This window comes from Diadema antillarum, unplaced genomic scaffold (genome assembly GCF_040938485.1).
Source record: "Diadema antillarum isolate AM-2024a unplaced genomic scaffold, OU_Dant_1.0 seq00000079_RagTag, whole genome shotgun sequence".
NCBI classification, from domain to species: Eukaryota; Metazoa; Echinodermata; class Echinoidea; order Diadematoida; family Diadematidae; genus Diadema; species Diadema antillarum.
Window position 1 is genome coordinate 455,762 of NW_027271172.1, and position 72,089 is coordinate 527,850.

Consider the following 72,089-nt stretch of genomic DNA (forward strand, 5'->3'; position numbering starts at 1 on the left):
TACCTGCGTTTGAAGAACCATTCAGTCGGGTTCTAGTTGACTGTGTTGGACCTTTGCCTAGGACTAGGTCAGGTCACAAGTACCTCTTGACAATCATGGATATGTCTACACGGTTTCCAGAGGCTATCCCATTGCGAAATATCACTGCTAAGACTGTGGTAGATGCTCTAGTGCAGTTTTTCACTAGGTATGGGTTGCCCAAGGAAGTGCAATCTGACCAAGGGTCAAATTTCATGTCAGGCATATTTCAAGGGTGATGTATCGTTTGGGTGTGAAGCAGCTGAAGTCGTCAGCTTATCATCCCCAGTCCCAAGGTGCGTTGGAGCGCTACCACCAGACCCTAAAGACAATGATTAGGGCGTTCTGTGAGGAGTATCCCGAGGATTGGGATAAGGGCATCCCTTTCCTACTGTTCGCAACGAGGGACTCCCCAAATGAGTCGACGGGTTTCAGCCCATTTGAGTTGGTGTACGGTCATGAAGTCAGGGGCCCACTGAAGCTCATCAAAGAGAAATTCATGATGGAGGATGATGAGGTCCACCTACTTGACTATGTGTCAAAGTTTCGTGAAAGGCTTTCAAAGGCTTGTGAGGTAGCTAGGGAACACTTGAAAGTGTCACAAGACTCTAGGAAGAGAAAGGCAGAAAAAAATGCCAAAGCACGAACTTTCAACCCAGGTGACAAAGTTATTGTACTGCTGCCCATACAAGGTGAACCACTGAAAGCCAAGTTCAGTGGCCCATACTGTGTCAAAAAGAAACTCAATGATGTGAACTATGTGATCAGTACACCAGACAGAGGCGAAGCACAGAAAATGTGTCATGTCAACATGCTGAAAGAGTGCTATGACAGAAAGTCAGTTGGTGTGACATAGGTAGTGGATAGCACAGTAGAAGTTAAGGGTGAAAGGTTTTCACCTCAAATCATACATAGTGTTCAGTTTATCCATTACTGATGTATGCAATTTGAGTTTGACATGATTGTATAAGCTCCGAGAATCCAAGCAATATCATTGTAAATGGTATCCATGAAAAGAGAACATGGAATTAATACAACAACAGCTATCCAAAAGGCATGTGATAGTATGTGATTATTGTAGCTTGACTTGGATTTTACCTCACATTCATTATAATGTAATAATGAGAAATTGTGAAGGTAAAAGAAACCCTTGCTATGGCAAGGCTTTCTTTTTCCCATGGGGGATGGTGTCACAAATGTACACACTAGTAGTTATGTGCATGTGTGATGCACTGCATGCATGGTTGTTTTAATGTGTATGTACACAGGTTGACCAGATTAATGGAGAACATTCTATGTGGTATAGATATAGTACATACAGGCTGACCAGATAAGTGGAGAATTTTCTAGGTGGTATACAATGTAGCTATACAGTACATGCATGTAACAGGAAATACATTATAGCTCACTCAATCTAGAATGATTTCACCCATTCCAGAAAGTTCTGGGAAGTGCTTACATGTTTGGCTGAGTGAGGCACTGTCCCTGTAGCCCAATGTGATTGGTAGTTATTCTTGGTAATGATGTTTTGTACATAGTTAGGCAGTGAGTCATCCAGGATTCCTGGAACTTGGACTAGCTAGAATGTGTGGCCCCAGGTTGGAGAGAGTTACAGAATGTGCTAGAAGGGGTGAATAGATAGTATATAAGCTAGAGAAATTCTGCAGTAGGCAGAGTACCCAACACCTCTGCTCTGAGAGTTACGTCACTTCTGGCTCTGAAGCGACTTGTTATAGTCAGTCCTGTGTTATCTGCTGACCTATTATGTTTGTGGAGATAAGGCCTGGGAGACATTTTGCCTGCAGAGAATTAATGTGCCTTCATTGGACTCCATATTTTAATGTCAATGGACATTGCTACGGCAAAGCTGTGACGGGCTGGATTCCTCGCTGGACACTATAAAGTGAATCATCATTCAACGCATCCACTGGACGTGATCGTTGGATTCTGCACATTTCGCTGTGAACATTATACCGTGGACTATCGTAACCTGCGCCTCTGGAGTTACGTCGGAGGAATCATTCATCCGTGCGTCAAGGATCATTCGTCTGTGCATCGAACATCGTATTTGGACACTTTCAAAGGATTATTTAATACGTGTAAGTGATTCCACTACCGATTTATAACTGTTTCTATTGATCATTGTTGTACTGATATGACGCCGATTACTAGTCTGTACCCACAATATTACTGTTAATAAACCGCCTGAACATTAGTTGATTGTTTCTTTTGTGCGATCATTCTCAGTGTGATTTTGGTCGTAACACCGATGTTTCGAGAAATAATCTTACATATACTATCAATATGAAATTTCCATGAAAGCTTATTATCAACTGTTATTCCCAGAAATTTGATATAAGAAACATTTTCCAGTGGTGTGCCATCAAAAATAATATCAGCAGGTAGTGCCTCAATGGAGTTGCTGAAAAGCATATATTTTGTTTTTTGAAGATTGAGAGATAATTTATTAGCTTTTATCCATTGAGCAACTTTTTCTAATTCAAAATTTAATGTCTTTACTAGGGTAAAAGGATTATTATGCGAAAAAAACAAATTTGAATCATCCGCAAAGAGTATGAAAGAAAGAATATCTGATGATTTACAGAAATCATTCATATAAATAAGAAACAGAAGCGGACCTAATAAACTTCCCTGTGGGACCCCACATTTAACATTTAACATTTGTGAATTGCAACCATTTACAGAGACATATTGCTTTCTGTTCAAGAGGTAGCTCCTGAACCACTCCAAGGCCTTCCCACGGACTCCGTAATGTTGCAGTTTATTAAGTAAAATATCATGATTAATGGTGTCAAAGGCCTTGGAGAAGTCCAGGAACAAACCTATGAGATGTGAAGATTTGTCGATAGCATGTGCTACTTTTTCAACAAATCTCAATAATGCATGTGAGGTGCTATGTTTTTCTCTAAAACCAAACTGAGTATTTGAGAGTATATTATTGAATTTCAAAAAAGTAAGAGTTCTTTTGTAAACAATTTTTTCAAGAATTTTGGACAATGTACATAACAAAGAAATTGGTCTATAATTATTAACATCTAATTTGTCACCTTTTTTAAACAAAGGGATGACTTTTGCTATTTTCATACTTTCAGGAACAATACCATAAAAAAGAGATAAATTGAATATATGAGATAAAGGATCCGCAATTGAAGATATTACCCCCTTCAGCAGAAAATTACTGATGTCATCGTGTCCAGCACTTTTTTTTGAACAAAAATCAGAAACAATATTGATTATCTCCTGACTATATGTTGGACTAAAAAACATTGAGTTTAAATTTGGTGGACCTAAAAATTCAGAAAAATGTTTATTTGAAGATGGAATTTTGCTTGCAAGATTTTCCCCAATGGAAGAAAAGTGATTATTGAGAATATTACAAATATAATGAGGATCTTCATGAATTTTATCATCAGATCTAATTTTAGTAATATTCGACTTGTTATTTGATATATTCATTGCTTGCTTTAAAACTTTCCATGTATTTTGCATATCATGCTTATAAAATTGTAACTGCTTAGTATAATATTTTTTCTTTTCAATACGTATAATTTTCGTCAAAGTATTTTTATAACTAGTATATTTCAGTTTTGATTGCTCAGTAGGTTTCATTTTAAATTTGTAATATAAATCATTCTTTCTATTTATTGAACGCAAAAGTGACTTAGAAATCCAAGGTAACCTAGGTACCTTTTTATAGTTGGATGACTTTTTTCTTCGTTTTGGAATATGAATGTCCAAGAGTTGAGTAAAGATATGCATAAAATATTCAAATGACAAATTCACATCATTTGAGTCAAAAATAGACGACCAGTCTGTCCTGTCTAAACTAGCACCCAGACTGGCTACATTTTCATGTGTAATTCTTCGTCTAAATAAAGAACTAGATTTATTATCAATGATATCATTTAAAAAGAAACTAGTCGAAATGGGGAAGTGATCTGTAATATCTGAAAGTAATATAAAAGAATCAGGAGACGGCAGAATATTAGAAAAAATATTATCAATAAGGGAGGCGGATTCATTAACTATACGCGTGGGCTTAGATATCAAAGGTAAGAAAGAAGCAGATAGAAATGTTTCCATAAAATCTTGTGAGATTGTATTTTGTTTCAATAAATCTATATTAAAATCTCCCATTATGAAACATTTTTTATGAATAAAAACTGGATCCTTCATTAGATTCGCAAAATATTCCAAAAATGATTTCATATTCGCACTGGGTGGTCTATACATTACACCTATGATTATATTTCTACTGCCAGGGACTGTAATTTCAATGAAAAGAGATTCAATAACTTCAGTCATACAGTTGAGCTCTTCACGAACTATATAATCATACTTTTGTGAAACATATAAAGCAACGCCCCCACCCGCCCTGATTTGCCTGTTATTAACTACAAAATCATATCCGTCGAGGGCGAAAGGAAGACTTAAATCATTGGAAAGCCAGGTTTCAGTTAAACCTATTATCGAAAATTTTTTCCTGATGGGATCATCTAAAAGTAACCTCAGTTCTTCAAAATGTTTATTAATACTCCTAATATTAAGATGTATGAGTGAAAAAATGGTGTGATCATATTCCTTGACAACATTATTAAACTGGTTGAGAGTAAGATATTCCGAAGATGGGCTTTGCAATTGGTTTTCTATATCAAAGTCATAATGAAATTCTTTCGACGATGTATTAAAACTATCTGAAACACAATTATCGAAAAACATATTATTTTGATCAATATTTACTTCTCTTTCTGCCAAAGAAGGTCCTACCGTATCGAAAAAATCATCATCAGTAATTGAATTGAATGCAGTGTCTATTGGATTGTGTAGTACAGGGTGAGCGTGATTGCCATTGCTTGTGTCCACGAGGGCACCTGTCGAGTGCAGCACAGGGGATTTTGACATCTAGAATGTCTGTGATGTACGAGACTAAAAAGAAAGAAAATGCTATATCTTAGTTGGAAACAGAGTCAATGTAACATTAATCCCATACACGAGGTACCACATATATTACAGAATAACGTATTAACAATTATCTAAGAGCGTCTTCAGCCTTGCTCTACTATATAATAGGAATTAGAATACACCAGTTAAGAAATCAGGTTACAGAAGGAAAAAGAAAAAAATAAACTAGGTAAAATGTCCCTTGACATTTATGAGTATTACATTAACCATTTTCAGAGAGTGATAGAAAAAAAAGAGGAAAAAAAAATAAAACACCTCTCCTATACCAGATGCAGACATCTTGAATTGAATGATTTACATTCACACATTTATGTACATGGGATGACATAGATACAACACTGGTTGAATGCGAATGGGTGAATGCCCACCATTGTATGGTCACAGCGCGAACGGTCAATAACCACCAGCATGGCGCCCCCTGCCACGCCCCGCCGGTGAGGCAAGGGATCGCCAAGCAGTACCTCAATGAAGGCGCCAACAAACAACCACGTGACGGGGAGGCGCCATGCTTCGGACTGCAATATACAATGAAACAATAGAACGCAAACCATCACCTGTGTATTACACTTGGGTGTCACAAATATAGCATATTCAGCTTTGTGTACACAGTATAAACGCGCAGATGAAGGAATGTGAAAAAGTGAGTTAATTGTATAGGGAAACGTAGGTCAGTAACCACCAGCATGGTGCCCTCTGCCACGCCCCGCCGATGAGGCAGGAGACCGCCAAGCAGTACCTCAATAAAGGCGCCAACTAACAACCACGTGACAGGGAGGCGCCACGCTTCGGACTGCATTAATGAAACAATAGAACACAATCATTACCTATGTATTACACCTAGGTGTCACAAGTACCATAATATGCAGCTCTGTGTACACCGTATAAACACGTATGTTTTAAATCATCCTACTATCCTGTTATAAAACGTCATGTTACGAGATTTTGACTCCCGCTTACCTCTAGTGATAAGGACAGACAATGTCCAATTTACCATGAGCGTCTGTGAAATTTCATACTGAGTTAAAGAAATACACTGGTATGTATGACATTTACAGTCATCACCTGTGAATTACACTTTGGTGTCACTATAGAAGCGTAAACAGCTTTGTGTACAGTAAAACGCGGTCATGGGTGATACAATTCAAGAAGAAATTTCAGACTGACATTATAAAGAACTGACCCAATATAACACAGACATTAAGGCATGTGTTTTTCAATCCAAAGGGAAGTTACAGACTGTAAATCATAAAGAATGTACATTATTCCTGCATAAACAAATACTATACAAATGAGTAAAACAATGACCCTTTGATATCGCCCGTTGAGAACGACAAGGGCGCTAAGCTGTCACAAAACTCATAGTGTTCAAAACAACCCAACGCCCCACCCACTCCCAACAGACGATAAATCAATTAAACACTTATATTATTTATAGTTTGTGTTTAAATTCATTACTCAACTCTCTACCATCATACTATTTCACATACAGATGAAGGAATAAAAAATAAATAAAAACATTAAAGGGCTTCATAACTTGTGGTATTAAGGGTGGTTCGTTCAGTTGAGTGAAGAACAACAACGCAAGTGTATTAATCAAATGAGGTTCATCTTAGCAAGTGAGCGTGGTTTGAGCTCGAGTCTAAGCACACACCTGAAAATGATATTCTAACAGGGAGAATGGGAAAAAAGAATTACCTACTAAGTCTTATTTTCTGTGGACAAACTCTGTGTGCAGCTGACCTGCCCGTTTTCGTAGGCAAACTCTTTATCATATGCTGACAACTGCTTTGTGTTTGGAATGTATTAGCGCTGACTTTGCCCATGAAAAGTAGGCAAAATCTGCGCCAACACACATACAAGTTACAACGTAACATAATACTGATTGAATGTTTTATATATCCTACTTTCCTATCAATAACATCATATTACAAATTTTAGATACCGGTTATTTCTTGTATTAAAGGAAAAACAATGTCCAATGTCCAATCTACTATCAGCATCCATAAAATTTCGTACTGAGGTGAGGGTATGCATTGGTATGTATGACATACACAGTCATCATGCCTATTACACCTGGGTGTCACAAGTAGCATAAACATCAGCTTAGTGCACAATTCAATCCATGGAGAGAATTACAGACTGACATCATGAAGAATTCACAGACAATTTACAGACTGTTAATCGTAGGGAATTTACACAGTATAACACAGCATTGAGCATTTTGGTCCATGTGTCAATTTCAAAACTGAAAATCTCTGTTCAACCATTTTATGTTTCAAATAAGTTGAAAGGATGAGAGAAAAAAACCAACAACAATTGAGTACGGGAAAATATGGGCTTCCAAATCTTTGGCAGACTATCATAATAAATCATTGATAAGTCAACCTTAATACAGAGCGGTCGTACATTCATAACACGTCTGAGAAGAAATTAGTCTCAACGTGAGAAAATCAAATGAAAAGGAAAAAAATATATATTCTTCGTAACTTTGCAATATTGAGAGTGGCTCGTTCAGTTTGAATGAACAGCAACACAGGAATATCAATCAAAATAAGCTTTATCTTAGCATAATAGCATCATATTACAATTCTTTTTTTTTTTCTTTTTCAAGTACCGGTTATCTCTTGTAATCAGTAGATACAATAACCAATCTACCATTAACATCCATGAAATTACGTACTGAGGTGATGAAGCGTTCCACCAGTATGTGTGACGTGCACAGTCACCACATGTGTATTACACTACCTTGGGTGTCACAATGTATCATAAACAGTTTTGTGTACACAGTGCAAACACAGTAATGAGCAATTCAATCCATGGAGAAAGGCTGACTGACATCACGAGGAATTTACACAGTATAACACCATAATGTTTCACATACAGGTGAAGGTATGAAAAAAAGAAAAGAACTTAATTGAGTATGGGGAAATAACTTGCGATATTGAGAGCGGCTCGGTCAGAGCGTAGTTTGAACTCGAGTCTAAGCACACACCTGAAAATGATATCCAAACAGGAAAAGAAAAAAAAAAAGGAGTCACATTCTTGTTTTCCGTGGGCAAACTCTGTGTGCAGCTGCCTTGCCCGTTTTCATGGGCAAACTCTGTGTATATGCAGGTAATTGCTTTTTGTTGTGAATGTTTAAGCGCTGACTTTGATCATGAACAGGGGTGCAGGTAGGGGGTGCAGGTAGGTAGTCTTGGTACTTTCAGACCTTTACAATTTATTTTCTCTATGATAAACACCATGACATTTATAAATTGCTCCAGTGTATCAAAGATCACACCAACTAAAAATCAACAGAAATCGTCTGCATATAATGCTAATAAATTTGCATTCATTTGGTCCAAAAGAGACAAATTCGAATTGTGACGTGTTTCTACATCACTGCGAGTGTCTGCCTGCAGCCCACTGACCTATCAGAGCAGAGTAACGTTCTGACTGTTTGCTTTAGAGAGGGGCATACTGAGTTGGATTCATACGTTTTCGAATATATGCAAAAAACATTTGTCTCGGCCGGTCGTTTATGTGAGTGTTCAGATTGTCATCGCATCACTATTGTATGGATTTTGAGACACCTGATATCTGAATGATATAACATAGCATGAGCGTTTCTTATATAGCCTGTGCAATATATTTCTCCCTTTGATGAAGGAATGTTGATGTGGAATAATGAATTATTAAATATAACAGTTTTTGAAGCCTTGCTGCATGTACTGCTTCTGCATCAAGGACATAGGTCGATAATTCTCAAAAAGAATATCTAAACTTTCTTAAAGGACAAGCTCACCTTCATAAACATAAGGATTGAGAAAATGCAACAATATTAGTAGAACACATCAGTGAAAGTTTGAGGAAAATTCCACAATCGATGCAAAAGTTATGAATTTTTAAAATTTTTGTGTTGGAACCGCTGGATGAGGAGACTACTACAGCTTGTGAGTCATATGCGTACAACAGTATAAAGAAAATGTAAAAGAAAATTCAACATATTTTCACTTTTTTGGCATAATAAAAGTGCACTTGACTTGCCTCTTTCTAAAGGCAGGGGGAATAATATTACCCATAACATTTGTCGGTAACGAGTCAGGGGAATGTGTACTTTTTTCAAAAGATGGAATTTTGTGAAATTCTCTTTATATTTTCTTTATATTGTTGTACGCATGTGACATCTAAGTTATTCATACACTGCAGTAGTCTTCTCATCCAGCGGGTACTGCACAAAAACTTCAAAAATTCATCACTTTTGAACGGATTGTCTGATTTTCCTCAAACTTTCAATGATGTGTTCTACTAATATCGCTACATTCTCTCAATCCTTATGTTTATGAAGGTGAACTTGTCCTTTAAGTATTGAAATTAGTGTAATAACATTATGCTTTTTACTTGCAGACAATTCCGATTTTGCAAAGAGCAAGGGAGCCAATATTTGCCCAAAAAACTAATATGGAACTATTTTGTCAGGCCATCGTTGCCTGGTGATTTACCAAGGCCCAATTTTGTAAAAATGCAACTGATAAACTCAAGAAATAATTTTAAAAACAATTTCTTCATTGTCAAGAGATTCTCTCAATGACTGATCAACATTTTAAAAAACTTTTCATCCCGAGTCTCTTCTATAATGTGATCTCTAAATTTCATTTCATTTCATTTATTAAGTTTACACACAAATCATACAGAGCTGTGTTTACAACATCAATCCATGACAATGTAAAAGCAGCACATAAATCACAAGTTATAAGTTCGGTTTATACAAATAATAGCATTTACACATCCCTAAATCAATTGAAATCTTTCTCAAGGGTAAATTATTCCAAAGTGAAATCTGCCAAGCTTACACCAAAGCATTGACATTTCCCGTTATGTTATGTGTGAAGTCAGAAGGCCACTCAGTGAACTTACCTATACTCTGTTGGATCGGCTCACATCTGCCGAAAAAGCCATTCCACGTGTATTGCAGTGGACACTCAGATCCCATGACCTATCAGTTGAAAGGCATAAGGGGCAGCAAAAAACTTCAAAGGACTCTACATTCGCCATGTTTAAAGGCCATTTCATTTTTTTTTTTTTACTCTAAAATATTATTGCTTATAATCACGTAGTTGTGCACGACATGGAGCTATACAGTTATGGCACGGATCGTGTAATGTAATCATGGAGGTGGAAACCTACCTGATGTAATACAACATTGTATCATATTCATACATAGGGCCTACTGATCACTGAAATCTTTAAAGCAAGCATTTAAAAAGAAATTTTAAAAAAGGGTTCAGATTCGCCTTGAAAACTAGAATTCTTACCTCGGACTACAGGATCAGTTGTGGGTGGCAAAAAAAAAAAAAAAAAAAAATGGAAGGCAGTATATACCGGGGCTCTATTGGAAAACTCTCGCACCAGCTAAGTTGTAGAGATGAAGCAGTGATTCCTATTCCATGCCCTTCGTCGACGATAGAATCACATATTCAGTCTACTCTGCTATGAACACCTTGAATGGTCAAAGACCCTTAAAAATGATTGCAAGATATGAGTATACGGGTCGATATCCAGAAAAAGGCACTGGCGAAATTCGAGAGGCAGGCGGTCACACACTTCCCTGATGCGCTGTGAGATGCGTGTGCGTACATCACATTCACCAACACCATTCACACACACGGAACACGGACACACCCACTCCACGTGCTCATTATAGAATTTCAATCAGCTGGGGGGCATTTCATGAAGCATTTTTGTCAGATATTTTTCTGACAAACTGTTACAAGCTACTGAAATCCTTGCATCTGATTGGCAGAGAGCAAATTTGTCCGACAACTTTGTCGGACAAAAAGCTTCATGAAATGCCCCCCTGGTGGATTTTCACCTCCGTGACAGATAATTTCAAGCTTCGCATGCGCTTCTTTAGTTCACATCCACCTCCCTATCAAATGGCATGGACCAGTCCATCAGGCGACCTACCTCCTATGCCCTGCGCGTGCGTATATGACAGTTCTGGGGGGCATTTCATGAAGGAACTTGTCGGATAAAATATCTGACAAGTCAATTATATCTGACAAGTTTTGAGAAATTCTTTCGCCTGATTGGCTGATTTCTCTGAACTTGTCAGATATAATTGACTTGTCGGACATTTTATCCGACAAGTTCCTTCATGAAATGCCCCCCAGGTGGTGTATATCCACAGAACTCTTAATATCGGAGGGAGATAATTACGAAAGAGAAACTGCGGCTGCAGAGTGTAGTTTCCTGGGAGTTCTTTTCTTCACTTCCCTCGCTGAATAGTCTGGCTTCCAGACCCTCTGTCAGTACTATTTCGCTATTCAGGATACTACTGGTTGAATGTGTGTGCAACCATGCAGAAGCATGGACTTTTGTCTCCATGGTTTCTCCGAGCAAAATGTTCAGATTTCACTACGCATGTTCACTACTATGCCTCAGGAATCTCTGGGAGGGATCTTTTCAAGTATGGGCACTAATTACAGACTATTTCTACCCAGACAACGTTGATAATATTCAGTGCTGCCGGTAAATCCATGTACATGCAATGAAATTGTTTAATTTAACCATGGATTGTAGCTCCATGATTCAACTTCTTATCCAACAAACTAAATATAGGTAGCAAGAAATCAATGGCAGTGATTATGTAGTGTATCGATGTTTAGTTGTTTCTTTGTCAGATGTATTGATTTTGAAGAAAATGTGTTGACGCGTTAAAGAATTACCATTTATGTAGTTCTTACAGTAGAGCATGTTCAACATTGAATCCAGCGAGATCCTACTCTATCCTTGTCCTTAAATTTTAATAAAAGTTGCTCTTGGCGAAATTATCATTTAACTTTTCACCATATTATATCTTATAGTTGCACATAGAACCGTCTTGTTCAGTAAAGACTATCAAACATTACGTGCGTACATGTTCAAAATGGTTACTGAGTATAAAGTCATTCTATGGTGTATGGTGCACTCCTCAAACATTGTCAAAAGAGAACTTTGCACCGATTCATAAATGCCCCTTCATATAGGAAATGAAAGGGGGACCTCGGCAAAAGTAGAACAAGGAACAAGTCTTATTAAGCAATTTCAGTGCTGTGCAGTTCAGTTCTCTAACTTCAGTTCAGTCTTACTTCTACATTTCATTTTCAATACAGTAGGTGACCAGGTGCCTATGCCAAAATGTAACAGATTGTAGGCATTAATATCAATTTGTAATACTTGCTTCAGAAGATGTGATTAAACGTACTTTGGGAAATCGTACAGACAGCAAACTTAGAAAATGGAAACATGAATGAATACAAAATTATGATTGTTGACCTTCTTCCGTCACCGACATTTTCTTTACATCTTTGTATTATTATTTTTTTTTTTCACAGCTATAGGTTTGAAGTAAACCTGAACACTGAAGACCCTGATCGTAGTTCGTGTCGAGACGGTGTTTTTGCGAAGATTAAAAGCGATGTCGGCCAGTGATACCTTGGAAGAATGGGAGGTAAATAGGTCAGTATTCAGTGATACGACATACGGACATGACGTCACTCACGTGCGAGGAACGCCGCGGTTGCAGGCGCTCATGAGAAGTCGGTATTCACCCGCGCGGAGAAGCTGGGGTCGTTCTTGGTCATCACACACACATCTGACATCATCATCACACACACACACCGATGAATTATGACTCATTCATACAGTGCGAAGGGAACGTTCAATGAGGATCAGAGATATTTAGAATAATCATAGAAAATTCCTGTTGTGAAATGTAGTCCTACATGACAAAAATACTTTATGACAACGCTGCTTTTCCAGAAATGAATTTTTGGCAACCTTTAGCTTGCAAAATGTAATTCAAATGTACATAAGCCCTAAGCTTTCACATCTGAGCAGGAAAAAAAAAGGTCAACTGCCATAACAGGCATGCTGGTTCGTAAATAGATTATTGACATTGAGTACTGAGATTGAAAATGAGATAAGCATCCATGCTGCAATGATTATAGTCATGTAGATTAATCCTTGTAATGGTGTTTGCAGCATATCCTTCTAAAATAGCAGTATAACAAAGACATACGATACTCAGTGTTATCAATCCCATATGCAAGTTACCAGGCCCGTAACTAAGATTTTCATGGGGAGGTTCAGAATTAGAAAAAGTGGACCTTTTTTAGCTCAAGTTTATGTTTTACTCAATTATTCTGCACATTTTTTTTTGGGGGGGGGGGCGCTAAAACAAAAAAATTCTGGTGCCACTTCCGGGTTTAATCAGCTGACAAGCACCACTCCCGGGTTTCATCGGCTCTTAAAGGACAAGTTCACCTTCATAGACATGTGGGTTGAGTGAATGCAGCAATATTAGTGGAACACATCAATGACAGTTTGAGGAAAATCGGACAATCCGTTCAAAAGTTATGAATTTTTGAAGTTTCCTCTCAGTCACGGCTGGATGAGAAGACTACTATGGCTTGTGATGTCATATGAGTACAACTACATAAAGAAAGTATAAAGAAAATTCAAGATATTCTCACTTTTCTCAAATGATAAAAAAAAACACTCAACTTCTCTCTTTCAGAAGTCAGGGGAAATAATGTTACCCCTAGCATAAGTCAGTAACATGTCGAAGAAATGTGCACTTTATTCAAAAAGTCAAGTTTTGTGAAATTCTCTTTTTATTTTCCTTATATTGTTGTACGCAAGTGACATCATACACTGTAGTAGTCTTTTCCTCCAGCAGTGATTGCACAGATACTTTAAAAATTCATAACTTTTGAACGGATTGTCGGATTTTCCCCCAACTTTCACTGATGTGTTCTACTAATATTGTTGCCTTCACTCAATCCACATGTATATGAAGGTGAACTTGTCCTTTAAGGGGGCGCACACGCCCCCTTTCATTTTTTTATTTCTTTTATTAATTAATTAATTCATTTATTTATTTATTTATTTATTTGTTTATTTATTCATTTATTTATTTATCTATTTATCTATCTATCTATTTTTGCTGCTGTCAAGACTTAGGAGAAGGGGTTGAGGAATTATGCTAAAACTAGCAGAGATTCTGTTATCATCAATACATCCTAAATCTTTTGTTTTTAGGAAAACGTTGACTCGAGGCTGCTTCAAAACGAAAGGAAACTTGGTATCACCGGCATGATCTGCCTCTCCAGATCCCCCCCCCCCCCCGCCACTAGTGAAATAGCACGGTTTCCGGAAAATTACCATGTAGGGTACTAGATATGATGAAAAAGAACCCTGCTCTTACATCCTTAAAACATTCACTATTTGTCTATAGGTCTACCCAACATCAATATCCGATTTTGAAGAGGACATAACAATAATCATAAATGTAACAAAAGTGTTGAACTGGGATACTTGATCTTACACAGTTGCTGGCAGTTCTTTTTTTTTTTGTGCATTCCTTAAACAATATAGGGACTAGCTTTCACTGGTAAAGTTCACATGCTTTCATTCCCTGAATCTACATCTCGTCAAAGAAAAAAAAAAAACCCCAGATCTGCCATAGACAATGGACAAAGGAACTCGAGGAGGAGGTCCAATGCTGACTCGTTGCAGTTCCAAAGTGTTATTGAATAAAATTACCCATGCAAAGAACGTTCGTCCCACATATTCTTTACAGGTTCTTTTATTTTTAATCTTTTTTTTTTCTTCAAACAAATGTATTAATTTTCGATATCTTTCCCGCAACATTGTATCCCACTATATGCTTACTGGTGACTCAAGCATTCTCTGTGACTGCTCAGCATGACTATAAAGGTATATAGTTTTTCCATCATTAATCTAGAATAACACCTCGAAAACAGTTATTATTGCTTTCAAATTTGCAGACAGCTATAAGGGGGACAAACTTTGATGAGAGGAAAGACCTCAAGGGACAAAACTGGAATGAAATTGGAACTTATTTTGATTCTAATGCTGCTATTAGAAATGGGAAGAACATGTGCCAATGCTTATCACAAGCCTCTGGAAACCATGAAGCTAATGCGGAAGAAGTATACTCCCCTTTGTTTAATAAGTCGATTGGTGATTATTGATGATTTATGAAACTGAACAACAAAAACAACAAAAAAATGAATATGCTAAAAAGAAAGCAAATACCGCAGGATACAACGAATTGCTGATGAAAGAAAAGATGGGAAACAAAGTCATTTCAGTTATTATCAAACAGTACTTGTTGATAAAATACGTGTACGTTTGTAGGAATCTAATGCGGAGTATACTGTTAAAAGGGAATCAAACCCAAAAATTAAACGTACATGTGAGTTGAGTGAATACAACAACTGGTATACAGTGTAGAACAAATAAGTAAAGAATTCTTTTTTGAATTTTTCGAGTTTCGGTGCCGCCATCGCTGGATAGGAAGACTACTATACATTTCACGACCTTACTGTATTTCTGTACGAGGATATTATAAAGAAAATAGAAAGAAAATTCCACAATATTTTCATATTTAAAGTACACATGCCGTCGACTTCTTCATGATATAATAACATTGAGGGCAATATCATTCCCCTTGGTTTCTGAAAGAGGTAAGTCAAGTGCTCTTTCATTACGCTATAAAAGTGAAATATGTTAAATTTCCTTCATTCTTCTTTATATTGTTTATAAGACGCCATGAATTACAGTATAGTCTTCTCATCCAGCGATAGCGGCATCGAAACTTTAAAAGTTCATAACCTTTTTTTATTACGGATTGTTTAATTTTCATGAAAGGACAAGTTCACCTTCATAAACATAAGGATTGAGAGATTGTAGCAATATTAGTAGAACACATCATTGAAAGTTTGAGGAAAATCGGACAATCCGTTCAAAAGTTATGAATTTTTGAAGTTTTTGTGCAGTAACCGCTGGATGAGAAGACTACTGCAGTGTAAGAATAACTCAGATGTCACATGCGTACAACAATATAAGGAAAATACAAAGAGAATTTCACAAAATTTCATATTTTGAAAAAAAGTACACATTCCCTTGACTCGTTACCGACATATGTTATGGGTAATATTATTCCCCCTGCCTTTAGAAAGAGACAAGTCAAGTGGTCTTTTATTATGCGAAAAGAGTGAAAATATGTTGAATTTTCTTTACATTTTCTTTATACTGTTGTACGCATATGATTCAGAAGCTGCAGTAGTCTCCTCATCCAGCGGTTCCAACACAAAAATTTTAAAAATTCATAACTTTTGCATCGATTGTCCAATTTTCCTCAAACTTTCACTGATGTGTTCTACTTATATTGCTGCAATTTCTCAATCCTTATGTTTATGAAGGTGAACCTGTCCTTTAAGCTTTGCTGATGTGTCGTAATAGTAGTATTAACATACAACTGTACCTGTTAACAACGGCGTAGCCAGGATTTCATCTTAGGGGGGGCGGTTAGTCTGCGAGGGAGCGAAGCGACCGAGCCCGAGCGAGCGGAGCGAGCGAGGGGGGGAGGGTGTGGGAGGGGGGTGTCCCCCCTCCCACGGTAAGAACCTTTTGCATTTTGATGTTGTAAATGGTGCAATTTGATGCATGTTTTTGCGCGTTATATCGACGTGAAACAGTCCCACTTGTTTAAGGTAGCAGTTTATTTTGATGTAGATTATTATTGAACAATTTGCCTATAAAATGCTATAAGTTAAATACACTTCTTGTATTAATTTTTTTCACTGAATATCATGGACGCGACTGAACCCGAGCAAGCTGAGCGAGTGAAGGGGGAGGGGAGGGTGTGGGAAGGGGGGTGTCCCCCTCCCACGGTGAGAACTGTTTGCATTTTGATGTTGTAAATGGTGCAATTTGATGCATGTTTTTGCGCGTTATATCGACGTGAAACAGTCCCACTTGTTTAAGGTAGCAGTTTATTTTGATGTAGATTATTATTGAACAATTTGCCTATAAAATGCTACAAGTTAAATACACTTCTTGTATTAATTCTTTTCACTGAACATCATGGACGCGACTGAACCCGAGCGAGCGGAGCGAGTGAAGGGGGAGGGGAGGGTGTGGGAGGGGGGTGTCCCCCTCCCACGGTGAGAACTTTTTGCATTTTGATGTCGCAAATGGTGCAATTTGATGCATGTTTTTGCGTGTTTTAACGAGTTGAAACAGTCCCACTTGTTTAAGGTTGCAGTATATTTTGATGTAGATTATCATTGAATAATTTGCCTAATGGTATAATTTAAATACACTTCTTGAATTACTTCTTTTCACTGAATATCATGAACGCGACTGAACCCGAGCGAGCGGAGCGAGCGAGGGGAGGGTGTGGGAGGGGGTTTCCCCCTCCCACGGTAAGAACTTTTTGCATTTTGGTGTTGTAAATGGTGCAATTAGATGCATGTTTTTGCGCGTTTTATCGACGTGAAATAGTCCCATCACTTGTTTAACGTAGCAGTATATTTTAGTGTAGATTATTATTGAACAATTTGCCTATAAAATGGTATACGTAAAATACACTTCTTGTATTAATTCTTTTCACTGAATATCATGAACGCGACTGAACCCGAGCGAGTGGAGCGAGTGAAGGGGGAGGGGAGGATGTGGGAGGGGGGTGTCCCCCCTCCCACGGTGAGAATTTTTGCATTTTGATGTTGCAAATGGTGCAATTTGATGCATGTTTTTGCGTGTTTTAACGAGTTGAAACAGTCCCACTTGTTTAAGGTTGCAGTATATTTTGATGTAGATTATCATTGAACAATTTGCCTATAAAATGCTATCATTTAAATACGCTTCTTGTATTAATTCTTTTCACTGAATATCATGAACGCGACTGAACCCGAGAGAGCGGAGAGAGCGAGGGGGGAGGGGAGGGTGTGGGAGGGGGTGTACCCCCTCCCAGGGTGAGAACTTTTTGCATTTTGATGTTGCAAATGGTGCAATTTGATGCATGTTTTTGCGTGTTTTAACGAGATGAAACAGTCCCACTTGTTTAAAGTTGCAGTATAATTTAGTGTAGATTATTATTGAACAATTTGCCTAAAAAATGGTATCATTTAAATAATCTTCTTGTATTAATTCTTACACTGAATATCATAAACACTGTCTGTTCAGCAGTCAAACAGAAAAAGCATGCACACGAGGGTGTAGATAGGGGCATATCCCCTCCCACACGAAGGTGATTTTGCGTTTTCAGACCTGAAATTCAGCGATCTGTTGCAAATTTTTGGTGTAATACTTTTTCATCGAAGTGATAAAATCACGAAATGTAGCTCTTATTCCGAATGTGCACCATCTGTGTGTATGTATAAAGTCTAGTGAGGTATATATAGAGGAAGGGGGATTCCTCCTCCTGCTCGCGGAGCTTTTGCGTTTTTAGAATTGAAATAAAGCGATCTGGGTATAGCCACAGTCTATACTTCTATGCATGGTGGAAGGGGGGGGGGGGAGGGGCGGGGGAGCAGGGAGAAGGCGTGGGCGAGTGTTATCCCCACCCTTCCCTTCCGATCGAGCTTTTGCCTTTTTAAGGTTGAAATTGAGATATCTCATCTACGCATTTTTGATGGAATCAACATTTGGGAAATCACACACACACACACACACACACACACACACACACACACAAAACTGATTGGGGGGGGCTGAGGGAGGAAAGGGTCGATTAAAAGGGGAAATTCCCCTTATACATGAGGGAACCTTGAGTTTTCGGAATATAAGTGATAAGTCTTGTGCACTCAGAATTATTCATAATTTTTTGTAAATCTAAAAAGTGTACTAAGCTAGGGAAAGAGGCACAGAGGGGGTGGGTTTGGGAGGGGGTATCCCCCTCCCAAGCACGAGAGATTTTGCATATTTTGAATTGAAATTCAACGATCTGGTGCACACTTTGAGTGAAATATTCAAAAAATATCTTATTTGATGAAAGGTTGCAAAGGAGACCCGCTTCATGTGCATGCATATACAGTATACGCGCATTTTTTTTCCGCCTCCCAAATCCCCGGTCCAAATCTTAGGGGGGGGGGGGGGCGATCGCCCCCATCGCCCCCCCCCCCCCCCCCCCCCTGGCTACGCCAGTGCCTGTTAAAGGTCCAGTTTACCTTTGGTAGCAGTGATTTGAAAAATGTTCAAGATATCACTTTTGATGCATATGTGTAGATCAGTTGCATCACAAAACATCCTATATAAGATTTTTGAAATAAAGCCTGAAATTTAAGGAGATATCACTATTTTTCTCATTAAACCATAACTGTAGATGGTTTAGTCTGGAAGCATTTTTATTATAACTATTGCTCATATTTTGTGTATTCAAGAATACTTAACATTGATTATACTGGTTCAAATTTCTACATTGGTTGTTTCCATCCCTAACTCACATTTTAGGACTATTTTGAAGCACTAATGCTGGGTTTTTGTCTTATCTGCAAATGGTAAATTATGCCTTTAACCTGCAAGTGGGCAATAAAGCTGCATTTCCTCATGGGCCACATAATATTTGCGTTTCATTCTCTTCTTAATCTTTCCGCCATTGTATTGTGATGATTCATCCAGTATGAAAGCTTGACAGTTTAATTAAAACTTTGCAAACGTGACCACAGATTGGTAGAATGAACAACACAGGAAGAATAAAGTGTTGCTAGACCGTGCAGAAACCATACCACTGCAATATTATGTTCACATGTGCGTTTACCTCTAATACCGAACTGAAGATTGGAATTATCAATTAAAAACAAAACAAAACAAAACAAAAACAGTTGATTGTTCTGTTTAGATTTTAAAACAATGTGCTGATATTTTGATGAAGTCCCTAATAAAAGCAATTCACCTATTACAGAAGCAAGGGTTCCAAAATCATGAAATATTCGATAGTAAAAGTAATAACACGTCAATAAATGGAGATGAATTAAAACCACATTAACTACTGGGCCATCATCACTAGAGCGCATGTCGTTCAAACACGACCTCAACTTCAAGCTAAGTGCATACACACTTCAGTAAGGGCATAATTAACACTCTACTGTGAAAGCCACGTGTTAAAGTGGCAGAATGATGATATGACTTTTGTATGGATGTTTGCCAGTACTCCGCGGCAATCTCTTCAACGACCAGTGAACAGCGTGCCCCATCGGTCATAAAGTACTCTATTGTTGTATTGAACAAGTAGTTTCGAGGGGGGACTCGTGTATCACTTTTGGTTTGAGAGCTGTTTCACCGAGGGGATGGCCGTCATTAACGTCTATAATGCTTAATTGTACGAGGAAAGACGTTTAACTTATTACGTGCCCCATAGCCATCTATTCAGCCTTCTATTATTCTGTATCCCCGGCGTAGCCACGGGGGAGCAAAAAGAAAAAAAGAAGACAGACACAAGACAAAACAAAACATAACAAAAAAAACATACCAAAACAACATAAAAAAATAGAAGGCAATATAAAAAGGAAATGCGTGTTTACGTGCTCGAAGCCAACGCCTATCATACATTTATAAAAAGTAAGATTATATAAATTCGTGCTATACAACGAAAATACCGAGGACTACACACTGTCAAGTGGATAAGCACTTGACATCCGTTCCAGACATCCTTCTCTGCATTTTTCGTCGTTTTAATGATTCTCCTCTCAACGCTCCTTTCGCTGCAAACGAGCTTGAAACGGCGATCAAAGCTTCTAAGAACTCATCTCCTTGGTCCGATGGAATCAATTATGTCAATGTTTTGCTCCCTGTAACAATTTGACTTAGGAAACCTCGGTTGTTCCACCCCAATGGAAGCACTCCTATCAAACGGGAAATCCAGTCCAAATATAATTTAGTCGAAATACACATGTTGTAGTAAAATATTATGAGTTCGACAGTATAATTTAATTTTGATCGAAATCGGATGAAAAATAAGGAAGTTATGACAATTTGAAGTTTCGCTCTTTTTTTTTTTGGGGGGGGGGGGGGGGAGACAGTTCTTGAACAGTCAATATGAATATGCATATGGCAAAGTAGCGTGCCATTCCCTCACAACTTACCATATTATTATAGTTTGTACATAATATTTTGACATTGCCAGTTTTTCATTCAAACGCAATTATGCCCAAGGCTCAAATCCTCGTATATTTATGTAAGTGATCACTATTCTGAAGTTATTCAGACATGCAGGAGTAACATCATGTTTCAGCCTTTTTTTTTTTTTTTTTTTTTTTTTTTGGGGGGGGGGGTGGGGGGGGGGGGGGACACAATCAATGGAAAATTGTTAGGGTATGACATGGTTACCTTATATATTTGCATATTCATATCCACTGTACAAGAACTATTTTGCAGAAATCAGCAAAATTTCAAAATGTCATAACTTCCTTATTTTTCATCCGATTTCAGTCATATTTTTACCGTTGAACTCGTAAGAGTTTACTCTTTTTTTTATCAGACTAATTTATATTTGTACTGGATTCCTCTTCAAGTCCATAAATCCTGGCAAAGACAAATACTCTATTAGCTCTAAAACCCCAATATCTCTCACACTCATTGTATATAAACTAATTGAGCCTATGATTGCGTTTCCCCCCTTTTTTTTTCATAGTGAGGGGTGCTAAAGAGCTAATGCTACTTTACATCATAATCCCGGTGGGGCCATGGTTATCACATTTCAGACCACCATTGACAAAACGGAATGGACGCGAGAAAACGCCGCGCCGGGGGAGGATGGGCAACTGTGAGAGGCCGTGATTGCCCTGGATGACATGACAGATTTGGTTTGAAATATCATGCATGTAGATAGACAATTCTGTTTTATGCATCAGTATTTTCTTTTTTCTCTTTCACACTATTCCTTCCTGCATTGAAATTGGCTCCAAAACATTTGATAATTATATAGGCAGTTCTAGAGTACATAAGAGTTTCTTTAAAGTTTCTAGTCTTATACATGTAAAATGTGGAAAACACAGTGGTTTGTAAACGATATGTCATTGTTAAGATATCTGAGTTACTTTATTATATCCAAAATATCAAAAGAAAATTTTTGATTTCAGGCAATTGTCACTGCTACTGCACTTTCAAGTTATGGATTTAATTTTGATTTGACAGAGTTGAAATCGGGTTCATAGCTGAAAACAATTCAAGATTGTATTCAGCCGATATGTAAGCACATATGTGATTTAAATTGGTTGGTGGCTTGGCCTGCTTGCTAAGCTGATGATCTTTTTTTTTTTTTTTTTTGTTTTACTGTGCTTGTCTGTGGTTTTTGATGATACAACAGGGCTCGAATAAGATAATCTGGCTCGAATACTCGTAACCCTCCTTCGTGATACAGTAACAACAAAATTTAATAGTGAAAATAAGAATAGATACTTTACAAAACTACAGAAACATGTTTTCTGGAATGTAATATACCAATAATACATTCCATTTTCTGTTCATGACTCTATGAAAGATTTTAGTCCCTATTTATTCCAAAGAAAACTTTCCGATCTCCTCTTGAGTACTCTATGCCACTGCATACATCTACCGTTTTTATCTGTCATTCCTCATTTCACTTTCTCTTCCACGGTTGACAAAAAGTAAATCAATCAATAATGCAATTTAAATCTCTCTCTCTTTCCTGCTCTGTGTGGGACTGTTCGTGTGTACATGTATGTGTTATAATGTGTGTGCGTGTATGTTCATTGTACCTGTGTGTGTGTGTGTGCGTGTGTGTGCAATCATGGACCTATAACAACCTGTTGTTGTAGGTCTATGGTGCAATGTAGAGAGAACAAAGAGACATTCAATGCATACATCCCAAGCATTAGAATCACCACAATCTTTATATCATACAATATGATTTTTCTGTTAGTACTCTATGTTCGCTTGCACTTTATGTCGAATTGCAAAATAATAATAATAATAATAATATAATAATAATAACAATAATAACAATGATAATAATATTATTAACAATAATTATTATATTATTATCATTACTAACATTATCATTATCACTATCATTATTGTTGTTATTATTATTATTGTTGTTATCATTATTATTATAGTTGTGTTGATATTGTTATTATCATTATTATTATTATTATTGTTGTTGTTATTATTATTATTGTGTTGTTATCATTATTATCATAGTTGTGTTGATACATGTATTATTATTATTATTATTATTATTATTATCATTATTATTATTATTATTATTATTATTATTATTATTATTATTATTATTATTATTATTACTATTATTATTGTTATTATCATTATCATTATTCGACACAACACATGCACAGCAATCTGACCACTCAGTACCAGGAGGCATAATCTTCTCTCATCTGTTTGGTGGCTCAGTGTCTGCATCTGTATCTTGCGACACCACCACCAACATCGATACAGAAAAGTATGGCCTTCCTGCGATTGAATCAACAGCTCCAACACACCATACCATTCCCATCTCACAGCATGTAGCTGAACATGTCACAAATTCTAAAGTTCCTATGCTGTTCCTATGGCTGATGTTTATCGTCCCTAATACAGTGGCCTTTCGTCACAAAAACCACTGACACAAAAAACTTTCACGAGATTTTCTTAAACAGTTTTCTTGATTCTATGTTTGTAAAAAGCTTTTTGCTCTATTGTTTTAAGTTTTAAAAAAATCAACTTAACACTGACAGTAAGTTTCAATGGGCATAACGAGTTTGTAATAACAAGAATATGATGTATACAGTCAACCTAGAATGATAACACTAATAAACCATCAAATTTGTATCAAAATGTATTTGTTTATTTACATATAATATATACAAAGTCTAGTGTTGTTTGTGTGTGTGTGTGGGGGGGGGGGGGGGGGGGGTTGGAGGTATTGAGCAATCCTGAATTTGTTCAGCTCCTCACAGGATTATCAAAGACATGTCCATGCAATGCAATGAATGCCCACAGCCACTTGAATGGTAATACATATAGCAGCACATTCATTTGCTACTACTGCACACCATGTTCTTTGTTTCAAGCCCACGACGAATATCCTAGGCATGCAGTCCAATGTTAGAATGTTGTTTTTCCTCCTTTCCTGTCATTTACACAGCATTTATTGTGCAATGGTTCACACTACGTTGAGCATGCCTCCATTATCTGTCCCGGCACATTCACGGCTTTCTCTGTTGCCATAGTGACACCCCCTACAGGGTCCAGCCACACATTCTTTTCAATGATTTGAAACAAGTTGTACAGGACATTCTGTACCACATGCCTCTCCTTCCGACACCAATCCCAGGCTGATTTCACAAAGACAGTCTTTCCTAATGTCGAGCTATTCGTAGCTGAATCCGTAGGCTCCAGTGGCCTGGCGTCTGTTGGGAGTCTGCCGCTTGGAATCTTGAATTTCGCTCCTTTTCTCTCTCTCTCTTCCCTTCAGAAGTGGGATAAGCAATGTCCATGTCCTGCCCATGGGCCACTTAGTGAATCAGGATGGCAGCTCACCGTGAAGAATCAGCGACAACAAAGCATTGGATGGTAGGTCCTCACAGAGTGGGATGACTTTATCTGGAGGAACACACAACAGCAAGAAAACAATACAAAACAATATGATATAATCAAGAGCATGATCACAGAAGTCCTCTCAAATACAAAGGCTTGGAAACTAATTTGCATAGTAAATTTATCAATTACTGGGAAGCATGGAATGTGAACTAAAAACAAAAGTAAGTACATCATTTTTTTCAAACTAAGCAGAGCAATCGTGGCAATATCTCTACTACTCACTTTCTCTCACGAAATCCTCTCAAAAAGTTTTATTTTTACCAAAGTTTGTTCTGCAGTACTTTTTTTTTTTGGGGGGGGGGGGAAGAGGGGGGGGGGGGGGGACTGACACTCTATAGTGCTCTGACTTGAATGAAGGGAAGTCTAAGACTCTTCCTCAAGCTGAAGAGTTTGATTCACCATGTTCATTCAATGATAAATATCCCACACAAACCTGGCCAGTCCTGCACAAAGTTCATATGAATTTCAGAATCTTGTTAAGATTTGGTTATCATAGAACGGGTTGAGAAAATTTTAAAAACTCATTTGTCAAGAACTGTGCATTGATTTTTAAACAAGCTATCATGCATTTGTAGAAAGAGTGTATGCACTTAGCCAGAAATTGGCTATTGGCTCACTATCCATGCATCCAGTATATCTACTGCAGATAGAGTATGTATCAGTATGCACCGGATGCATGGTACAGCTAGCCATACATTTACAGCGAGCCAAAAGGAAATACATCCAGTAAATTTGCAATACATCATTAATTATTGAACACATGATTAATATGAAAATTGGCTTCTGGGATAAAAACTGTCCAATGTTCTGTAAAACAGATGATGTCCATGTCTGTTCACGAATGAGTAGGAATAATGTTTAATTAGTTTAACAATTCCATGATAAACTTATGACTATAGGTTTTCCCACACAATTTCATTAAATTTGCATTCAAATTACTGAAAAGGCATTCAAATTCATGCAATTTTTGCCACTGATACTCTCACAGTTTATTTTAATTTTTTGAGCATTCAATTTCGTTTCATGTCATTCTTTTCAGATTTTATTTCATTCAGTTTAGAAAGAAATTCATTCAATTTAATGACTCAAAGTTGACATTCAATTTCATGCCAGCTAGATAGACATTCAATTTCGTCCCAAATACAAGTTTCAATTTCATTTACAGGAATACAACTTTGCACTTTGAAATAAATCAACGTAAGTTCCAAAGCATTTCTATGGGTCCTTTCTTATTATCTCTCTCTCTGTCATATATTGGATTACTGTATACAATTACATTTTAATTTCAAAGTTTCATTTATTCAGCTTATTTTATTGTAGTGTCTGTATAATTTTGTCTTCCAACTTCAAATTACCCCCTTAGAGTATCGATGTAACATTATTAAAGGGAATGGCTATCTCTTAAAGGACAAGTTCACCTTCATAGACATGTGGGTTGAGTGAATGCAGCAATGTTAGTAGAACACATCAATGAGAGTTTGAGGAAAATCGGACAATCCGTTCAAAAGTTATGAATTTTTAAAGTTTCTGCTCAGTCACGGCTGGATGAGAAGACTACTATAGCTTGTGATGTCATATGAGTACAACTATATAAAGAAAGTATAAAGAAAATTCAAGATATTTTCACTTTTCTCACATAATAAAAGAACACTCGACTTCTCTCTTTCAGAAGTCAGGGGGAATAATATTACCCCTAACATAAGTCAGTAACAAGTTGAGGAAATGTGCACTTTATTCAACAAGAGACCCGCGGGTCTAGCGCTCACCTGAGTATCGCAAGTTCACCTTTCACGCAGTCACTAATCTAAATTATTCACAGCTCTACCAAAATTTGACCAGGCACTCTCAAGTAGAAGATGAAAATGTACAATAAGGTCCCATTTTTTTAAAGATTCCTTAATTTGGGGGGATTGGGGCCCCCTGGGGCCCTCTGGGTGGGGCATGGTGCTCATTTTGATAAATTGTGATCCTGATCCCCTAGGGATGCTACTTGCCAAGTTTGACGAAAATCCATCATGAGGTTTTCAGGAAGAAGATGAAAATGTACAATTTAGGCCCCCATTTGGACCTTCCCAACCACCCCCCCCCCCTCCCCGAGGGGCACCCCTGGATCTCCTATGAACAAACTTGAAACTACAGTCATTAATGTACTCACTCATAGTATTATCTTAGCTCTATAACTTCTGATACTAGAGAAGATTTTAAAAGATTCCTTCATTTTGGGGGTGTGGGCCCCCCGGGGGCCCCCTGGGTGGGGCATGGTGCCCATTTTAACAAATTGAGATCCTAACCCCTTAGGGATGCTACCTGCCAAGTTTGGTGAAAATGGGTCATGGGGTTCTCAAGAAGATAAAAATGTACAATTTAGGCCCCATTAGGATCCCTCCTCACCCCCCTCCCCTGGGTCCCAAGGGGGGCACCCCTGATTCTGCCATGAACAAACTTGAAACTACAGTCATTAATGTACAAACTCATAGTATTAACTTAGCTCTATCACTTATGGTTCTAGAGAAGAAGATTTTTACAGATTCCTTAATTTTGGGGGGTTTGGGCCCCCTGGGGCCCCCTGGGTGGGGCATGGTGCCCATTTTAACAAATTGGGTTCCTAACCCCCTAGGGATGCTAGCTGCCAAGTTTGGTGAAAATGGGTCATGGGATTCTTAAGAAGAAGATGAAAATGTACAATTTAGGCCCCATTAGAACCCCTCCCCACCCCCCTCCCCTGGGTCCCAAGGGGGGCACCCCTGATTCTGCCATGAACAAACTTGAAACTACAGTCATCAATGTACTAACTCATAGTATTAACTTAGCTCTATCACTTCTGGTTCTAGAGAAGAAGATTTTTACAGATTCCTTAATTTTGGGGGGTTTGGGCCCCCCTTGGGGCCCCCTGGGTGGGGAATGGTGCCCATTTTAACAAATTGAGTTCCTAACCCCCTAGGGATGCTACCTGCCAAGTTTGATGAAAATCGGTCTTGGGGTTTTCAAGAAGAAGATGAAAATGTAAAAAGTTTACGCACGACGCACGACGGACGACGGACGACGGACGACGGACGACGGACGACGGACGACGCACGACGCACGACGCACGACGCACGACGGACGCCGGACGAAGGGCGATCGCAATAGCTCACTTGAGCCTTTGGCTCAGGTGAGCTAAAAAGTCAAGTTTTGTGAAATTCTCTTTTTATTTCCCTTATATCGTTGTACGCATGTGACATCATACACTGTAGTAGTCTTCTCCTCCAGCGGTGATTGTACAGATATTTTAAAAATTCTTTTGAACGGATTGTCGGATTTTCCCCAAACTTTCACTGATGTGTTCTACTAACATTGTCGCCTTCACTCAATCCACATGTTTATGAAGGTGAACTTGTCCTTTAACATTTCAAATTCAATCATCGTAAGTTACCATGCATTTCTAGGGGTCCTTTCTTTTTTTTTTTTTACTGTGATATATTGGATTACTGTATACAATAACATTTTAATTTCAAAGTTTCATTTATTCAGTTTAGTCTATTGTACTGTCAGTATAATTTTGTCTTCCACCTTCAATTTACCCCCTTATAGTATCGATGTAACATTAAGGGAATGGCTATCTCTGAAAATTTTGTCTACATTCAAATGTACATTTTGATTTCATTCCTACCCTCTCGGTGTCCATATCTATACGTTGCCACAATCGGCTTAGCTATAGACTTGTGTCACCCAAGGGTTTTGCCAGTGATAAAGTCTTGCTGGTTTTCAAATGCTTTGCCCATAAATTCTGTCCGTATTTGAGATACTCATGTATACTCTTCTCTAGCAGTGTCAATGTCGTGTATGAATATAATGTACATGTACAATGTATGTTTTTCAAAGAGGAGTTATACAAGCTTTCATAGACCCTATATTAGCTCTTACAAGGCAAAAGTCTCATTTCAAGATACATTTTGTTTGCGTATTCAAGTAGATAAGAAACTACAAAGAACACTAGAAAAACAAAAACCACTGCCCATATGTTGTAAATGTTTGCCGTATCGTGAAATTGAATTCCTTAACCTTCTTCACAACGATGCTGATGGGAATTTGGATGTGTTGCACGTGCATTAATTTGAATGCCCTTTTTACACATTTATTTGAGAAACTTTTGAAATTGCATGCTCATTAAATTGAATTAAATGAACTAATTACTTTTTTTAATGTTGACCTCGGTGATCATTCAAATTCACTCAAACTTGAATGATCGCCTTGTTAAATCGAAAGCAAAACTGATGAAATTGGGTGGGAAAACCTATACAATTCCTACAAATGTACTTAGACCTGTGCATCACTTGAACACTATAGCATTCTCTGCATATGAAATGAGCTGGACAGTACTACAAGTTTAAACTAAGTACCTTTGGTCACTGGCAGTGTCCCTGTTGCCATGGATACTTGCAGGAGTTGGGCAATCCTCTCCACTGCAGTCTGCACTGCCTCCTCGCCAAGCTTATTGTCCTGAATGGTGTGTACGGTTAGCATTATCACACTCTCAATGTCCGACAGGGTCAGGACCCCGACTTTCGACTTCGCCTTGGACGTCGTCGGACCGCCTCCAGACTTCGTATCATCTGATGCAAAGAGCACCTGCAGAATGCCAAGATGGAGCTTGGAGAAAAGCAGGGCGTAGTCGTGGAGGGACACGCCCTTGGCAAGAGTCTTTTGGATGGCGGGGCGGTTGGCGTCCAGGATGAGAGGGGAGAGGACGCTCTGCCAGATGAGGCCCGGGAGGGGCCCAGTGCCGGAGGGTTCGTGGGACGTCTTGTGGGAGGGGTGGATGTGGAAGGCTGGGATGCGAGGGGGCGGGCTCTTATTGCAATGGGTGTGGCTGAGGCACATGCTGGGCTGCTCCCCGATCCAGTTACCGATCACCTCCAGCTGGCTTGGTGGGATCAGCTTGATGGGTTGAGATGTACCTTACGAGAGATGTGATTAGGGAAGCCGTATCAGTGAAAAAATGACTCTTGTTTCAACGATTGAAGGCTTAAACCAGGTGAAAACAATATTCTATTTCTGTAAGTCTTCAAGCTGCAATCACTGTCTGAAGACACACTGGGGACACAAAGTCGCATATCTACGTAGCAATAGTGCAAACTTACATGTTTGAAAGACCCGAGAAAATGACATTCTCACAAAAATTCAGTACGTCTCAGCCTAAATTACCCAACCTGCACTGAGTAAGTTCTGTGGATAAACATCTTACCTTAACCCTTTGGTAGTTGCACAAGTATGATCATCTCATCACATAATACATTTTGTTTCGTTTTGCTTTTAAATTTATGGATCAAGATCTGGTGTCCTGGATCACTACCAAAATTTAATCATCTTTTCCTTGTGTCATTATTAACTATTCCTGTAATTTTAATCCAAATCCGTTCACAACTATGAGTTATTTTGCAAACAGACAAACCAACACCTGAAAAACATAACCTCCTTGGTCGAGGAAATAAAAGTCGGGAACACAACTTGAAGTATTCTAAACTTTTCATCTCAAAATACTCCAAAACAACTCCTTATCCTGGCAAACTGTATTGTTAGTCATACAAGCTTATTGGTAGACCATTTTCATATACTGCAAATTCAAAATGGAGAAAATGATTTTTGAGTCCTTCTGATAAACTTTGTTTCACTATTAACCCGTTTCTTACGGGAACCTGGTATACCAGGTTCCCGTGGGAGCAATTGATGAAGATGAAGACAAAAGTACCTGCTTTCGTGGCCTAAATTCATGTTTCTTTGTGTTATAAAGTCCCGAAAAATGGGTTTGATAAAAAGGTTAGAGTTTATTCTATCAGCGCTTGTTCTCTTTCTGTTGGAAGAATTTGTACATCACAGTATTTTTTACCTTTGTTCTGATTTAGTTTGCCCTTGCTCTGCTACAAAACTCGTATGAACATGTACATTAACAATCAAAGCTGATCACAGTGGATATCTGTGTTCACTGACCCCAGTCATCGCATTCTGGTGCCTGATTTGTGTAGAACAAAAGAGTCTGTGAGCCCATCAGCGCACGCTCTATTCATACATCCCACCCGATCGATATTTCTTTTGTTCAAGGGCACATGTAGTTGACCATGGGGAGGGGATGCATGCACCGCTTGACTGCTTTCGCACAGGTGGATTACCAACATGTCAGTTCTTTGTCGACGGGCAAAAAGAATCTCGTTTGGGGACATTGAAGGTATTTAGAGAATTGGGGAAGGAACAGGTTATTTATTTCTTACTCTGGTAAGTGTTGAAGTGAGACATGAGAGCAGTGAGAAGGTGGTAGGTGAACTGGGGAGACATCTTGGCGACAGACTGGATGGCAGCCTGCGTGCCTGGCACCAGCTCGCAGAAGTCCGTCATCACAGAGTCGGCCAGGCTGATGCTGTGGCCAGAGCAGTCCTAAGGGAGCAGTTCACAAGAGGGCCATCATAGGGTTACATAATGTGTGAAAAAAAAAAAAATGATATATTTCAATCTTTTTCACATCTATATTGAGACAGTTACTTCCACGAAGTATTTTCCAATCTTTCACTATTCTAGAGCATGCCCTATTGACCTGTTCATATTTTTAATATTCATAAGCTCCTACATTTTTCATATACACTTTGTTGTATACATATATTTTTTAACATATGTGACTGAACTCTTTTTTTTTCCAGCAAAGGCTGAAGGAGGAGGGGGTGGAATCTGCTACCCCCCCCCCCCCCCGTTTCTTTGTTTGTTTGTTTATTTCACAGTCACTTCCAAACCGAAAAAAAAATGCTCCTTGGTCTTTCTTGACTTCTGAGACTTGTGTCTTAATCATCTTTTGATCCTACATGTAATACATTTTGAAAATGGTTACTTTACAGTTGTGAACACAGTGAAAATGAAATATCCAACACATGAATTAGCAGAGAGCAAATAGCTGTCTGATTTTAAAAAGATAGAGCGAAAAAAAGTTATGGCGGATCCAAAGGGGGGCGTACTGGGCGCACGCCCCCTCTTATATTTTTTGTTCAAACAAAAGAAATAAAAAGAAAAAGATGGGGGGGGGGTGTCCTTTGTAAAGGCACCTCCCCTTTACGGAATTCTTGGATCTGCCCGTGAAAAGTGTAACACACGCGGATATTCAATGTGTGATTCCACACAGTGTTCCAGTTACTTTGAATAAACAGAGTAAAATTGAACTAGAAACAGAATTAAAGGTGTCCAGTCAACATTGTCAGATTCAACATGAAAATTAAGGAATTTCAAAGTTTCATGTCTCTGCACAAAAGAGTTTATTCTATGAAATCACATACTGTACCAAGCACGTTAGATGAGGCAATGTGATGGCCTCATAAAGTTACTGTAAAAGTGGAAATTTTTGTAGTGTTGAAATTTTTGTGTATTTCGTATGACCAGAAACTGGCATGAAAAATGAAAGCACACAAATATTTCTCCTTGCTGTACATTTCAGTAGTTCATGTCTTGATTCTGTGGAATAAAAAAACGTGCAAAACTCATCTTATCCAGTTGAGCACCAAAAAAAAAAATACTTACGTGAAAATATTCACTTTTACAGTACTTATAAAGTCCTCACATTGCTCTACACACATATCTCCACTAAATTTTCCTTCTTAAGGGAAGTGGAAAAGCAAACATTTAATTTGTCCCATGAAACTGTTTCTTGTGTTGCAATATCAAACAGATAAAGACTTAGGAGATGCTGTTATTGCTAAATTGTTGTCCAAAAACATGATTTGCACACTTTTTTTGTGTGTGAACAAATAAATGCAAGAACTGAGAGATAATGGAAACGTCACATTATCTTCTGTGCATATGCTGTCAATGTCAATGACAAACATCATTGTTCTGTTGAACATGTGTGAAAATGGAAATTCTGTTAGTCTCTTTTAAAGACAGATTTTGATGCAACTTCCATCATTCTGCTTATCTGATTCAATCCATCTTCACATTAAAAATTTAATTTGAAAATTGTATAGAATGGCACCTATACTACACTAATATTGTCTGCACGATGCGAGCACTGGTAATTCCTGATAATACCTGATTGTAAAGCCACACGGCTGCACAATCCAACACATCGTGGCATCCGACGCTGATCGCCAGGGAAACGAGTCGCATCATCGCCTTGCGCCGCTGCTCGTCCGCATCCTTCAGTGGGTGCCCGCTGTTGCCGAAGAGGGCGTCGAAGACGTTGTGGGTGGTGGCGAGCTTGCCGTTCTCGTGGAAGAAATGGCACAACTCCTCCAACAGCTGCAACTCCTGCACTGCAGTCATTTGCTGCATAATCGGCACAACCAGACATCACAGTTTACTTTAACCAAAGGATATCTTTTTTTTTCACAAGAATGATACAGTATGCCTGACATTTGTCAACACACTTGTTTACACTGAAATAAATGAAAAATGTGTTTGTTTAAAAGAAACCCAAACCCAAAGAGAAATGTGGATTGAGTGAAAGCAGCAACATTAGTAGAACACATCAGTGAAAGTTTGAGCAAAATTGGACAATCATTGCAAAAGTTATGAATTTTTTAAAGTTTTGGTGTTGAAACCACTGGATGAGGAGACTACTAGAGGTTATGACATATATGTGTAGACAACAATATAAAGAAAATATAAAGGGAATTCCACAAAAATTCCTTTTTCATGAAAATTACGCATTCCATCAACTTGATACTGACATATGTTAAGGGTAGAAATTATATCTCATGCTTTCTGAAAGCAGTTAGTCAAGTGCTCTTTCATTATGCTAGAAAACTGAATTTTTGTGGAATTCCCTTTATATTTTCTTTATATTGTTGTCCACACATACACTTGTATGTTGTTGTTTTGTGTTTAGTGGCGTTTTCCGTTTTCATTAGAATATTTACGCCAAACACCGCTCTATAAATTTCTTATCCTTTTCTTTATTTTTTTCCACACAAAGGGTAACATATTGTAATGAGAGTCCTTGGTCAGCTGTCGGTACGTATATTTGCCTGCTTAATGTGTCATAACCTCTAGTAGTCTCCTAATCCAGTGGTTTCAACACCAAAACTTTAAAAATTCATAACTTTTGCATTGATTGTCCAATTTTCCTCAAACTTTAACCGATGTGTTCTACTAATGTTGCTGCTTTCACTCAATCCACATTTCTCTTTGGGTTTGGGCTTCCTTTAAAGAGTATTTGACACATATGTCCACAGTTAAATGGGATGGCTAGTAACTGATCAGTTGGAAACAGTGGGAATGCTGGGGAATGATTGTTCTAGTTCTTGTGGGATTCATTTAAGAGTACATTATATATATCTATTGTTGTGTGAAAATTATTTGCTTCAGAACAGTCTCATATTCAAGTTATGTGCAGTTTAATGCCCCGTCACTGTACAGGCATGCTAACCTGGAAACATTAAACTGCACATTACTTGAATATGAGACAATTCTGAAGCAAACAATTTTCACACAACAATAGATATACTGGGTATAATGTACTCTTAACCCGTTCCGTACTGAATTCTGAAATGCCCATAGACTTAATACGCAGGCCACCAGGTTCCCGTACGCAACGGGTTAAATGAATCCCACAAGGATTGGATCCCCCAGCATTCCCACTGATTCCCACTGATCAGTTACTAGCCATCCCCTTTAAAGCCTGATAGTATACATTATTGTTGGTAATTTGCGGGTAAACTTTTAGAAGCATGTGTATTTTCTTTCCTATTCCTGACTGCTTTAAAGAATTACTAAATCCTACAAAATCCTTTTACCGGTATGTACACGACTTTGAACAATGTTACTCTATCTATGATACATGTATATAGCAATGAATGATACAAAGAAGATCACATCAGAAAAAAAAAAACCCACAAAACAATGGCAACTACCAATAATCAAATTGGTACAGTTAGTATATTAGCCTGTCTTTTACCATCAGATTCTTCTCTGCCGATCTGTAAAAGATGAACTCCTGAATGAGCATCTTGACGTACTCCTGGTTTGGGAACTTTCCCGGGGGGAAATTCTCACATTGTTCAAAGTACTGGTCCAGCCAGATGAGGAGCGTGCGGGTGGCTCCTGGGAAGCCCATCTGTCCAAGCATTGACCGCAGCTGTGGGATCCTTTGACCGATGTCCGAGTACCAGAGGCAAACATCCCCTAGAAACAGCAGAAATACAGAGTTCATATTAGTCACTGATCAGAGACAAAAAGTTGTCACAAATCTCTGACATGCAATGCACTCATATGATTATATCATCTGAAAAAAAGTAGAAATTACACGGTGCGTAACATATGTCCCCGCCGGAAGTAGCATTTAGTGGCAAAATGTACAATATAGGTAAAAAACCAAGGTCAAAGGTCAAAATTCTGTGTAGAAGTTTTGAAGCCCTCACCTAGTGCCATCACAAAAAGCAAACGGAATCGAAATCGGGTTAGAAATGGCGAAGGAGTAGCATTTTGAAGCAAAATGTACAATATAGATCAAAGGTCAAGGTCAAAGGTCACAACTGAAATTTTGTGTAGAAGTTTCAAAGCTCCCATGTAGTGCTATCATATAAAGCAAACAGAATCAAAATTGGCTCATAAATGACAGAGAAGTAGCAAATTGAACATTTTGATAACGCATGGACGCAGACAGACAGACGGACGGACGGACGGACACACGGACACACACACATACGGAGCCCATTTCATAGTCCCCTGCTCGAACTCGTTCAGCGGGGACAAAAACTTATCAAATGTAATACATCATTTCCATTTACATGAAACCAACAGTTTCACTAAGCAGTAACACATTAACACAAGTCTGAGTGATGGAAAACACCACACACACACACATACACACATAAATATGATGACATAAATGGTATCCCGGGGTACCAAATGAAAATCAGCCATTTTGTTGAATTATTTATTTTTCTAAAAGGTTGTATCCCTGGGTTGCCAAAAAGTGAAAATTATTTTGGTGCTTAAGCTAGCGGCGCTAGCCACTACACTGCAGTGCACTGAAGCACACGCTATTGCTAGCACAGCGTGCCATGCATGCATCGTATAACATGCAGTGGCATGGGAGTGACTATGTACACGCACACACAGTGCATGCATTTCTCTGCGGCTGTCCTCGAGTGGACGTGAGGTGGCTCTACACAACGCGGTAACCCGTGGTACTACGGTACCCCGGGGTAACGCATGATGCATCATACATAGATAATTGTAAATTACCATCTACTAAGTACTATTCTATAGACCTATGCAGTTGGCGAATTACGAAGAAGGGGTTTAAATCTTAACAGAAAACCAGTCAGTGATGGTGAATGAACAAGTCCCTGCCCCCCCCCCCCCCAACAACAACAAAGTCAGTAATTTTGCATCATAGCAAAAACATGATGTACTAGACTACTTTAACCATACAATCATCTGTGAGACTAGACAGGGCAACCAAGGGGTTTAGGGGCTATGTACTTTTTTCTACCTGACTTTTACACTTTTGACATATACAATGTAGTTACAGAAATATTTTGACACATTCCAGCTTTTTAATGATGCCATAGTAAACCACAATCCGACGATCAATATTGATAATGACATTATTGCTATAAATACAGTGTATTCTCAGATATCTCCAGAAATCGCATACATGTAGTTACAATGTGTACTGATTCGCTAATCACTCGCTATTCCTAATACGAATGCGCATGTATGCCTTCTATACGCACATCATCTGCCACAGTTTGCCAGCCACTCCAACAGAAAACTGGCATCTATCTATCCTGGGCCCCATTGCGAGAAACTTGAAAAATCAAATGCAAGTTCCCCAAATCTTATTCTAAACAGAAGTTCATTCCAGAGAGGATGTTTGGGTGAATTTGGTTCCAGGAATATGCAAATATCAAGTGCAACTTTGATGAATCAATTGCAATTTTACATTTGATTCTGGTGATAGGCCTACAGTACTTGTGTTTGACGTGAAGTCCATCACAAGTCAAGTTTCTAGCAAAGCATGGCCTCTGACTGACAGGCCGTGTCCGGCCAATACGCCCAATAGTAATACTTCTGTAACTAAAGCCAGCACATTCTGATGGTGACAATTCATCACATTTGCTGGCTACTTTCAATGTCACCAGAATGTGCATCTCCGCCAGGCAGACAGGTTTATACACGTGATGAGAGCAATTCTCGAATTGGTATTCATTATTTCTCTGTGCATTCGGCAATGATCATTGCAACAATTTCCTTATTTATGGCCAAATTGGCATGGAAATGACATCGTAGAGAAGCTGAAACACATGAAAATACATTACCCTGGCCCTGTAACCCAAAAGCCCCTAAACCCCTGGATTGCCAAGACAGATGATCATGACAGGAGTTGCACTTTTCTCAAGAGCATGATTTTTGTTCACGTTCACGTGAAAAAATTTACCAACAAGTGATGCAAAAATGGTAGAGCTGCTTATGAAACTCATAACAAGATCTAGTTAGTGTGTAAGATGCATCAGTGCTTGAGAAGCAACACTTTTCTACTCGGAATTTTAGATGATCTGTAGAAACTTCTCACTTAACAACTTATAGAAGCTACACGGTTTTCGTAGACCTGTATTTAACAGACCATTTACCCATACATTATTTGATACATGTGGGACTACGGCATAGCCCTAACAGTGTTAGATCTTTCTCCTCATTGATAATGCACCGCGCAACTACATTACAGCATTTTTAAGACTATTAGATACAAGGCAATGTAAGCTAAATTATTAAATTAACACGCTGGAAGTAAATCAATCCTGGTATCACTATCAGAAAGTGAAGTTTACCTGCACTCAAGATCCCACTCTGCTCCTCAATGTAAGCTGCCATGTTTCAGATCAAACGAGTGATGAAATACAGATGGCGCTGTTAAAAAGGCTCTGATTCTAATATTCTTCTCATGCTCGGGGTATACTAGCTCATCGTCCAGTTGGTCGGGTAGTTTAAATTTATCAGGTATTTCGTGTTCTAGAAGAGTATTGAAGTAAATTAAGTTGGTTTCCACCTTGATTTTTTTATTTCAATTTGCCTAATTGCGCATAATCATTTAATTGGCATGATATGTACATTATGTAATAAATTCACTAATCGTAATCCAGAAAGGGGTTTTCTATGACGAGGAATCAATCATAACGACAGTACTTTCCATTTTGAGATGGTTGCTCCCTTGGCAAGCTTTGGCAATTTTCTTTATTAGTTTAATTAGCTTATCAGCTAATTAGCATAGGCCCTATGTAGTAGTTCCTAGTTTCAGTCAAGGAACCCTGAAAACACGGACAATACAACTAAATAAGTTGACTTATTTTTTGTATGTAAGAATGTACACATTTCTTAATACCTTAAAATAGTTTAACATCATAATAATCAAAGTGTGGATCGATAGTGTCTCTTAATAATTCTCCAACTATAGGTCTGTAGAATAAATAGTAGATGGTCTGTCACAATGATTATTTATATTTGTGTGTGTGTGTGTGTGTGTGTGTGTGTGTTATTTTTGTTGTGATATTACAGATTTTATCTACGAGCTAAGATATTGTTTGTGATCCCCTATGATGCCTTATCACAAAACCCCATCAGCACGGCATTTTGTATTTCACGTGGTTCTGGTTTGTTTGCTTGTGGCTGTTTGTCTGTTTTGAGGTTATTGCTGTTGTTGCTTTTTTCGTCGACTCCCAGCATCAATATCGAATACTTTCATACATGCGTGAAGATCAATGTCAGCATGCCCTTTTTTTTTTTTTTTTTTTTTTTTGTTCGTTTGCTTGTTTGTTTGGCATTGTCCAACCCTGTCATTTACTGATCTCAGATTACTTTTGAGGCTAACATTGAACTAATATTTCATTATCGAAAGCTAAAAGTTCTCAAATATGACTGAATACTGATTGATTTTCGTTTTTTATCTGCTATTAAAAAAAAAGTATGGGGCCTACTTCCTTTCTAGTGGTATTTTGATAACAAAAGAAATCCTGGTCCTGCCTGAGAGTTTCTGCCACTTAATACAACTCTCAATCATGTTTATGTATGACATCACTGCTTGTGTTTCATTTTGGAATGGAAATACAGTCCGCCTAGATGATAAAAATAGCAAATTTATAGTGAATAATCCCGATATTTACTTCTGTGTACACAACAAACTATTCATTATGAGTTCGATATAGACACTAGAAGAGGCAATTCATATACATCAACCTAAGCCCACGCGTGTATTTCAGCCATTTAAGATAATATCTACCCTCAAATCAGCCTTTTGTCTTGAACAGTCTGTATAATGCGTTGCTCGAGATAAATCATTTTTGCATCCAAAAGAACAATGAATTTCACTACTTAAAGTTGACATTTTCAACGTGCTTCATAATACACCAAGTAAATAACTCCCGTTCAAAATAATAAGGTTAATTCTTTGGATTAGTAGTTGTCATGAGTAGACTGTGATATTACGTGATGAATAATAAGTCTGACACTCATTTATGTGTGTGTGTGTGTGTGTGTGTGTGTGAGGGGTTTGTTTTCGTTTTTATTGTTGTTTGGTTGGTTGTTTTTGCCATTAGTACCTTAAACTCCGTGTCAAGTTATTTCATCTCCAACAAACACAAATAGATGTTACAAAAAACATTTCCCACTTTGGATCCTTTTTTTTTTTTTTTTGGAATTTTGAATTTTGGAATTCTTTAGATAGTGAAATACGACGAACTCCCGGTTGGTATTCATTCAAACATAAGCTTAAAAATAAACCTCTTTCGCAATACTCTGGTGATAATATGAATCAATTTGATTGAGCAGATGATTTGAAATGATAGATACTGGTGTAGATTATTCGGCATGATTATAGAACAGGACTCTGGTCTAAACATGGTTTTATTTTTAATTCTTTTCTTTCATTGTCCTTTCCTCTTGCAGTTGCAGGTACCGTCATCTATGTCCCTATGACGGTCTAGTTGGTGATTTCTCCTCTTCCTCTTTCTCATTCTCTTCTCCTTGTTGTTTGTTTGTGTGTGTGTGTGTGTGTGTGTGTGTGTGTGTGTGTGAGTGCACGCACGCTTGTCCAGGGGGCATTTCATGAAGCAGTTTATTGGTCGGATATTTACTTTCTCTGGCAAAGCGTTACAAGCTACTAAAATCCTTGCATCTGATTGGCTGAGAGCAAATTTGTCTGACAACTTTGTCGGACAAAATGGTTCATGAAATGCCCCTCAGGTGTACTTGCGTGCGTGCAGAGAGTGTGTGTGAGTGTAACAGCCTGTGTTGATTTTCTTTCGGGGACCCTACTCCTACAAGCATCTGCTTCTATGTAGGTTCCCTCTCCACACACAATTTTATTTATCCGTCATGAATGTACCCTTGAGAATAATTTCAATTGATTTTGTGCTACGTAAATGCTTTTGTATATACTGAACTTATAACTTATCATTTATGTGTCACTTTACATTGTCATTGATGGATGTTGTAAACACAACACTGTATGATTTGTGTGGAAACCTAATAAATGAAATGAAATGAAATGAAATACTTCGAAAACTATTATATACGATAACACTATCATTGATATGAGTAATAGCTGAGGTGGAAGTACAATTTAGGTGGAGGTGAATTGAATATGAAAGTATATGAATCAGTTTCATTAAATCCATATTTTGGTCAACTGTGAACCCTCTGTACAAAATCAAATTTACATAGGAACCAATGATGTGTATGTGAGTGTGTGCTTACGATGACCCCGAACAATAGACATGAATACCAACGAATACCACGTTTTTAGAACTCTGCTGACTAGGCTTCTGGTCTCTTGCTCCCAGGCTCACGAATGCTTTATTTATAATTCATGATTGAATACCCTGGGAACTGATAGTCTGAATTCATGGTAAAGGGTAAAATGCACGCACATGAAAAGAATAAGCACACGTTTTCATGTTCTTGCATAGAGTACATCTCAGGATGAATAAAGACTAGCTGTGAAAGTGGAATTTCTCATAAATATATAACAGAGCATTAAAACCCTGGCCATTGTTCAGGACCATTGTCTGGGTGTTAACCACGCACTCCCATACATACCTATACTGGCCCCTGTGCAATGTCAGTTTTGTACAGAGGGTTGAAAATAGAGCAAAATCTGAATCCTTAATATAAATCTTGAATTTAATGAAACTGATTTATGGCTTCATTTTTAGATCACCTCCAACAAAATTGCAAACTTTTCAGCTATTGCTCATATCAGTGTCAATGCTACCTGATATATAGTTTCTGAACTATTAAGGATCAAAAGTTGGAAATGTTTTTGTATAATAACATTTAGTAGAAGAACACCATCATGAGACGCGCCTTGATTTCAATGACGTGGCAGTGATTAGATATAAATTTTTTCTGCTGATTTCTTAAGTTCGCCAGTCGTATTGATATCGCGATCATTCCATTTGGTGAGCTTTGGCGGTTACGCGGCAGGTTTGAATTTCAAATTCATTTTCGATCAGTCGATTCCCTATTTATGTTAATAAAAATATGTTGTTATCCAAAGTGGTCATCCAGTTAAGCGTCAGACGGAGGTGTATTGCGCGATGCCGCCATTCCAAGCATTCAAATACGGCCAGCGATATTTCTAATTTCAGATGATCCATTCATTTTCCATTTCCAACAGAAACATATTTATAGATATTTTACAGAGATTGAATACATAAATTTCATCATAATACATAATAAAGGATAAGTTTACAAATTATTGTAAGTACATAGAAATGCTTGAAATAATAATAATAATGATAATTCAATTCAATTCAATTCAATTCATTTTATTTTCATACTTCTCATTTATGAACATTACAACAGAAACCAGACAAGTTCTTTTACCTTGTGAACAATGTGCAGAAAACAAACAATATACATGGTGATAACACAGTAATTACATGTAATGATAACTGGTCAAAATCGAAATCGAAATGGGGTTGATCAAAGAGAAGTATGACGGGACCTACATGAAAGCTAGCTTGTTTGGCTGTGTTAAAGCCCCGAGTAATCAGTGTTTGTGAAAAAGAAACGGAGAACGGATAGATAAGACCAGAATGATGATGTAAGGTTGCCAAATTTTATGTAATAAAAAAGAAGAAGAAAAAGAAGAAGAAGAAAAACAACCAAACTATACATTAATATGAACTTACTGTGACCGAGCCATCATTATTATACAGCCTACTTTGGTATATATACTATTAACTATTGTTGCATTAAAACTTTCACCAGGATATGATCAGTAAGACACAAAAAGTAACATGTACAACTATAAAGCCATTTGGTGCCTGCCGTCAAGCCCTGCATAGAAGGTTAGAGAGGGGTAGAGGGAAAGAGGAAGAGAGGGAAACGAAGTAGAATGTGGAATTGCTAATGATGAATTCAGAGAGCCCGATGGCAAGACCCTAAATGGAATCTGCAACGTGTTGACAAAATGTTTGATTGGACAATAACATACCACAATATTTCATAAGACATTACGACTGTTCAGTGTCTGCAAAATATGCACTCAATAAAAACTCTTTTAATTTACGTTTAAAGGAATATAAAGACGAGCAGCTTGTTATTTCGGGGGAGATAATAATAATGATAATAATAATAATAATAATAATAATAATAATAATAATAATGATGATGATGATACTGATAGTAATAATTATCATAATAGAAATCATAATAATAAATATGAATACAATAATAATAGTAGTAATGATGATAATAATAACAACGTCTTTTTTATGCAGGGTAGACTGGTCAGTGTTGCCACTGCTCTACCAGAGGGCCCTGCCATAATCATACCACTGCACTGGCTGTACTATGTCAGAGATTTGTGACAACCAGTATAGTCACCAGTGACTAGAAAGACCTCTATATTTCCGCTGTTTTAGTTTAAGGGGATGTTTGCCTTTGGTACTCGGACATCCGTCAGAGGATCCCACAGCTGCGGTCAATGCTTGGACAGATGGGCTTCCCATAGGAACCACCCGCACCCTCCTCATCTGCCTTGACCAGGACTTCGAGGCCCCATGTCACAGTGGAAATTGACAAAAGTTGCCAAAAATTGACAAAATTGACCAAAGTTGCACAAAATTGTACAAAATTGCATAAACTTTTCACAAAGTTGCTCAAAATTGCGCAAAGTTGTACAAAGTTGCATAAACTTTTCACAAAGTTGCACAAAATTGCGCAAAATTGTACAAAGTTGCACAAACTTTTCTCAAAGTTGCACTAAATTGCGCAAAATTGTACTAAGTTGCACAAACTTTTCTCAAAGTTGCACTAAATTGCGCAAAATTGTACAAAGTTGCACAAACTTTTCTCAAAGTTGCACTAAATTGCGCAAAATTGTACAAAGTTGCACTAAATTGCGCAAAATTGTACAAAGTTGCACTAAATTGCGCAAAATTGTACAAAGTTGCACTAAATTGCGCAAAATTGTACAAAGTTGCACTAAAAATTGCGCAAAATTGTACAAAGTTGCACTAAATTGCGCAAAATTGTACAAAGTTGCACTAAATTGCATAAACTTCTCACGAAGTTGCACAAAAATGTGCAAAGTTGTACAAAGTTGCATGACCTTCTCACAAAGTTGCAAAAAATTGCGCAAAGTTGTACAAAGTTACATTAACTTTTCACAAAGTTATGCAAAATTGCGCAAAGGTTCACAAAGTCACATAAAATTGTAGGGGCAAGCATGGTGTCACCGGACACCATGGTATTACCGGACACGCACATTTTTGCGTACTAATGACATTCTGTACGCGCGAGACTTCGTAGATTAGCCTCACAGAACTTTGTGTGGACCGAAATCGCAAAAAACGCCACATAAAAATGTAAAAAAAAACGAAAAAATTCACATTTTACCTCAAATTTATAGTTGAGTGACCCGTACCTTGTTTATAGTTAATATTTATGCATGTTTGAATCACATTTCGCGACTGAAATTCTATGAAATCCCACTCACATACAGGAAAAATGCTGAAGATTCTATTAGAACCAAAAGTTCACTGATCAATATCGGAAAAATTGTAGCTATCGTCCTCAAACGCGAACGATGCGGAATAGTTGTGCGCTAAGGGGCACGCAACTCATCACCCGCGCGTGCAGCTCCCATAGACAAAGCACGTATACTCTAACCAGTTGTCGATTTCTCACAAGGTTTTATTGCGTGAACTGTTCGAAATGGTCAAGACAGACATTTTACTGTAAAATACGAAATTTGAGCTTCATTTGCAGATTTTTTTGTGTGTCATCCGCTCGGTGAGAATGTGTATGGTGATTTGTGGGATGAATTGTGATTCTGGTGCAAGGATTAGGTGCGAAAGACCTCGATTATTCGATTACGAAAATAGCGTCCGGTAATACAATGCGATTTTGCACCGCGCAAAAAACCACTATTTTTAGAGGGGTATGTTTGAAGCATATTTTCTAAAAACTGGAACGAAGAAATGACGTAAGTTGGCTGAATTCGTAATTTCCATGAGTCTGTGAATAAGTGGTGTTGTTTTTAGCCGAAATTTCACTCTATGAGTACGGAATTCAAAGCCACAAAGAAAAGCGTCCGGTAATAGGATGTTCCACCCTACTAAGTTCCATTAACCCGTTGAAGACGAGCTGATTTTGCTATTACACGCAATTCTTATGACCCCAGCCCGATTATACCCGGGACTCGTCTTCAACGGGTTAACTTCTCACAAAATTCCACTTTAATTCTTCTCCCTTCCCCAAATGAGGTCCAAATGTGCTTGCTCCGTACATTCTGTGCGTTTTCCTATCTTGTTAACTCTAATATCTTTGGTACTATCAAAGAGTTAACAAGATAGGAAAGCGTGCAGTATGCATGGAGCAAGCACATTTGGACCGCAATCGGCAGTCAGGCACAAGATCGAAATACCGTTCTTCCCCAAAAGAACGGTTTATGGTTGTTTTGGGGCCTGATGAATAATACATAAACCTTAGTCCCGTCATGCTTTGCGATGCGTTGCGTGTTATACCTATGGCCAACAAATGTTTGGTTTGCAGTACCGTTTTTCAAAAAATATTTACGGAAAATGTCATGGCTCAATATTTTTTACAAAGCGCATGAATCATGAAGAATACATAATGATACTTCTCTGTTAATATAAAAGAAAATGAGCCATGACATTTTTGAGAATTTCCACTGGAATACGTAATTAGGCTCGATATTTTTGAAGATTTGAACGAACCGTTCCTTATAGACGTGTTCGAACAGGCGCTTTGTCAAATAACGCAATCTGGTAAGGGTATTGTTTGTTATCAGTTGGGTTGCAACTCGCTAATGTTTATCAATGTAACATCTTATCGTGAAGCTCAGAGACATAGAGTAGAAGGGGGGGGGGGTGGAGCAGAATAGATGATTTGGTAATGTAGACAAACTATGTATTCACCTGTCAAATACAACCACATCACAATAGTCAGAAGGCGAACTGCATACATTAGTATTGCCAAGTCGGACAAACATTGTAGCTTGTCAAACCTATAGCAACATTCACAGCGGGTGACGATCATTCCATCCATTACAATGTTATTGTTTGTTATCAGGTGAACAAATGTTTGCTTATCGAAATTTAACAAAGGTGTGTGCATAAAATTTGACATTACGAAACCCCTCTATTGAACCGGGGGGTAAGATTATGTAATTGTTCTTGTTTTGATTTCTTATATACCAAGATATGCAATTGAATTATGACAAACGAGCAGGGGAAAACATTCTAAAACGGTACTAAAAACATCTCCCGCTCTGCGTATGGGTCAACACCCTGTTTGGTTTTCAAATTATGGGGTTTGCTTCTCCTGCTTGACCCCCCCCCCCCCCCCCCCCCACCAAGCATGCACATCAGGCCAGGTAGTTTTTGGACCATAGTAATCGCGAAATGGAACTGCATTGTCTTAGAATAAAAGCGCTACATATTGAGACACTAAAAATATGTGTGTTTGTGTGTATGTATGTATGTATGTATGTGTGTGTGTGTGCGTGTGTGTATACTACTAATAACGTAACAAAACTGCAATACCTTCAAAAAGAAACTATACTGAGAAATATTCTGTGCATGTGTGTGTGTTTGTGTGTGTGTGTGTGTGTGTGTGTGTGTGAGAATGAAGTTACCATGTCACCCGTTCACGTATACGCAACTCCTATCATTCTTGCGTGCAGATCGATTAATAATTTTGATGTTTTTGGTTGTTTTGAATAAACGACTGCGTAGAGTCTATGTAGCACGATCTCTACGCCATCACGCGGCGGGTGATTGAAAACAGCCAAAAACCATTCTTTTCCATAAGATCGGTAAATCGATCTTGCGCCTGACTGATCGGGCAGAACTATAATCACAGAGCTAAGAACACAACTCAGTCCGCCCGCAAGCATTGATTATTTATAAGATAAATGGTGTTAATATTATCTTTAAAAGATTTTAAAATTATACACGATTTTTGTGATATAAAGTGCTTGAATCGTAACAAAATATTTTAGAAAAATAAGGATTAATTCGTGTACATGAAAAATAGGCAATGCCACAATACGCCAAAACACAATCAGTGACAAAAGAAATAAGCGCATCAATCACCAATCAGTTGCGTCGAATTTATTGATCACGCGCCTTGCCATGATTAAGTTTCACTGCGCAATATATGGGTGTTTGCGCACGCGTCCATTTGTATTGTACATTAATTGGATTTATAAAATGGGTTCAAGAATGTAGCCAATTGGAAGCGCTGAAATGAGTCACGTGTGCGTGCATTATTTTCTTCAGGTAAGCACTAAGAAGAGTCTCTCTTCCACCTCCCTGGCCTGACGTACGTCACAATAGCCGGGTTCACACGTACACCAATTAGCGGGATACAAATCTCGAGATTTGCATCGCGATCGTCATCCCGAGTTTTTTGCACGTGTGGACAGAAAAAACCCGAAAATTAGCGGGATAAGCATCGCGATGCTAATCCCAAGAAATCTTGCGCTGGTTCGTCAATTAGCGGGATAATTGGCCGCGCGCTGGTACGTGTGAACGGTCGGGATTACAATCTCGAGTTTTTATATCCCATCATGCAATGCGCACATCACAACAGCGAGGCCTCTGCGAAGAGGTCCTTCACCTCTTTGGAGCACAACAACAACAGCGCGCGAACCACACCACTGACGCGTAAAAGACAATGGACAAAGGTAAGTGCGCGCAAGCAGTGACAGAAGCCGGGTTCACACGTACACCAATTAGCGGGATACAAATCTCGAGATTTGCATCGCGATCGTCATCCCTAGTTTTTTGCACGTGTGGACAGAAAAAACCCGAAAATTAGCGGGATAAGCATCGCGATGCTAATCCCAAGAAATCTTGCGCTGGTTCGTCAATTAGCGGGATAATTGGCCGCGCGCTGGTACGTGTGAACGGTCGGGATTACAATCTCGAGTTTTTACATCCCATCATGCAATGCGCACATCACAACAGCGAGGCCTCTGCGAAGAGGTCCTTCACCTCTTTGGAGAACAATAACAACAGCGCGCGAACCACACCACTGACGCGTAAAAGACAATGGACAAAGGTAAGTGCGCGCAAGCAGTGATAGAGAAGGGCGCTGCGTGACCCAGTTTGCAGGCTTTGTTGTTGTCTCTATCGGCACTTAGCGGGATAATTCGGTACGTGTGGACGCTCGCCAAATTAGCGGGATACCGATCGCGATCGCCATCCCGCTAATTTGGTACGTGTGGACGCTCGCCAAAAAACTCGGGATGAGCATCGCGATCGTCATCCCGCTAATTTGTACGTGTGAACCCGGCTAGAGAAGGGCGCTGTGTGACCCAGTTTGCAGGCTTTGTTGTTGTCTCTATCGGCAATTAGCGGGATAATTCGGTACGTGTGGACGCTCGCCAAATTAGCGGGATAGGCCTACCGATCGCGATCGCCATCCCGCTAATTTGGTACGTGTGGACGCTCGCCAAAAAACTCGGGATGAGCATCGCGATCGTCATCCCGCTAATTTGTACGTGTGAACCCGGCTATTGTTTTACACTAGCAGTGCGCACTCAGTTGTTACAAGTGCGTCACGCGCTACTATACGCGCTGTCAATCCTGTAAACAACTTCTAGTTCGGGCCGCGGACTGCCACAACAGCCGGTGTAGCGGCAGATAGCGTTCCGCGGCGTTTTTTTTTGTTCTAAAACAGTATCCGCCGGCAGATCGTGTCCTAACACTGGCGGATACTGTTCTGAAGCGCAGGTATCGTTACTATCGTTGCTTCTCACTGTGGTTTCTTCTTTTCGCTGATTCTGCCAATGCGCCCCTGCTTGTTCGCTGCTTCCATTTCGAGTTTCACGTACAATAACTCTATATGTGATGCGCTCCGTCGGAATGAGTCAAAAGTCGCAAAAAATGAAATCGTAGTTATGCCTATATGTGAATTCTACAGACTCTAAGCTTTACACTGATATGTAATACAACTCATTTCGATATCCCTATAGATCATAAAACGAATATTAACTACGTTTATGATGTCAGTCCATTTTCTAAATAACGGAGAAAATCGCTCTCAAAGTTCAGGCTACGTTCTAGCTCACAACCTGTTTCTTTCACGGGACGAAACAATACAACAGTCCAGCTTAGCGACGGCGTTTACGCTCCATCGTACGCACTACCGTATAAGGCGATAGCTTGGGTATGTAAGATAATTAACCAATCGCAGGACAGGTCTGTCATTAACGATTCTGACCAATACGGCAGCCCGAATGTAAACTTCGGCGCGTTTGTGTCCGTGCCGCTGCCGCCGCATGAATGCGTCGGTACGCGTTGTGTGTCGGCTGCGTTGTGGTTTGCCGCAAGTTTTTAACTCACAAACAATAGGAAACAGTAGAAAGAAAAAAAAAGCCACGCAATGCGTCTTCCGAGAAGCGTCTTTTAGCGAGGGCGTTGATCGCTTCCATTCTCCTCCCATGTTGTTGTCAATGGAAACTAAAGAGGATGCGTTTAGCAAGTACCAATACCTAAATAGAACCTGAGAACCTATTGTAGGCGGGCACGCAATGCGTCTTACGAGAAGCGTCTTTTAGCAAGGGCGTTCATCGCTTCCATTCTCCTCCGATGTTGTTGTCAATGGAAACTAAAGAGGATGCGTTTAGCATGCAAGTACTAATACCTAAATAGAACCTGAGAACCTATTGTAGGCGGGGTTCAAAAGACAGCATCAGTAGAAAAAGTCAATGAGGTTAATTAACGATAGTCGTCTTTTGAGATCGTGTTCTTTGCGTGTACTAAAAACCCTCAAATTACGCACATGGTCGTAATGTTGCAGAGCATCAAAGACTGCTTTCGCGTCTGTTCTGCTGCAGCTGTATACAGCCGTAACATTCTGAATTCCCGCCATATTAGGCACATTTCCTTTATAGGCGTTGCGTGCACAGTAATTATCGCTTATCACGCTTGCCAATGCTGCACATATCATACGTATCAGAAGCAAAGGTTGATGTAGGCTTGACAGCTTCACGTTGGGTTTACAATGATTGTATCATAAATATACTTCTTATTCTCAGTCACTTTTGTAATACCATAGCATATAAAAAACCATTAACTTAGCAAGTAGCTAAAGCTGATTTTTTTTTTTTACATCACATTTGCAGTTACAATCTTTCTGCATTTGAGAAGTGGAGTATAGATAATAATACTGACAAATATTCGGAATTAATACTTAGGCCTTCTTCATTTCGTTTTGTATTCACAAACCTTATTAGAAAAAATGATTGCTTGATTACTTTCGGGTATTAAAAAGGAACCACCGGAAAGGAACCGCATTTAATTTTCTTGTCAACGAACCTAAGCTAATAGCGAACCATATTTCATTGTGTGATTAACGAACCTCCAGAATAATAAATTGTATTACCCCCCCCCCCCCAAGAAAAAAAAGCATTTCGATGCCATGCGTTGTCAATAGTGATAAAAGGCCCGTTTTTATTTCGTAGTGTGTCTCAGTACTCCTGTGCTTATTTTTAAGGATGTGCCTCTCGTAATGATTGCGATTGATGTTCAACTATTTCTTTCACGCAAGCTTGAACAGGAAGAAACTAAAATTCAGGCAAGGAGACGAGTTTTCTTCCTTGTGATACAATCATTAAGACACACATCTATTCCCGAAAGATGTGTGATTGCTTATGTGCTAAAGAATTGTGTCCATTACATGAATCAGGCACTATACAAAACGGTTGAAATCTGCTGAAGGTCGAACTTCGGTTTTTTTTTTTAAATTTCATTTCCATTTCAAGCGGGGATAGACTAGAAACTAGTTTGTCTACACTGGCAGGAGACATTACAGTTTTCCAGTACATGCTCCGCATTTAAACAGTCGCCATATCTTCGTGGTCAGAATCAGATAATGGACACATGATATATTATAAAAATGAAAATACAAAACAACGAACACGCCATATGTACAAACATTATGAACTTCAATGAATTAAACTTACCTGTGATATTCTACATAAAAAACAAGCACGCCGATTAAATAATATTCTAATAGAATTTATAGAGCACACAGCGATCATGTGTGGCAGATCAAATTAAGTTCAATTGGTGAGAAAGCTAAATGAAGTTAAAAATTTGACTTCTTTTCGTTTCTCTTTCAATTCATGAAAACAGAATTACATCGTATATCTATTGAAGAGGATTGTCTCTGTTGCGAACGATCGCCATATATAGCACTGTATAGTCTTCTGCGCAAATCCAAATCCCTAAATACTTTAATTTTTGCTTGATAATGTAATAACCCTGCTTATAACTTTATAAAGGACTCGCAAATTAAAAGTTTCAATCCGTATACTAAAACATTATATTGTACACGGTGTATTTAAGAAAAAAAAAACATTTTGAATGCGTTGTGTGTTAGCATGTTAATAGCATCAATCTGCCTTTTATTTTCCGTATATGAAAAGCGCACAGAAACGTAACTAAACGTTATCAAATACAGTGAAATGCATTGTACGGCGTGGTACTATCATTAGAAGTATATCCCATTCCTTTTTTTTATTATTTGCTTGAAGCAGTCGTCAAACCATGTGTCATTTTCGTAGCAACATCACTTAGGAATTAGAATGTATGAAGATAATAGTTACTCATTTATTTTGCGCTACTAATATAGCATTTACATTTTCCTACTTTGATTGACATGCAGTATTATGTTACTGTATGATTACGATTACGAATATTGGTTATGAATTCAAAAGACTGGTTCATTAATCGAACTATAAAGGTAATAGCTGTTTTGAAAGTAGTTCGATACAAGTTCAAAACGCAATCGAAGTCATCGTCATAGGGGGAACTGATAGCTCTAGAAAACTTGTTTAGGCTAGTAAAGGTTGCCGTATGCAATCTTTGCAGAAAGTTTTGACTTAGGCCATCTTTTGAGTATTTTGAGAAATTACATAAAGAATTATTTGTTTTGATTATGTCAAGAATAAGTTTGAACTATATGAGAATAAGAAAGGCGCAGTTACCCAAACAATGTCGTAGTTCGATTAGACATGTTGGGTAAAGTGAATTCATGACTTGACTAATCCTTACTGAATTGATGATCACTTCTGTAAACCATCAGTTATGTCTTGTAGATGATACCTCTGTAATCGTAGTCAAAATTCTTTTGAGCGATAAGACGAAAACCAACAAACAAAATGCCGTGTATCATATCGCTCGAGATTCCAACATTTGGCGTCACCCGACCAACAATAAGTGACGAATCAAATGGAATATTATGTTGTGGGATAGCAGACTGTGTTACGATTTTTAAATGTTTCGAGCAATTGTTTTAAAAAAAAGAGAAAATGAGGCAAAGTTCAAGAAATTAGAACAAAAAAAAACACGTAAATGCAGGCGATCGTGTTTGATAATCAAAGTAAGAGACTACAATCGGCCGTGCGGATGTATATGATTGCCTTATTTACATGTCTGATTTCTGTAAACTATTATGTATGTTATATTTAAATTTAAGTTCCCTTCCCTCCTTGATAAATGTTGTGTTGGATTTTCGCTATAGGCATTTATTAGGAAACGCTGTAAAAACGACAACAAATGCCTACTATACATCAAGAGATGACCTATAAATACATGAAACACAAAAATTCTGTACGTTCTGATGTAATGCAACTGCTTGTTTGTTTGTTTGGTTGTTTGTTTGTTTGTTTGGTTGTTTGTTTGTTTGTTTTGAATTAACATGGTCTTTGTCGGGGAAAGATGAAGAAAAGTAGTAGAGTGTATCACTCTCAAATCCGGATGATTGCGATAAGTGTGTATATATCCCCGCCCTTTCTATACAGGTAAACGATTTAAGTTTGGTATGTTATTATAAAAGCCTGCCTGAGTCACGCAGAAGAACTGATTCCGCGATCACTTGTAACCTTTCATAAAATTCACGTTTTAAGATAGTAACGATAGCTTGTAGGAGATAGAGTAAGTTAGCGTCCCTGACTGTGGTTCTGAACACAAAAGGGGACTGAAACATTCTTTTACAAATTAGCAGACATAATGCCGATCCTCCAAAGCTGTTGCTCCATTCCGTCACTGATTCTGCTATCAATGGCGAAAAAAGAATACTGGTTGCGTGATTATCCACCCCTTGATAGCAGGAAGTTTACCTTTCATTGTTTAAGGCTTCGTTGATGCGGGGTTTAAGGCGTGAACAGTGTCGTCCGAGTTCTTTCATTAGAAATTCCTCAGAATACGCAATTCAATGGGCAATTAACGCTGCTACTTCGCAAAGCTGTTAGCCAAATTCTTTGCAGACTTGACCTCTCACATGTCAGCTACACGCAATACACGACAAATAGCTATCATTACAAACGTTCTGATTAAAAAAACAAAACAAAATGAAGAAGCACACTTTTGAGTAGCGACACAGCTTTCTGTCCCTTTCTCAAATAGGTCCTACTTCTAAAAAATACACAGATGACAAGAGTCAGAATATCCTCCAAAGGGAACACGAGCTATTTGGGCATTAATAATGTTTGTCTTCCGATTTCTCTCCATGCCATCACGGCCCAATCCATCATAAGAAATAGGGCAAAAAGTTTTATTAACCAGGGAAATAATAGTACGCGTTACATCATTTGGCGAATTATCACACGAATTGTCGACTTTATAAAAACGAGAATAATTGACAACTTAGGCCCTACTATATCTCCAGAGATGAATTTTAAACAGCAAGTCACATACCAGGGAACGAAAGTAATGATTATTTGAATGAATTCATTAATTAGGCCAATTAATAACCGTTGTAAAAGTACACACACGCATAAAGAGGTTTCAAGTTCGATATGTGATCATTGTATTAGCTCATAGATAAAGTATCATAAATTTTGCGTGATCATTCGTTGGAATTAATTTTTTCAGCGCGATTTGTGCGTCAAACAATCACCACTTCATGAAATGGAGTGCATGTATCAAACGAAACTCGCTGGTCATGCAATAAATCGATAGCCTTGGTCAGCTCACTATTATTGCGTAATTCTAAAGCCCTCGCCGCTTGGCCGCCGACGCCGCCGCGCGCACCATGCTTTGTTTTGTCTTCAATGGGGTCAAGAGCAATGCCTCATTAGCATACACCTTAGCAACGGAGGCGGAGTCCCGATCGGGCAAGAACAATAGGTGCGAAACGCAACGCAAAGGCGAGCGTTCGAAAAAAATGTAACCGAAAAAAATTGTCTCAGAAAAACTGTGATTTGGGACACTTGTACTCATTTTTACACGCTGAAATTTTCTGTACAAACAGATAAAACATCAAGGAATCAAAATCAGTCATAAAAAAATTTCGACCCGAGCAGTGCTTCCCCTTCATTTTCGGCTCATTACGGGAAAACTCCCCGTGCGACTTATGACTCATTTTGTCGGAGCGCCACACATATTTGCTGCTTCCGCCCCTCGCTGCTGCTGTTTCGCTGCCTCCACTTACACTCCAGACCGGTATTCCGAGGTTACAACAGCTAGCTCTGGTCCGCACGTATCTTTTTTTTCGTAGCCATGCGAGAAATTATCTTATAGATATATGCTTTTGAATAGCATTATGATCCCTCCCCCTCCCTCCCCCACCCCCTCCCCTCGGCTCCCCCTCAAACGAGAAAATGAAAGGGAGGCAGAATTCACTCCAGTGCACATGGTGCAGGTATCATGCCTAGGTGAATGCAGCACTTTGCCTACTAAAATGTCCGCAGATTATAAAAATATCAACAGATTATAAAAATGTCAACCGTGAGTCCCTGTAACGTATTCAAAGAGAGGAATAAGTCCGCCCTGTTGTGTATTCATAGGGAGGCAGAATTCACTCCATCTCGTGACGATTCATGCAGCATTTTGCTTACTAAAATGGCTGCAGTAGCCACTTGGAACCTAATCCGCGCAGCGCGGAACTCTTTCGACACAGTCCCTGACGAAGATCACGTGCACGCGGCAGGTTAAGCAACGCTATTACAACGTAGTAGCCTGTACGTACAAAATCCGCCGCTGTACAGTATCTGCCGTCACTAATCGCGGCAGATTTCAGCCCATGTCGGAACGATAACTGCCGATTGAAACGATAACTGCCGGCGGATACTGTTCTAGAACAAAAAACGCCGCGGAACGCTATCTGCCGCTACACCGGCGGCCTTTCTTGTGCATAACAGTACGTGGCGTACGTATACTCTTATACGTACGTACAGTACTTACAGTGTGCGGGATTTCCGAGTGCGACGTGCGTAAATGTTTGGGACGAACATCTTCGGACATCTTGACTTTTGAGCGAGTGCTACATGTAGCTGACTGGTATTGACCCACAAAGGTACGTGAATAATGCTGTTAGTTTTCGACCCATTTTATAAAACTAATGATGCACAGGATTATTTCGTGGCGTTAGTGAAGGTGCCGCTCACTCTCGAGTATTGACAACGGTTGCAAACATGCACTCGGCTGCGCCTCGTGCATGTCGCACCATTGTCAATACTCTCGAGCGCGCCGCACCTTCACTAACACACTCTATCCTGTGCATCATTAGTATAAAATGGGTTCAAGAATGTAGCCAAGTGGAAGCGCTGAAATGAGTCACGTGTGCGTGCATTATTTTCTTCAGGTAAGCACTAAGAAGAGTCTCTCTTCCACCTCCCTGGCCTGACGTACGTCACAATGTTTTACACTAGCAGTGCGCACTCAATCAGTTGTTACAAGTGCGTCACGCGCTACTATACGCGCTGTCAATCCTGTAAACAACTTCTAGTTCGGGCCGCGGGCTGCCACAACAGCCGGCGGCCTTTCTTGTGCATAACAGTACGTGGCGTACGTATACATGTACTCTTATACGAACGTACAGTACTTATAGTGTGCGGGATTTCCGAGTGCGACGTGCGTAAATGTTTGGGACGAACATCTTCGGACACCGTTTGAGCGAGTGCTACATGTAGCTGACTGGTATTGACCCACAAAGGTACGTGAATAATGCTGTTAGTTTTCGACCCATTTTATAAAACTAATGATGCACAGGATTATTTCGTGGCGTTAGTGAAGGTGCGGCTCACTCTCGAGTATTGACAACGGTTGCAAACATGCACTCGGCTGCGCCTCGTGCATGTCGCACCATTGTCAACACTCTCGAGCGCGCCGCACCTTCACTAACACACTCTATCCTGTGCATCATTAGTATATTATAAAATGGGTTCAAGAATGTAGCCAAGTGGAAGCGCTGAAATGAGTCACGTGTGCGTGCATTATTTTCTTCAGGTAAGCACTAAGAAGAGTCTCTCTTCCACCTCCCTGGCCCGATGTACGTCACAATGTTTTACACTAGCAGTGCGCACTCAATCAGTTGTTACAAGTGCGTCACGCGCTACTATACGCGCTGTCAATCCTGTAAACAACTTCTAGTTCGGGCCGCGGGCTGCCACAACAGCCGGCGGCCTTTCTTGTGCATAACAGTACGTGGCGTACGTATACTCTTATACGTACGTACAGTACTTATAGTGTGCGGGATTTCCGAGTGCGACGTGCGTAAATGTTTGGGACGAACATCTTCGGACACCTTGACTTTTGAGCGAGTGCTACATGTAGCTGACTGGTATTGACCCACAAAGGTACGTGAATAATGCTGTTAGTTTTCGACCCATTTTATAAATCTAATGATGCACAGGATTATTTCGTGGCGTTAGTGAAGGTGCGGCTCACTCTCGAGTATTGACAACGGTTGCAAACATGCACTCGGCTGCGCCTCGTGCATGTCGCACCATTGTCAATACTCTCGAGCGCGCCACACCTTCACTAACACACTCTATCCTGTGCATCATTAGTATAATTGCGTACCACTATAACTGAGAAACTACCCACCAAGTGCGACTGAGTATACCCGCGTATGAATTAATTAGCACGCTTGATGACCGCGCGCTGTCCATTTGTTTTGTACATGAAAATCGCGCAGTTCCCAGTCTTTTCAATTAAGCGTCTTTGGTACTATGCTATATCCAGTGGTTAGAGATCGAAGGATAAAACCCAAACAAACTAAGAGATGACGTCATTTCGATTCATGGTGCGCCGGACGTGTCAAAACTTGAACTACTTGAAAAACGATTCTTTGCAAATTTGCGGCTGTTTCATTGGTTGAAAGTTAAAATGAGGTCTGTATTCGATATTCACAAGAGATATCGATACGCCATCTTCATTCTTTTTCTCAAGTCGAATACTGTATAGTCGAGTCCATAGGCGTACCCAGGATTTTTTAAAGGGGGGTGTTCAGTGGCGTACCGTGGGTCAAAACATGGGGGGGGGGGGCACCTCATGGAAGCAACATCAGAATTGCATAACTGTACAATTAAATGCGAGCGAGCGGAGCGAGCGAGCTTGAAAATTTTGACATTTTACAGTCCCCAAACTGCCGTTTGTAGCTATATATAATAATACATGTATATATATATTTGCTTTGGAAATTAAGGGGGTTGCACCGGGTGCAACTGCTGGCAGTTGCTGGCAGTAACATCAGGAGAATTGCATAACGATTAAATGCGAGCGAGCGAAGCGAGCGAGCTGATAATTTTGACATTTTACAGTCCCCAAACTGCCGTTTGCAGCTATATTTTTTCGCTTTGGAAATTAAGGGGAGGGGGCGCACCGGGCGCAACTGCTGGCAATTACTGACAGCAACATCAGGAGAATTGCATAACGATTAAATGCGAGCGAGCGAAGCGAGCGAGCTTGAAAATTTTGACATTTTACAGTCCCCAAACTGCCGTTTGTAGCTATATTTTGTCGCTTTGGAAATTAAGGGGAGGGGGCGCACCGGGCGCAACTGCTGGCAATTATTGACAGCAACATCAGGAGAATTGCATAACGATTAAATGCGAGCGAGCGAAGCGAGCGAGCTTGAAAATTTTGACATTTTACAGTCCCAAAACTGCCGTTTGTAGCTATATTTTTTCGCTTTGGAAATTAAGGGGAGGGGCGCACCGGGCGCAACTGCTGGCAATTATTGACAACAACATCAGGAGCATTGCATAACGGTTAAATGCGAGCGAGCGAAGCGAGCGAGCTTGAAAATTTTGACATTTACAGTCCCCAAACTGCCGTTTGTAGCTATATTTTTTCGCTTTGGAAATTAAGGGGAGGGGGCGCACCGGGCGCAACTGCTGGCAATTACTGACAGCAACATCAGGAGAATTGCATAACGATTAAATGCGAGCGAGCGAAGCGAGCGAGCTTGAAAATTTTGACATTTTACAGTCCCCAAACTGCCGTTTGTAGCTATATTTTTTCGCTTTGGAAATTAAGGGGAGGGGGCGCACCGGGCGCAACTGCTGGCAATTACTGACAGCAACATCAGGAGAATTGCATAACGATTAAATGCGAGCGAACGAAACGAGCGAGCTTGAAAATTTTGACATTTTACAGTCCCCAAACTGCCGTTTGTAGCTATATTTTTTCGCTTTGGAAATTAAGGGGAGGGGGCGCACCGGGCGTAATTGCTGCTGGCAATTACTGACAGCAACATCAGGAGAATTGCATAACGATTAAATGCGAGCGAGCGAAGCGAGCGAGCTTGAAAATTTTGACATTTTACAGTCCCCAAACTGCCGTTTGTAGCTATATTTTTTCGCTTTGGAAATTCGGGGGGGGGGGGGGGGGGGGCGCACCGGGCGCAACTGCTAGCAATTACTGGCAGTAACGTCAGGAGAATGGCATATAACGGTTAAATGCGAGCGAGGCGAGGCGAGCGATCTTAAAAATTTTGACATTTTACCGTCCAAAAACTGTCGTTTGTAGCTACATGTATATTTTTTTCGCATTGAGGAGGGAGGGGGCGCCCGGTGCGCCCCTCTGGATCCGCCACTGGTAGTCAAGGGTGTCGGTTTATGTTCATGATTGGGGGAGGTATAGACCAGCGAGGGGGCGTCGAAGTGACCAAGCGGGAGAAGGATGTCCAAAATCTGTACTTTATATAGAGCAATCCCCTAATTTGTTTGTGTTTGTGAGTGTGTGTGTTTCATATACAGTCAAACCTGCCTTAGCGGCCACCTCTCTATAGCGGCCACCTGTTTATAGCGGCCACTGAAAAATCCCCCCGAGAGAAAAGCCATGTTAAAGACCCTGTGTATAGCGGCCACCTGTCTAACGCGGCCAGCGGCCACAACTTTTGTTTCCCGCGGTAGATTTTAACCTGTCTATAGCGGCCAAAAACCCGATGGAGCCGTAGCCGAGCTGATAATTCAGGGTGTTTTTCTGCTTTTTAGCCGTGCCAGTCATTTCTGGGCAACATTCAGTGATCGCCACCGTTGCATTCATCACTTATTCAGTCACAATAATGCACTAATTCATGACTGTGCACATGCTACATCTAGTGTACTGTGCAACAATTTCATAAACACCGGCATTGTTCTATGCATGATACACACGTGTGCATACGTACACACATAAATGTACATGTATATACAACAATGATACATGTACATGTAGGCAATGCACACAAAGTTGACCCGATTACCTGTCTATAGCGGCCACCTGTCTATAACGGCCACTTTTTCCGTATCCCTTGGGTGGCCGCTATAGACAGGTTTGACTGTAGATGGAAAAGTTAGGAAATAGCCAAGGTCAAGTCTTATTATTGGCAATGCGAGGCATTTTAATATAGACTAGTATGTATAGCAACACTGCATAATCAATGATCAAGCTTTGATAGCAAATGTGTACAACCTATCAAACATCACATTGCGCAACATTGCAGCGACTCTTTTTGCCATTCCGATATTCTGAGTCACTGCGCACATCCTGCTTGTATTCAAAATGCCAACCAGGAGTCACGCCTGAATCACAATCTTTTGTCGACTCCGGGCTTTTTGAACAATGTTATACCTCTTTATTATGGTTAAAAGAAATCTTAGAAAAATATCTTTTTTTTCTTGAACATTCTTTCATGTCGATTTCAAAAGCAGTTTACTAACCCTTGAATTACCATTTTCGTAGGTTTTTTTTCCCCTTGTTTCTTTTTTTTTTACCAGCGGATTGGGGGGGGGGGGGTGGCACGTGCCCCCCCCCCCCCCCCATGCCCCCCCGTAGTTACGCCACTGTTCCTAGACCCTAGATATCTAGTGAATTTTAGGCGCAATAAAGTCATCCAACCACAATTTGTAGACTCACACTCAGTTATCTTTCAGTTTTAACTTTCAGTCATTGAAAAAATTCATATCTACTATCAGCAAACCTGTCTATAGCGGCCACCCAAGGGATACGGAAAAAGTGGCCGTTATAGACAGGTGGCCGCTATAGACAGGTAATCGGGTCAACTTTGTGTGCATTGCCTACATGTACATGTATCATTGTTGTATATACATGTACATTTATGTGTGTACGTATGCACACGTGTGTATCATGCATAGAACAATGCCGGTGTTTATGAAATTGTTGCACAGTACACTAGATGTAGCATGTGCACAGTCATGAATTAGTGCATTATTGTGACTGAATAAGTGATGAATGCAACGGTGGCGATCACTGAATGTTGCCCAGAAATGACTGGCACGGCTAAAAAGCAGAAAAACACCCTGAATTATCAGCTCGGCTACGGCTCCATCGGGTTTTTGGCCGCTATAGACAGGTTAAAATCTACCGCGGGAAACAAAAGTTGTGGCCGCTGGCCGCGTTAGACAGGTGGCCGCTATACACAGGGTCTTTAACATGGCTTTTCTCTCGGGGGGATTTTTCAGTGGCCGCTATAAACAGGTGGCCGCTATAGAGAGGTGGCCGCTAAGGCAGGTTTGACTATTACTAAAGATTACCAAGTCCATGTGCTATTACTAATTACATTGAGTAGCAAGTAACTTGCTACTCCCAGAGCTTCCAGAGCTTGCTGCTTCCAGTAGGCTACTATACTGACTGTACTTGGTAGTCAGTGGCGTATCTAGGGAAAACGGCGCCCGGGGCAAGCGCGAAAATTGCGCCCCTAATTTCTGAAAAAGTGTTCAACCCCAACCCCATCCAGGTAGGGACATTAAAAAAAAGTCCACATGATATGCTTTTTGAAGCACTTAAGAGGGGTCTTTTGAGGGTGATTGAAATGTAATAGGCAACCCTAAATTTTGATATATTTTGGCGAGCGAGCGCAGCAAGCTAGCCGAAATTTTTTATATTTCAGCTTTATACATAACATGGAATTCTTGTCATTTTTGGTTATTAAATCTTCGAATTACAATTCTAACTATAGTGACGGCCTTATAGATAACGATTTATACCAACAGTGTCCAACCCCATCCCGGTAGGGACTTAACAAAAGTCCACATGATATGCTTTTTCAAGCACTTAGAAGGGGTCTTTTGAGGGTGATTTAAATGTAATAGATATTGAAGAATTTTGGCGAGCGAGTGCAGCGAGCGAGCCGAAAATTTTTGTATTTCAGCTTACAAAACATGGAATTCTTGTCATTTTTGGTTATTTAATCTTCGAATGTCTAATCAAGATATAGTGACGGTCTTATAGATAACAATTTATACCAGCAGTGTTCAACCCCAATCCCATCCCGGTAGGGACTTAAAAAAGTCCACTTGATATGCTTTTCGAGCACTTAAAAGGGTTTTTGTGAGGGGTGATATAAAATCTGATAAATTTTGATAAATTTTGGCGAGCGAGTGCAGCGAGCGAGCCGACAATTTTTGTATTTCACCTTGCAAAACATGGAATTCTTGTCATTTTCTGGTTATTAAATCTTACAATTCTAATCAAGATATAGTGACGGCTTCATAGATAACGATTTATGCCAACAAACTAAGGACTTGGAAAAATACTCTAAATTACTACGAGTGAGTGAGCCGAAATTTTTATATTTCCACGTCATCACTACGTTTTGTTCTTCTTATTTTTTTTTTTTTTGGATAAATTTTGGCGAGCGGGCGCAGCGAGTGAGCCGAAAATTTTTATATTTCAGCGTTACAAAACATGGAATTAATGTTTTGTTTTCATCTTGTTTGATTTGGTTTTCTGCCCCCTCCCCCCCCCCCCCCCCCCCCCCATTCTCCTTCCCCCCGTCCGGGCGAGGGTTTTTTTTTTTCTTCTTCTTCTTCTTCTTTTTTTCTTCGTCGGTTTTTTTTTTCTTCTTCTTCTTTTTCTCGTTTTTTTTTTCACGTGCCCCCCTTGCCCCCCCCCCCCCCTATATAGATACGCCACCATGGCCACTGTTGGTAGTTGATACTACTAACTTAGCATGCAATGTGCCTATAATAGGCTGCAGCGCAGCATGCATTGTACACACATAATATTATGCATCATATACAATTTACGGTACCGCGTACGGTATAATACCGGTAAACGCTGAACATTATGCGCAATGTACGTGTATCTCCGCGATTCGGTCAGAAAGCAAAGCAGGGATCGGGAATGTCTACTGTTTGCGCGTCAGCTTCGCGCGCGGTGCGGTAACGTAGTATTAACACGTACTGTACACGAGTTCTTTAGTGCGTATATTATGTAACTCCATAATGTGTCATCGTCCACACAAACATTAAGATAAAACAAGGAAGAGAGAGAGAGAAAATGAACACAAAAGAAAGGAAAGGCGGAATTCAAAACGGAAATAAAAGCGGTAAAGACAGCTTTTGTTTCATTTGTCAACATCTAAACATTGCTGAAGAGGGGTGTTGAACAGCTCAAACACCTCCCTTTTGCCCAAGGGAGGTGTTTGAACACCTCAAACACCCCCCTTTTGGCAAAGGGGGGTGTTTGAACACCCAAAACACCCCCCCCTCGGTACGCCCTTGATTGTACTATACACCTATTGGGAGAATCATGCATTATGGCGGAGGCATCAGTCGCCATAGCGACACTTCTAGTTTTTTATTACATTTTCAGCATTTTCTTGCAAACCCTACAACGATTTTTCACCAGATTTGGCAGATAACATCTTAATGGTGATATGATCGTAATTTGTCAAAATGAGCCCCCCCCCCCCCACACACACACACCAGTCCTAAGGAGGGGGGGGGGGAGGAGTTGAAGCCTCAGAGTCCCTAAACGCTTGATTTTTTTTTCTCCATCTGTCGAACCGAAAAAGAAAGAGCTAAGTTAGTGCTATGAAGACATTAAAGACTAAAATTTCATGTTTGATTATGGCGGATTTTCCACATTTTCAGCACATTCTCGAAAAATCTAGGACGGATTTTCACCCAACTTGTGAAATACAGTCATATTTATGGTAATATAATCTTGATTTGTTAAAATGCCCCCCCCCCCCATCGCCGAAGGGGGGGGGGGGGGGGATTAAAGTTCACTTTTAACATCCCAAAAATCTGGATTTTTTTTAAATCTTCTTCTGTCAAACCGAAAAAGATAGAGCTAAGTTAGTGCTTTGAAGACATTAACGTGATTAATGAATGAAATTTCATGTTTGATTATGGCGGATCAAGGGGTGCCCAGATCGGGGGGGAGGGGGGGAGAGGATGATGGGTGGCGGGGGATATTCCACATTTTTAGCATCTTCTTGAAATATCTATGAGGGATTTTCCCCAAACTTGACAGATAGCAAGATTATGGTAATAATTATGATCTTAATTTGTTCAAATGAGCCCCCCCCCCCCCTTCCCCCACCGCCGAAGGGGGGGGGGGGGACTGCGGGGGGTTGAAGCTTCAACGTCCCTAAACTCTGGAATTTAATCTTCTCCTGTCGAACCGGTAAAGATAGAGCTAAGTTAGTGCTATAATGACACAGCGTTAATGAATGAAATTTCATGTTTGGTTATGGCGCGGATCAAGGGGTCTCCAGATCGAGGGGGTGAGGGCAAAGAGAGGAATTTTCCACATTTTCAGCATCTTCTTGAAAAATCTACGACAGATTTTCACCAAAATTGGCAGATTGCCTCTCTACGGTGATATGCACTTAATTTGTTAAAATGAGCCCCCTCCCATACACACACACACACACACACACACACACACACACACACCGCTTAAAGGAGGGGGGGGGGGGTTGAAGCCTCGGCGTCCCTATAAACTCAATTTTTATCTTCTTCTGTCAAAGCGGAAAAGAGAGCTTAGTTAGTGCTATGAGGACGTTTAGCTGAAATTGTGATAAGATTGTGTTCTATTACTCTTGGTTGTATAGAAAATTTCTTTAAAAAAGTATGTATTCCGTTTTTTTTTTTCATATATAGGGTTTTCAATAAAATTCTGAATTCTACCCGAACGACCCCACCCCCCTCATGTTGGTCCCTTTCAAGTTCAAGGGGCAGAGATGAGGTGGGGGGGGGGGCTCCATCTCCTCCCACTTTAGGGGTTGGGGCAGTGCTCATTTAGACAAATTGAGGTCATGTCACCAGATAAATACGCTACGCTACGTTTCAAGCTTGCCAAATATCTATTATAAGGGTTTCAAGAAGAAGCTGAATATGTGACAAATCCGCCTCCGCCGCACTTAACATTAATATTCATGAATTAACTTACCATAACAGGCACCAGCACTCTGTTAGCTCCATCTCATCATTTTTGTATAGCAGGTGTTTTTTTTTTCAAAGCTGATATATAATTTTATTATCCGAGGTATGCGTCTTGAGTTTTCAGGAAAAGACAAAAAATGTGAAAATTAAGCCTCCTTCCTACCCACTCACCTTTTTGGGCATCCCTTCATAAGTATCATTGTAAACTTGAGCCTACATCATGCATTAACTGTATTTACAGTACTATCACCATAAAGATGCTATGGCCAAGTTTGGTGAAAATTCGTCATAGATTTTTCAAGAAGATGGAGAAAATTTTGAAAATCCCCCTCCTCCCCCTGGTTACAGCTTGTTATTCCGAAGGTTCGTTATTCCGAAGGCTCTTTATTCCTAAGATTCGTTATTCGACGTTTCGCGCTATAAATCTGTAACGCGAGAAGGCCTCGTCGCGAGGCTTCTTGACTTTCTTCGTTCAAGTCTCGCGCAACTTTTAAGACCAAATTTGCAACGTCCGCGTATACTTTTGCGAAGCCACGCCCATTTTTGTAAAGGAATGTCGCCCCAAAACGGGCACAATTTTGTGATTTTGTGTACATTTCCTATGGAAAACAATGTTCTGTCATGAAAGTCATAAGAACCTGATTATTTTTACAATTAATCACTTTCATTTATTAATTTTGTGCTAATTATGGTAGAAGAGTGGTCAGTGACAATTTCCAATGAAAAAACAAAGAAAAAACAAAAGTTAAAAAACAAGGAAATACATAAGAAATTCTGAAAACAATGAAATACATAAGAATTGAAGTGGGTTTTGGAAGTTTTTGTGATGTACAATTGTTGAATATGCAAAAACAGATTTACAGATCAAAAATTAGACTCTCAGTGCATTTAATTAGGCTCAAATATCATCTTGAGCTTAATTTGCATAATTAATTAATTAAACTTAGAAATTGATTGTTTCAAAAGATCTTATGACACAATCTTGTAGATTATGACGTGGGTCTCACGCATGCGAAATTTCATGGCGATCGCACCACCAATGGCCGAGATCTCATGGGGGGGGGGGGGGGGGCGTGGAATCCATTCCCCCACCCCCCCCCCCCCCCCCCCCCCCCGGTCTGAGCATAGCCAAAAAATCCCGGACCCTTTAGGGTTAGAACCATCCTAGCTTATCTTATTTGGTTATATAATACAAGAAGAATTTCCGTAGAATACCGTAGTTCTGGGACTTAATTGAGCCCCCCCCCCCTCCCCTTTTTCAGGGGGGGGGGGGGGGGTGGCTACTATATAAACAAATTGAGATCCCATTGCCATAATCGTGCTACCTGCCAATTTTGTTGAAAATCTGTCAAGGATTTCATTAAGAAAATCTAAATGGTGGAAGTTCATGGGCAGTTTTGACATGGAGTTTATCTACTATCTTTATACACAATATCGCTAAAGTAAATGATTTGCACATTTCCCGGCGACGTTTTGCACATTTCCCGGCAAAATTGAACTTTTACACATTTCCCGTTGATGAAATTTGCACATTTCCCGGCGTTTGCACATTTCCTGGCAAGACGTTTGCACATTTCCCGGCGTTTGCACATTTCCCGGCGAGACGTTTGCACAATTCCCGGCGTTTGCACATTTCCCGGCTCCACAGCCCCCCCCCCCCCCCCCTCCAAGTCAACCAACTAATCTTTAACGACGCTGAATGCACCATAGACCTACGCTGTGAATGTGATGAGGATCTGACTGTCATGACTGAACCGGCGAGCAGCAGGACATTAGGAAAAACTATGAGTCACGATAAGACAAAACTTTGGTTTACGCCAATTTGGAGTGCAATTACAAACTCCAAACAGTCAACTGGTGTCATCGGAGATGTTGAAGCGCCCTGTCAGACTGATACAAAGTGGAGAGTGATGGTGACGAAGAGAATACTGACAGCGTGACGGCAGACCGCTCAACGGACGGCCCAGTCACACTGACGAGATCGACAATGACATGCAGACGAGGACCTCATTCGTCGACCGAGAGTAATCATTAAGAGGAATGACTTTAATTTACGTTTGAAGACATTTCAAGAGATGTAGTAGTCTGATATGTGAAGGGGCACATCATATACTGTTTGCAGGCCCCTATAAATCACTCTGTCGAGTAAATTATATATGAACCAAATGGCTTCTATTGAACATGTATTGTGTTGAAAAGTTCATGGTAATTCTTTTCCAGGCAAAATGATTACGTGAAAATTCCGATGTTAAAAGCATGTGATGGGAAATGTAAACAGTATGTGCAAATGCTTCTGTGTTTCCTGCTAAACTTGTTTGTTAGTGGGGAAAAGAAAAGAAAAGAGAAGAGAAGTCTCGCTCTACCACGTCTACATACCACAACGCCTACGGATATCTTTGTTTCACATTGTTTGTGGGGAAAAGAAAAGAAAAGAGAAGTCTCGCTTCATGAGAGATGTTGAGATCCCGCTCGACACCACAACGCCTACGGATGTCTAGACTGAAGGTGGGTTTGAATGTCTTATAGGGCCGATGGAGCACCAACAGTAAGTGCAAATTAATTGGCACGCTATCTTTTGAAGAGAAACAATACTTTGTTTCACACAAGATGAAAAAGCAGAAAGACAACTGATAATCATCCGCTCATGTAAAATCAAGCAGAAGTTTTTCAAAACATTTCAAGAGGCATCTTGGTGAGTTACAGTCTGTTAAACATGCCAATATACTGTGAAAAACAAATTGAAGGCCACCTGCAATAGGCCACCTGCAATACAGCCTCGCATTTTCCGACATCACAAAAACTTTGATCAACACGTTCCATATATACTCGTGATGGAGAGGGAAAATAATAAACAACAACATTGCAAGATTAATGCATTTCTTCCAAGACAACAGACAGGAACTGATTCCACGTAAAATACATAAACATGTATTTTGATTTTTTCCATGTATTTTTCCCATATCATTACACACAATCATTATACACGTATACTTGATATGGTGTTCAGCTCACTGTGTGCAGACTGAGCACGACCCGATAATTCAGAACCTCTGCCTGAGAAAGGATTGTAGCCTATCCCGCGAGTCAAAAAGAAGCTTTCTTATCATCTCGTGCATCCTGTACTCTTGTGCAATGCACTCATCATAGAGACAAGCTTGCCTTCACCCAAACTGTTTAGATATTGTCAATGGAAGATTCTGATGATCGCATACAGTGGTTGTGCACCTATAAGAACGCTGGTCTGACCTCAGGATGTCTATCCAGTTTAGTCGTGGAGGAGATTTGTATGCCGATCCGTGCAATGTATGTAGGCTCAATCGCGTGCTTCACTGAAGACGCAGATGCTGCCCTGTCTTGAAAGAGATCGAGGGTATAGATCTAGACCAATTTCAGCAGGTTACACTAAATCATCACTTGCTGGCAGAGAGTCTTAACCGGATCATGCAGGTGATATTACCCGCTGCCAGCGTACCCTGATTCACACATTGGATGCAAACCGGATGGCGGCCATTAGTGGAAACAACCAGTGGGTTGGGCATGGGGGCACAACTCTTGGCCAGGCCCAAGTGTTAATGAGTATCGAGCATAAAGAAGACAATTAGAGTAAATAGTAGTTCCACTCCTATTTGGAATTGAGGTTCCTAAACAGGTCATTGAAAAAATGCCCAAAATTGCCTGACGTAATGACCCAAATTTAATTGGATGACAATAGCAAGTTGCAAGACACAGGGTTGCTTCATGTGGAATGCATGTTATGCCTCACAGTATGTCGCTTTCCAGATGGTCCATGACGTCACTGTATGCTTCAAGACCATGAGTCATTCACCGGAACCATACAGCCCACGAGCTTGACACTGACCAACACAGGCCCGCCAGCTCGAAACTAGGTAGCATTGCCCATGAGCTTGACACTTAGGCAAACCAGGCCCATAAGAGTCCGACACATGGGGGGAGGGGGAGGTCCACAAAGACCTCAACTGAATGGATTAAGCTTTCTGATGTAATACATATACTCGTGGGCCTTGTTTTCCTCGAGTGTCGATCTCGCGGACCGCACAGCTTGTGGGCCTATTATATTTGATGTCGAGCTCATTGACCTTGTTCATCTAGTGTTTAGGTCACGGGATGTATGACTCATGGGCTGCGTAACTCATGGGCTGTACGACTCTGGTTGTTTGACTCGTGACGTACATCTGATGAGGTGGGCCTGTTGTTTTCTGGTTAGCATCTGTCACCCTTTCATCCAGTTCAAGGGACTTTGCCATATGCCTGTTCACAAACTATTAAGCATCAACCCAAAATATGGTACTCCTCTCCCCACCTTCCATGTTTAAGCGTACAAATTTTGTCCAGTGCAAATTGGATAATGTTGTGCATAATTTCATGCAAGCTAGTCTGCATAACTAACCCAAACATAAATATTATATTTGAGGTCACTGCCATCACTGAAGACACGTAAGCTTCATTTCTGAAGTAATTGACCGCTCACATTCCTGAGACTTGTTACTATGAACCAATGCTTTGTGGAATGTGGATACATACTTTGATTATAACGTCAAGGCGTGATTTGTACATGATTAAACATTTAGGATTAAACCATTGAAGCCAAACATCAATATTTGCAATCCTACACAAATTTTTAGTGATATTCTAAAAGTCTGACCTCACACTGTCCTTAGAGGTCAAAGTTGGATATACACAGGGTAATGACCAATGTTCTGTGGAATGAGAAGACACTTCTTGTAGTATAAATGCTAATAGCATAATGCATGATTGCACACCAGGTATACAGTTAACCATTGAATATACACTAAATATCAATATTTTGATATTCTGAGGTCATTGACCTGTCACAGTCCTCAGAGGTCAAAGGCAGAGACGTGTAAATAATTTCCCTTGATCTGAGGAATAGGAAAACGATTCAGTTGTAACACAAATGAATTTTTAGGACATCGTTATGTTCTTTATCATCAACAAATTGCACCAAATATCAAAATTCTGATAATTTGAGGTCATTGACCTCTGGAGGTCATTAGAGGTCAAAGGTAGAAACCTGTCAAGGATCTATGGAACATGAAGACAATTCCACTGTAACAAAAATGAGTTTTTAGTACATCATTACCATATTTAACATTAATCAATGACGCAAAATATCAATTTTTATCCAATTTTGAGGTCATTGACCTCTGGAGGTCATCAGAGGTCAAAGGTAGAAACCTGTCAGGGTTCTAAGGATCATGAAGACAATTCCACTGTAACAAAAATGAGTTTTTAGTACATCATTACCATATTTAACATTAATCAATGACGCAAAATATCAATTTTTATCAAATTTTGAGGTCATTGACCATTGGAGGTCATCAGAGGTCAATTCAGACTTACCTCCCGATCTTAAAATGAATCTTATAACATGTACTAACACTGGTGAAAATTTCATGCTTTAGTCAAATTTTGCACAATTTTTCGGCTTATCTGTCTACTAATAGAAGTCAACGAAGTAGGAAATTAGTAACACTTAGTAAAGCATTTGTAAATATGTTTCATATAAATCATAATAGGTTTCACTTCTCAGCTTGAGATTGATGAGTTCCTAATTATATATACGGTATGACATCTTTAACCGCATGATCTGGACGAATCAGATCATGAACAAAAGATTACTCAATTCAATTCAATTCAATTCATTAATTTTCATTCTTCTTTTTCCAACAGAACATAACAAAATAAATCACTAATTACATCATGAACATAAACATTCGCCTCTGCAAGAGATAAAATGATACAGATAAACATAAGAATGCATACTGACAAAAACGCAAAGTTATGTTTTAGTTAAGAAAAAAAAAGAATTGAGTGGTCCACTAAAAAGCAAGCTTGTATACTGTTAACCACTCAAAAAAAATCTTATGAATTACTTATTTACAAATACATATCACAAACATAATTTACGACAGGACGGAACAAAACAGGAGAAACACAAGACGACTTGACAGAATAGATGGAAAGAACGGAAGGAAAAAAAAAAGAGAGAATGCCTATACACGCTGAACAAGGGAAATGGAACAGGGAATTGGGGTCCTTCAGAGAGCTGGTGCTGTACGCAGCTGTGCAAGTATTATAATGGCTTATTCATTACAAAATAATGAATTCAGTGACTGATTGATTGATGGATGTATAATGAACCCTGAGGTTCATGAGACCTAGCTAATAAAAACAGGATATTAGAGAGGATTTAACAGAAAGAATTTCAACTTGCACGGAATAATACAAAGATGAAGAATTTGTTATTTCACAGCTTAAGAAATTCCAAAATCTAGGACCGGTGTAAATAAATGTATCTGAGCCAATAAAGTTCTCAGGAGGCAACGGCGTAAATCCGTACTGAGGAGTGGGGGGGGGGGGGGGGTGATCGGATAGTCACCATCACCACGATTACAAGCCCATAAGCGGACTGGCGCAGCCTTATTAGGGGGGGGGGGGGGGGCTTGGTGAAGCTTGGTGCCCCCCCCCCCCCCCCCTACACACACACACACACACACACACACACACACTTTTTTCCTTTTTTTTTTTTTTGCTTGTGAGCCGACTTTCGGCGGAAAATCAGACCTTAAACTACGAAGACTTTTTTGTTTTTGAAATACCTGTGCGAGGGAGCGGTGCATGTTTTTGAGCGTTTTGTCGACTTGAAACAGTCCCACTTGTTTAAAAGGTAGCATATTTTGACGTCGATTATTATCATACAATTTTGCTATAAAATGGTATCATATAAAAAAACTTCTTGTATTAATTCTTACACTGAATATCATGAACGCGACCGAACCCACGGGAGTGGAGCGAGAGAGAGAGAGAGAGAGAGAGAGAGGGGGGGGGGGGTAGGGGGAGGGTGTGGGAGGGGGATGTTCCCCCTCCAACGGTGAGAACTTTATGCATATTAATGTTGTAAATGGTGCAATTTGATGCATGTTTTTGCGCGTTTTGTCGACTTGAGAAGGTCCAACTTGTTTGAGGTAGCAATATATTTAGATGTCGATTATTATGAAACAATTTGGCTATAAAATGGCATCATGAATAAACTTCTTGTATTAATTCTTACACTGAATATCATGACCGCGACCGAACTCGAGCGAGGGAGGGGGAGGGTGTGGGAGGGGGATGTTCCCCCTCCTACGGTGAGAACTTTTTGCATTTTAATGTTGTAAATGGTGCAATTTGATGCATGTGTTTGCGTGTTTTTGTGATCAGGGAGGTTTTTATCATAGAGTTCTGGTTGTAATTATTCAAACAGTCGTCAGATTTCTATGATGTACAAAAGAATTCCACAGGTGCACTTGTGCCTCTGATGATCGATGTTCGACGCCGTCGTCTTGCTTAGCATTCTGAAGATTCATTTTGAAAGTTTTCATGATGTTGGCCATATTTTGCTTATTTATTAATCAAATTCAATGAAATTTCACTTAAAGGAGACCTCCGGATGATTTTTAGATTTTTACTTTTGAACAACTATAAATTAGTTATACTGAGGACAGAGTTTCAGAATTTGTGATGATTGGGATGAAGAATAAGAATATTTTCAAAATTTAGAACAAATTGCTATGAACAAGGATGATGACATGGCAGAGTCACCATAAGAATGCATGAGTTGGGGCTCAAGGAAGCAGAACAAAAGAAGAAGGCATGCATAGATTATACACAGGTGAACTCGCAAGCACGCAGTATTGTAATGGAATTACACTGCTACATTTCTGAAATATGTGAACCTCCTATGTCATCATCCTTGTTCAGTGTAATTTGTTTAAGCTTTTTCAAAGTATTGTTTCTCTGCTCAAGAACCACAATAAATTCCACAAATCTATACATGGAGTTGTCGATTTATGTATTATTATTATGATGTGAAATTGTGAAAATCGTCTGGAATGTCCCTTTAATGATAAAGCATGTAACGAAAAAGTCAATCCCGTCAAGAAATTTGTGCTAAAGTGTAAATAAGAGCTGTATCATGTGAAAATGATCATGTACCATCCTGGAAAGCTTGTTTTATCACTTTTCCGCTTAATTTCCACACATGAAACTAATATTGAATAATCTTCAAGTCATCATTCTTTATTGATAGATATATCAGATTAGTGCCCGTGTATGCCCAGTCGAGTAATTTTCATCTTTATTTCTGCATTTTTTGCTCAATTTCTATTCGCGCATCCTTGTGTCTGTACCACCTACCTTTTATAAGAAGGGATAGCGAAAAGTATTTACTATCACAAAGACATATCTTCCTTTGAAAGTGGCTGGTGATTATGCAGTGAGACACGAGTCAATTGTCTTCGTATCTGCGCGGCAGATCCTGTTTGGCACATGCTTCAAATATTTTTGAGCGGCGGCTTCGAACATCTAGCAAAGGAAATAAGACAGTTGTGACTCCATTCTCTAGAACCTCCTTGGTTTTATCGACTTGAAACAGTCCCACTTGTTTAAGGTAGCAGAATATTTGTATGTAGATTATTATTGAACAATTTACCCTAAGAGGTATCATTTAAATAAACTTCTTGTGTTAACTCTTGCACTGAATGTCATGAACGCGACCGAACCCGAGCGAGAGCGAGCGAAACGGGAGGGGGGGGGGGGGGGGGGAGGAGGAGGGTGATGTGGGAGGGAGGTGTCCCCCTCCCACGGTGAGAACTTGTTGCACTATGATGTAAATGGTGCAATTTTATTCATATTTGCATGTTTTATCGACTTGAAACAATCCCACTTGTTTAAGGTAGCAGAATATTTTGATGTAGATTACAAT

At 39.5% G+C, this 72,089-nt stretch overlaps 1 protein-coding gene across 1 annotated transcript; it reads right to left on the bottom strand.

The window, feature by feature from the left end:
• Positions 1-24,251: 24,251 nt before the first annotated feature.
• Positions 24,252-37,230, bottom strand: LOC139726071 (integrator complex subunit 15-like). Its single transcript, XM_071637154.1, has 6 exons — positions 37,188-37,230; positions 34,307-34,533; positions 32,440-32,676; positions 30,645-30,807; positions 28,779-29,336; positions 24,252-24,402 (listed from the first exon to the last, which is right to left on the bottom strand). Exons 1-6 carry the CDS (start codon positions 37,228-37,230, stop codon positions 24,323-24,325), a joined length of 1,308 nt encoding a protein of 435 aa, XP_071493255.1. The 3' UTR covers positions 24,252-24,322.
• Between the last annotated feature and the right edge of the window lie 34,859 nt (positions 37,231-72,089).

Bases quoted from the DNA above. Each gene is read 5' to 3' on its own strand.
- LOC139726071 (XM_071637154.1), bottom strand. From the start codon at position 37,230: ATGGCAGCTTACATTGAGGAGCAGAGTGGGATCTTGAGTGCAG. The intron at 29,337-30,644 runs GTAAGAAATAAA...ATCTCTCGTAAG, and splicing joins TCACTTCAACACTTACCAGA to GTACATCTCAACCCATCAAG. The intron at 24,403-28,778 runs GTACTTAGTTTA...GTGTTCCTCCAG, and splicing joins GACACTGCCAGTGACCAAAG to ATAAAGTCATCCCACTCTGT.